This window comes from Perca fluviatilis, chromosome 13 (assembly GCF_010015445.1).
Source record: "Perca fluviatilis chromosome 13, GENO_Pfluv_1.0, whole genome shotgun sequence".
Classification (NCBI taxonomy): Eukaryota; Metazoa; Chordata; class Actinopteri; order Perciformes; family Percidae; genus Perca; species Perca fluviatilis.
In genome coordinates, this window is record NC_053124.1 from 12,081,182 (window position 1) to 12,143,248 (window position 62,067).

The 62,067-nt window shown below is 41.0% G+C and overlaps 5 protein-coding genes across 6 annotated transcripts in view; 1 reads left to right on the plus strand and 4 right to left on the minus strand.

The window, feature by feature from the left end:
• The window catches only part of dlgap3 (discs, large (Drosophila) homolog-associated protein 3), a 141,483-nt gene extending 124,031 nt beyond the window's left edge, over window positions 1–17,452 (minus strand). Inside the window, exon 1 of the mRNA XM_039821143.1 lies at window positions 17,306–17,452. The gene's annotated coding sequence lies outside the window, so the exon portion shown is untranslated. The remainder of the gene's footprint in view (window positions 1–17,305) is intronic.
• Window positions 17,453–26,471: 9,019 nt separating this feature from the next.
• On the plus strand, window positions 26,472–29,947 carry gja4 (gap junction protein alpha 4). Its single transcript, XM_039821207.1, has 2 exons — window positions 26,472–26,631; window positions 28,349–29,947. The coding sequence occupies exon 2, from the start codon at window positions 28,358–28,360 to the stop codon at window positions 29,486–29,488; it is 1,131 nt and encodes a 376-aa protein (XP_039677141.1). The 5' UTR covers window positions 26,472–26,631; window positions 28,349–28,357; the 3' UTR covers window positions 29,489–29,947.
• Window positions 29,948–38,744: 8,797 nt separating this feature from the next.
• smim12 (small integral membrane protein 12) lies at window positions 38,745–40,641 on the minus strand. 2 transcript variants are annotated; one of them, XM_039820611.1, is made up of 2 exons: window positions 40,485–40,641; window positions 38,745–39,360 (listed from the first exon to the last, which is right to left on the minus strand). In XM_039820611.1, the coding sequence occupies exon 2, from the start codon at window positions 39,330–39,332 to the stop codon at window positions 39,060–39,062; it is 273 nt and encodes a 90-aa protein (XP_039676545.1). In that variant the 5' UTR covers window positions 39,333–39,360; window positions 40,485–40,641; the 3' UTR covers window positions 38,745–39,059. The 2 variants fall into 2 exon arrangements, with proteins under 2 accessions (XP_039676545.1, XP_039676544.1); XM_039820610.1 differs by having other exon boundaries at window positions 38,746–39,360; window positions 40,479–40,632.
• Window positions 40,642–45,446: 4,805 nt separating this feature from the next.
• pef1 (penta-EF-hand domain containing 1) lies at window positions 45,447–50,884 on the minus strand. Its single transcript, XM_039820612.1, is given in 6 exon segments — window positions 45,447–46,759; window positions 46,900–47,043; window positions 47,637–47,792; window positions 49,263–49,320; window positions 49,322–49,519; window positions 50,756–50,884. Coding segments are annotated over 6 exon segments (807 nt in total). The 5' UTR covers window positions 50,777–50,884; the 3' UTR covers window positions 45,447–46,529.
• Window positions 50,885–51,768: 884 nt separating this feature from the next.
• gjb9b (gap junction protein beta 9b) lies at window positions 51,769–57,084 on the minus strand. Its single transcript, XM_039819225.1, has 3 exons — window positions 56,897–57,084; window positions 53,687–54,176; window positions 51,769–52,590 (listed from the first exon to the last, which is right to left on the minus strand). Exons 2-3 carry the CDS (start codon window positions 54,074–54,076, stop codon window positions 52,162–52,164), a joined length of 819 nt encoding a protein of 272 aa, XP_039675159.1. The 5' UTR covers window positions 54,077–54,176; window positions 56,897–57,084; the 3' UTR covers window positions 51,769–52,161.
• Between the last annotated feature and the right edge of the window lie 4,983 nt (window positions 57,085–62,067).

Below are 62,067 nucleotides of genomic sequence, written 5' to 3' on the forward strand. Positions count from 1 at the left end.
TATTAATTTATAATGTAACATTATAGCGTGACATTTGTGTCAATAATCGTCAAGCACAGGTGACTCCGCGTGGTGGGAGGGGGGGCCCCCAAATCAAATTCTGCTTAGGGCCCCCAAAAGGCTCGGGCCGGCACTGAGTGGAGCTTTTAGGGCCCCACATTTGTCAGCGCTGGAGAGAACACCGCTGACAGCAGACTCTTTTGCACACACTGTACCACACCTCTGATGGATGGCAAAATATATGACAGGATTTTTTCTTCATCTACCTCACAGATCACACCCCGACTCAAAGACAGAGGCAGAAATAAAAAAAAGAGAGTGGAAAGAATTGTATTGTGCACATGTGTCTGCGGCACGTGTGTTTGTTCTATGAAAGACACCTTGAAGGAGGAAGGAGACCACTGAGGCTTTACATCTCAAAACTCACTTTTAGTCTCTTTCTCTCTGCTCCCTCTCCTCTGTCGCAAAGCACCAATCTCTCCATCGCATCCCAGTGTGACTCAGCACCCCACTGATCAAACACCATCTAGTCTCTTCCTCTCTTTCATTTCCATCTCACTCTCTCCCATTCTCTTCCTTTCTTTCTGACAGACAGGCGAAAGGCGTCCACGCACAAACAGCTTCCCAAAATGCCCCCCTGAGGGACCGACCCTGTATTCTTGAAAAGTCAAACGCGCCCTCCAGGAGAAGGCTTCATAGAAAAAGTAGTAAATAACTAGCAAGAGAGAAAATAACAAGGTAATATCACAAACACAACTCTCTCTATATTAATTTCCCCTTATTTCCTCAAGCAGCAGTGCATAGCTCGCAGAAAGTATACCGGGAGATAATGGGGCATATTTTTCTGTATGACTTTTTTCTGCTACACTGTCCCTAAAACCTTGAAAAGGCTGACAAGCACAAACAGTCACAGGCTTATAAACCTACATTATGAAAGAGAAAGTTTTCTATAAAGTCCAAGTGTCTGTCATTCCTTTTAACTGTAAAAGTGTTACATATTATTCTGATAGATGTGATATTATTCTGATAGACCAGGCCAATCTCAGATGAGCTGCCCGACAGTCCAGAAGAGTAGTGATCATGATTGAATGGATAACACTGATAGTTATTAGTGCAGTGGCTTGTGGGGAAGCTAAATAATCACAGCTGTGATTAGGTTTCATGAGAGCATGACATGAGATCAAATGACGATATCAGAGGGGCATCAGAGGAAAGAGGAAGAAAAGATAAAGAGAACTGTGGTGGTGATCTTATCGTTGTGGTCGGTTTTCAGTGGTTAAAGGAACACGCTGACTTATTGGGACTTTAGCTCATTCACCGTAACCCCCAGAGTTAGATAAGTCGATACATACCCTCCTCATCTCTGTGCGTGTTGTAATTTTGTCAGAGACATCCACCGCTAGCCTAGCTTAGCACAGATCCTGGAGGTAACCGGCTCCAACTAGCCTACTGCTCCCAATAAGTGACAAAATAACGCCAACATTTTCCTATTTACATGTTGTGATTTGTATAGTCAAAGGGTGTACAAATAACAAGGTCACATGAGACACAGCCATCTTCTAAGCATATACATACTGGGAATTATATTCTCAGAAGCCGAAGAACTGCTATTTCTGCTACTTGGGCGGAGTGATTTGCTTGCAGCACCTGAGAAGCCCCGTGGTGAGGAGCAGAGAGTTTTTGGCTGCTGTCTGTAGATTCCTTCATGCACAACTTGTATTCTTTCGGATGTTTCATACGCAAATGTTTTAAAAGCAGCGATGTTGTGTATTATTTCGGGTCCTTGCCACCATGAGACAAATTGAACATGTAGCTCGACTTGAATCGCCTTCTTTTTACTGAAAGTACTTCCAAACAACACTTTTTCTGCTCACGAGTTCCATTTTTACTTTCTCACAGCCTACTGCATTGAACGCTCCACCTACCTAAACACCTTCCCGTAATCAACGGCGGCGTCATTACGTCAACCAGCGTAGCGCGCGTAGTGCAAGCGTAGGGTTTGGTTCGGTGGAAATATATTCTAAGGTTCGGCAGAAACCGAACCCCGTCAAAAAGCCCAATATTCAGCCGAAACCAAATCCTGGATTCGGTGCATCCCTAAAATCTATGATCTATGTACCTTTGCCCTTTTTTTGTCCTATTTTTAAAATGCTTTTGCTCCAAACAAAATGTTTTATTGTCACCAGTCATCTCAGAGCTGGTTGGCTTGGTTCATGGTCTAAAACTCTATATAAGCATTTTCTGAATCCCTTCCAGAAACAGAGCCGTTCATAAAGTGGGTGGTCACTGTTGAGCTCCATATACAATATGAGTCAGGCGACTAGCATCACCTCAACAAATTGTAAGTCATTTTAAAAAATGTTGTTGAGGCTGGGATGTTTTATATTTAAACACTATTTAGACATTTTGATTCATGTGATCTTTTGAACTGCACTACCACAGTCTATTTTCCCTGTTTACAGTGATTGAAAAAATGACTGTGCTGTCATGATTGCTCATTTTTATTATTCCAAAATTAAATGTGGCTGCACCCACTATCAATGGAGTATCATCATAAAATGGAGTAATTACTACCTTTTACACCTGTCACAATCCATAGTGTATGAGTTGGCTGTGTATATTCTTGGCTGTCAATAGGTACGTTCACCCGGTGCTTGATTTTGGAATAAAAACCTGCCAACAGTGGCAGTTCTGGATGTTTTTTCTGTTGTAGATTAACTTTCATTCTTTTTCTGTGATTCCAAAACAGATTCATGGATGTTTATCTGCGACACACTTACAACTATTACTATTCTTATGTCATATCTGTAAGTTCAGATTTGACAGAGTTATGACTCGAGAGGGGTGTGAGAGAAACGGTGAGACATTTGTACCTCTTTTCTGTGTGGCCACCTTGCACCGGCATGCTGTTGACAATTGCCTATGTCACCTGTACAATAAACTGCTACAGGTTGCCAGTGTTAATAGCATGCACCTGCAGCCTTTAAGGCTTTGCTTCAATCATGCACAAAATCATGGCTGGACCCTTCACAGACAGAAATCTGAGCTCTTATCCAGCAACTTTCTAACTGAACTAGACCGCAAGTACCACAGTGATTTGACTGATCCGTATAAAATACAGTTTTGTCATCAGCATCATCAGACAATTGAGTGTTTCCGCTATGAGTTACATCCACTCGGTGACAGCAGGTGACCATTTTGAGTGCCACAGCAATCCCTGGTCGCATGCCACCTTAAATATTAATGACTCCTATGTGTTCAACACAGAAAGGTGTTCACATTTTAAATATGTGGAAAACCCTGAGTTGAGGTATAAGAAGTGGTATTGTGAGAGAAAAAGTTGGATCTCTCCATCTCTACCTATAACTACATCATATAGAGCTCAGCGTAAGTTCTTTCAGTAAGACTTCAGTAACCTTTTGCATCACTCCTAGTTGATCAGCTGTCTCTAGGCATTCACTTGTCAGTAACCAATCAGATTCAGCTTTTCACTTTTCAATTAAACCAATCAGATTCAGCCATGTATTTCACAAGCCAATCACAGCATGACATCCCGTTTTAAATCTGGTCTTCCCTCTGTGGTTGTCGGCAGTTGTCATTTCAGGAATAGAGTGCGTCCCGCCTCCTCCCCTTCAACCACCGGTCGTCTCACCCATGTACCCTGGGTATTCGTCGGCTAACTACCCCCTTGCCACTCTCGATTGGTTCCTGTGCACTTCACCACCACCACCACCAGTGTTTGGACTCCATCGGGGGATATGTCTGGGTTTCCCTACCCCTTTAAAACATATGGAGTCTAATCTCCAAAGACTTTGCACATTTCATATTTTCGTCTTGTAACAATAAATCTTTTCATATTTGCAAGGAAGTCTCTCCTGATTGAAGTATGTATTTGGTCTGTGCCGCTGAGTACCGTCCCAATCCAGGCCACTCACCAAAGTCTAAATGTTCTTTTTTTTTTTTTTACTTCCCCCTTTAAATACATCCATGAACCCTCAGAAGAGTGCGTTTCCCTTGTGTTTCTCCTTCCCTGCGTTCCCACTGCTCCTCTGTCTGTCTGTCTGTTTTTTTTATGTTTTGTCTGTGTGTGTGTGTGTGTGTATGTTTGTGTGTTGGCGTGGGCATGGTCTCGCTTCCTCATTCTCCTGGCTCTGCTCGTGCACACCTGTCTACAATCAGCTCATCACCTCTCCCAGTCTGCTCACCTGCCTCTCATCAGCTCATTAGCTTGCAGTATATCTACCCTGGCACTTCAACTATTCTTGTTGTTTCAACCACAGTGTATCATCACCCACTTGCCTGTCTTCCTGCTTGTCTCCCTGCCTATACCTGCCAGCAACCTCCTAGCCTCCAAGCTACCCCTGCCAGCCGCTTCCCCTCATTCCACAATCACGCCAGCCCTGTTATGCATTATTTCTATTCTTCCCCACTGCCACCGGATTCCCATTCCCTGCCGTCAGTCCTTCATTCAGATCCTCCTCTACGATAAAGAACTCTTTTCTTACCACCACCACCACCACCACGAAAGTCATATAGTCATAATTTTAGTGCCGGCTTTGTCACTTGAAGGTAAACTTAGGGTCAACTTTAAGTTCTTTATAAAGAACAAAGCTGGCATATAGGGGTGAAAAACAAAAATAATGGCCACTAAGTCACTTCCTCTCTTGATATCAATATTGCAAGCTTGAGAGCTGGCGTATGCATGTCACCATCAGTGATGCCTGGCAACAATGCCTTCAGGATCTCCTGCATTATTCAGAGAGCCCAACAAGCGCTAGGGCTCTGCCATTATCTATTTAAATCTGAGAGCAGGCATGTCCCTCTGAAAGCGTGTACTTGCACCGCCACCTGCCCCTCTTACAAGAGATTTAGAGGGCTGTAGAGAGGAGGCAAGGGACTGCTTGACGTAAAAGAGGAAAACATGCTAAGGGAGTGTGATGGGGAGGCTGAAATGTTTTTGTTGGGGGGTTGACAAAGAGGCGGAGAGGTAGACTTTTCAACTAGATGAGGACGAAGGCTGGGGAAGAAGCATGGCAGCTATTAGAATTAGAAAATAAATCTAGAAAATGGAGGCAGGGTAAGAAGCGATGGAGGCAGATATTAACAGGGCGTTAGGGAAATGGGCAGAAGATGAGATGGGGGGAGAAGTGTTAAGAATGAGATGATGAATGGAGCGAAGAAAAAAGGATGAAAGATGAAGGAAGGAGGAAGCATTAAAGGGGAGGAATGCAAAGTGAAAAATGAAAGTTAAAATAATAGGGAAGAGGAGATAGCAGGCAGGAAGGGAGCCATAAAAGGAGAGAGGAGCCGAAGGAATGCGTAACTTAGAATTGAGCAAAAGAAGAGGAAAGGCACACAGACATTTTAAAAAGTGATGCACCTTGAGGAGAGAATGTGGGTAAATGAAATGAATAGCTACCCTATGATGTAGCATTTAAAGACTACTCCTCTCTATCATTTCATATCTCTCTCCCGCCCACCTCGCTCCCCTCTATCACCCATTCATGAAATGCCATCCCTTCATCCTGAGTCATTGTCGCAATTGCTCATCCACTCCATTAAGGCCATCATCCCACCCTCCTTTATTCGTGCTTTCCCCCTCGTGCTTCTCCATCCTCTGATCATCTTCAGGTGAAAAACGTCCCTCATCGTGCCAGAGTGAGGGGAAAGCCATGCCGCAACCATAAAAACATCAAGTTTAACACTCATTTAATCTAGCATCAAGTCTTCCCATTTACTTGCCACTGGGGAGAGATAATTTCATATTCAATCAATCAACTTGTTTCAAGGCTTTTCACATGATCCACATGATTCTGTAGGCTACGCTACATGCTTTTGAGTGATGTTACTTGATTTTTGTGCTTTGGAAAAAACTAAAACAGAAAAATTGAGAGGAATGGATTAAAACAGTGTGTTCATCTGCTCTAACAGCTGCAAATATTAGCATACACCAGCTAACTAGCTTACTAACTTCAGTAGTAACCTAGTATCACATTTAGTATTTAAATTTTAATTTACTGTACTAAAGCCTATTACTGAGAAACTAGTTAACCACCCTTCCACATAATCAACCAAAGAGGATGCTGACTTTTCACTTGGAACCGTTAACTTTAGCCTTTGCCTTTAGCATTATGTATAGGGTGACCAGATTTCCCGGAGCTAAAACCAGGACACTTTGCGCGTGACCGTAGTGCTCGTGCACGCGCACGCTTTTTAACATGTGCCAGCCCAGGTCAGACATATACACAGACAGTTACTTCATTATTTTAATCGTAGGCTCCTCATCTAATAAGTATTTTTTCCTGTAAAATTAACTAAATTGCAGCAACAGTCTTATTCAGTTTAGATTGAGATTTCTGTTGAGATTTTTTCTAAAAAAAGATTCTTTGAAGTGTTATTTATTCCACTAACACCAAAAGAACTAAAATGATTTATTGAAATTTTTTAGCATTAAACACTATTTCCTGCATTCTGGTGAATTTTTATGCACCTATTTCTATCTTTTTCTGAATCAATGTATGCTGCAAATATCTTTATGTAAAGAGAAACACAGATTACAATCAAAACATAAAAATATAATGGAATATATTGAAGTAAGGCTCTCAGGCATTCTGCATTACTTTGAACTATTTATTCTCCTGTAGATGTGCTTTTCTAATTATATCTGAGTCCGCACACATGTAGCCTAGCATAATTTACTCCTCCCTCCTGTTTTGTGTCTTTTGTTGTTAATGTATTAATAAATCCCTGGACTGTAATATTTCAGATGTGTTTGAGCAATGTCCAAAATTTTGTGCACATTCAAAATACAGTATATCTGTGTTCTCTGAGGTTTGGAGGAGTCATGATACTTTGAGAAAAATAAAGTTATAATAGGCTATTACAAGAATAAAGTCACTATCTTTCAGAAAATAATCTATACCTGCACCATAGTCTGCTGTGCATTACGTGATTGCTCTGCTGATACGGTAGATCTCAGACCTTCTGACAGACACAGAGCCCCGTTTGGTTGTCTGAATGAGACAAAGAGTTTAGCTAGGGAAGTGGCTGTACGCTGCTATACATCGGAGGAGGAAACCCGAAACTACTGCAGAAATACACGCAGTACAAACGCAACACATCTGCCGCAGTATGTTAACAGCTGAGCGCAGCCATAAACCTGAAGCTGCACAGCTGTTTACAGTGAGAGTGGACACTAAGAGACCCACAGGTCTGCTTCAGAGCTCCGTGTGTCTGAGTCTGAACCATAGACTGGAAAGGTTACGTCACAGGAACTTCAAACTAAATCATTAGCATTGCGCTCCTAAACTTTGTGATGATGGCATCAATGTATTTTAGACTGATTTGGCTATGTTTCCTCCGAAAACTTCACCCGGCTTTCACAGCTTTCCTCACGGAGAGATGGTTACTAGGTCATAGCAACAAATACAGCATGGTTGGACCCCGCACGTAGCTGCCTGTTCTATTTGCCTCGGAAAAATAAACTGGACAAAGTTACATTCGGGGCTACATTCAAAACATTTGGGGCTGAAGACCCGGAAAAATCGGCTGACGCCGCTCCTGGTGTAAACAGGGACATTTTAGCGTCCTGACAGGCTTTTGTCGGGACTCGGGACAAGCAATTCAAAATCGGGACTGTCAAACCGGGACGTCTGGTCACCCTAATTATGTAGGCCTATGTAGCCATTGTGTGCATGGGTTCTTGTTTTAAAGTAAATCAGGTGGGAACAACAGTTAGCTGTAGACTGAGTTTTCATGGAACTCATGGAACTAGCATCAACAATTTAGCTAATTCTAGCTACCAGCTAGCAAAAGTTGTCATTTTAGCCGTCATCGGCTGTATGTGGAGTCCTCTTTTGGTTACTTCTGTGTGTAATTGAAGACCCATTCTTTAGAAAATAACTATTCGTCTGGATGATATTAGCAAATTTGAGGTGAAATGCTTACTTTTTCAGGAGATATGATTGACTGGTTATTGCGGAAAGTAATATGGCCGCCACGAGGCGTTTTTGCAATGGCTCCCTTTCTGAAAATGTTAAGCACCCTAAACTGTACAAGTGTACCAAATTTCATGCTTTTATGAAAAAGTGAACATAATTTTCACATATCATCCGAACTCACACTGTTCTGTGTGAGAAAGAAAGGTTGTCAGGCATAGTAACAGTAACTAAGGGGGGTTGGGGTTAGGGAACGGCCAATTTAATTCAGAAAAATAATTTTTTTTAGGATATTTTAAAGACATGTTTACTATACTTCTAATGGAATAACGGATTATTGCGCTCAGTAAGAGTACAAATATAGACGTTTTATGTCGGTCTTGATAAATAAGTCGTTTTATGATATTTTAATGGAAACTGGGTCCCAGCAATGCAGTCGTAGAAAAAATTAGTTTTTCACAACTGGGAGCCAACTGCTTATTTCTCCTGCACACAATTTTCATGGGAAATGCTGAGCAGAATGTGTGTATTTGTGTTGACAATCAGCCTACTATAGAATGTACAGTAAGCAAATACATCTCCTGGGCAGCGTTTCTCAAGCACATAACACCGGATATATCCTACGCTATTGTTTTCTACTGGGACTTACACACACACACACACACACACACACACACACACACACACACACACACACACACACACACACACACACACACACACACACTCTCTCTCTCTCTCTTTAGCCTACGACTTGTTGAACTCCCCATCATTTAACGCATGGTTGTGACTCATGGTCATCAATCACAAAATTCATCCATTCATCAATCATGAGAGAAGGCAAGATAGAAAACGCACCCATACAAACACACATTCCTCTATCAATATATGAATGGACTAATATATGATCAATTTCCAGAAGCACTTGAGCCACAGTCCTAAATTCAGCTTCTCTCATAGGCGAGTCTCTGTCTCTGATTTTAGCATGAAATGCTCAGTGATCATTCTGCCGCAGTTCTCCATGCAGCCCGTAATCATTGCAGCGCTTGCTCACTTATTCTGTCAGTCAGAGGGGAATGGAGAAGGCCAGCTGACACCCAACACCCACCCATTTTTTGCTCCTGCCCCACCCCTAAACTCCCCCCACACACACACACACATCAATAACCTGTCAAATAAACACTCACACAGGCGACTGAAGGCAAACAGACAACCCCAGCGTTTAAAGACACACATGCAGAAAGGCCAACTCGCCTGGCTAGAAATGGGCAGTGGACTTGGGCTTGGGGCTTGCTAGGGTGGAAAGGGGAACAATTTCATGCCCAAGTGCATCAGACAAGAGTACACTGTGAACACGAGCAAACATTTTTTCCACCCAGATAGGTTACATCAATTACCCTCGCCTCTTTAACCTTGCCGCTCGCCTGCAAGCTCTGTTTCAGGTCCCATCAGTGAGACAATTCAAACACAGAGTTTGTATTGGAGTGTTGGGGGCTGGGTGGGTATCTTTCTCTCCATTACATCATTTTGAGCACGCTGAGTGGCTCGTACATCTATTGTGAGTGTGTACTGCATGGATAGCGATTCTTAGTTTGGGTTGACCCATTATTCTGCAATAACGGAAGCGGGTGTGGTTAAATCATCATCATTTGGAGGGGGAAATCAAGGTGCTAAGTCTCCAGTAAGAGCAGCTCCATTATAGCAACAATGAAGGTATGTTTATGGATAAGAGGGGGAGTGCTGACAATTAAAAGATAAGTGTGAAGGATATGAAAATGCATCCATAGAGGGTGTTCATGTGTGCGGTATGCCCTCACTCCACCAAACCTGGATTACAATACAGGCCTCGCTTTTTTATTAGTGTTTGTCTTGTGGCCAACACGCCGAGCGTGCCAACAGAGAGTGGGGAAGAGGAAGCCCTTTTGACATGGGAGAAAAGATTAGCAGTAATATCACTACAAACCCACTTAGAAAATGTCAGGGTGGTATTGAGCACAATTGGAACAGCCTTAAAATCTATTTAATGCCATTTTATTGACTAAACTGACAATCATTATTTTGCTCAATGTACATTGGTATGCTTTCACCTTTTCAAAGTTACGAAGCTGAGCTAAGGCCAAGATATCCTGACTTCTCGTCCCTTGAAGCTTCATTCATAATGTTGACATTTGAATTATAAATCAACATTTGAATGCTGCACCAGGGTTGGGCAATTGTACGAATATATGGCTAAGTAGATCGGCAGTTATATTTTGGGGAGCAATGTTTTGGGCTGATTTTTGTCAATTTATTTAGCTAATTTAATGGTCTGCCTCCGCGGAACGAGCTGCATGCTGAGCAGCAACTCTCACTTGGCTCTCACAAAGACGCCAGCAATGGCAGAGAGAGCCAGCGGGGGAAAAGCCAGCATATTTTCACATCGAACTGTGAATTAAGGGTTTATTTCAAGCAAACCAGATTTAGGGTTAGTGATTGTAGGAACAGTGGAAAGACTAACAAAGACGAGTTATATTTTGTTTCTGTTGACTTTGACTAAAGTGTGTTTTACAAACGATGAGTTAACAAGGCAGTTAAGCAAGTTTGGTGAAAGAGGGAAAACTTGAGATTCAAAAGGTGTACGGTTGTTTTTTTCTGTTAAATAAGAAAACTCCATGCTTTTCGTTTTTAACAAAGCCTTTTCAGTTAATTTGAAGTCTCTGAGCCCATGCCAAGATCATCAGGGTTACTCTCTCAGACTTTGGAAAGCTCCCTCCAGAGCCACAGAGCATATTACACTTCTGTTTTAACAGGCTGAGTACTCCTCATAATGAGTGTATGTGTAAAATTGAAGGAGTGGCCCTTTTAACTTTTCCTATACCTAAACCTATGCATGTCTCTTGTCTCTCCTAACTGATGTGGGATGAAGAATGCAAGGGGGGCCTTAAAAATATTTTAGTCACTATATGAAATTTGACATAACTGAGTCATTCTACATGGAAAACTGGGATACAATGCACCTGCTTCAGTTTGCATATGCATTGTGTTCATGACTAATGTTTGTCTACAACAAGCTTGAAGATAGCAGATATTTCATCCACTTTCACCAACATTTATCCAAACCTGAATCCACTCCACATTAGAAAGACATGAATGCACCTGGTTATTTTAGCTTCAATAACAACATGCAGGATCTAATCATCTCATCTATGCTGGCCTGTGTTTCATAACGACCGTAATCTCCCTCCTTCCTTCATTTTGGCTCTGTGAGGGAGATACAACAGCAGGACAGGCAACATTTTAAATGACTAATGTTACATCCACTGATTAACTCAAAGGTAAATGTTGTTCTTTTAATTACCACAGGGATATTAGCAAGCAAGCCAGATTAGACCATACATCAGTCATGGTGGCCCCTGCAGAACCTGAGCTGATTATTACACTAGAAAAAAAAAATTGCATCCTGATTATTCAAATCACGAACCACACCCATGCCTCTCATCACTCCACTCCGCATCTGATCCTCCAGGATGACTTTCATCCACTTGAGTGTAGTATGCCTCAAATCTGTCATTGCTATTGTAATTGATTTGTTTTAACTTCAGTTGCCATTAGAGGTTAAATGATATGACTGCAAAAAACTGCTTCCATATTCATAAAAGTTGACTGGTTGATGTCTTGATCACCACACAACGTCTTTAAACCTTACCTCCATAAAGCACATGGATGACAGAACATGGAGTGCTTATATTGGGCATGAATGGCTACCAATCTACTGGTTGTGTCTGTGAGAGCCCAATAAAACACCCAGTGTTAGAGTTGAATGCTCTTTATTGATATGCAATATGCAAAATGGCCTCTTTATGGCTTAACACTCAGCGTGGTTTATAAGAGTCATGGCTGAAGGGGGGAGGAGAGAGATTAGCAGACAACATGAAGAGAGAGAAGCAGGGAGGGAATGTGTGCATAGCCAGCCCCTGCTACTCCAAATTGTTCTCATCGACAGCACCCATTCATCCAGATTTCAAATGAATGCACTATATCAACATGGAGAGATTTTCTTTCAAATAGCACTATCTCCTCTGCACTGCTTTTTCATGCAGCGGTCGGCTTTAGAGGTAACTGTAACAATATGGAAACTTCTTAAAGCCCTTCACCTTGTCATCCAGACCAGTACTGCTATCCCACTACTGCAGGATTTCAGCTCATAGCTTTGATATACTGTAGAGATGATAACCAAGTGCTTTGTTGCAAAGGGACACTCTTATCAGTGCCAGATTGTATTTGGGAGAATAAAGCAATGGTGATTCTGAAAGTTTTAAGTCCAAAGAAGCTTAATGAAAGGGAAATTGGATATGTAAGAAGATCCACAAACCATTACATTTCTCAATGATGTCCAGTGTATTACATTGAGCAAACCTTGTGTCAAGTCCAGAGACGTCGTTAGGCCTATTTTAGGGGGGCTGAAGCTTCCCCAAAATGTCCCTAAGCCCCCGTAAATAATAAGAACAATAACAATTTGATTTATCCTCATTCATATTTAGACGCAACAAATGAGAGCGAGAGAGAGAGAGATAGGTAGGTAGGTAGGTAGATAGATAGATAGATAGATAGATAGATAGATAGATAGATAGATAGATAGATAGATAGATAGATAGATAGATAGATAGATAGAAAAAAATAGCCATAAAGTCAGAAGTTAGACCAAAGTACAAAGAGTCGTGCTATCAAGATGATGCACCGCACCGTCTCGTTGCATTGATGTGAACTGGCAGCTTTCAGAGCGTTGCGAGTAACTGGAGGATTCGTCTCGTCTCGTCGCTACTCTTTGATCTAAACTCGCTATGCACCCTCCCCCCCATATTCTAAAACAATAGCAATCCCCATAGAATGTTCCTTCAATTCATTGAGCAGATGAGATGGCTATTGGAAGAGATTGGCAGGGCAGTTGATTCTGATTGAGGTCAGTAGTGGTCTATAGGTCTAAGGATTGTTTTGTTTACTTCTAACAATAAGCATTTGTTGGCAGGTCTAGATACTATGCATAGCCTAAACTAAATTATTTCATTATATTTATTATATATGCTAGCTACATTCTAACCAATTTAACTTTCCTCATTCATTGGCTGTCATAAATTAAATAAATATGTAGATGTTGCCTTAATGTATGCTAGGGTAAAGATGAGCACATGCCCACAGATACACATGTGAAAATAAAATGAAAGCAACCCTACATACAGTATATACAGTAATCATTACTCCAAATCTTTTATTCCTTCCGCCATCAGGTTATTGTATTCAGACAGTAGCCACTTTAAATAGGATCCATATTAATATCTTACATTATAAAGTATGCAGTGATACCTATTTTTTTCTTTTTCTTGTACTGCTATTTGTCATATTTGTTTACCTTACCAACTTATTAGCTGTCTGGCCTCTGTTTGTCTGTTTTTGGACATTTTGGATGTTGTTTCATGTGACCAATTTGCATTTCGAGGTCATGAAATTAGAATCAGGGTTTTTTTTTTATCTTAAAGGATAAGACAGAAGGAACAGAATAGAAATGGAAGAAGAGGATATGTCTGTCACTTTTTACTTGTTAACATATTGGTTTCTTGACTGGTTGTTGAAGTGTAGCTCTAATACGGTAACGAAAGATGTGAGTGCAAAGATTTTGCAAACGCAAGTTACAAATACCCTGGGGGCTAAGCCCCCCCATCTTTCAATCCTAGTGACGTCCCTGGTCAAGTTTCTTTTACATTTTTTAATCAAGCTGTCTACATAGCGTTCAAAGTAATGGCACTCATTTTTTTTGGCATCACTTGGGTTTGGAATTGTGGTCATTTTCTATAATTGTTAAACTGAGCTGGTAGTTTTTAACAACGCCAGAAGCATGGCTCTAGGGATGGCAATGTCAGTCTGTCAGACAGTCCACCACTTTGGTCCAGACTGAAATAGCTCAAGCACTATTAAATAGAATTGCCATGCATTTTTGTACAGACATTCATGTTCCCCAGAGTATGAGTCATACTGACTTCCATGTTTTCCTGATTTTTCATTTAGCATCATCTAGACATTTTTGGTATTTACTGAATGTCTTGACAACTGCTGAAAGGATTGCTATGATATTTGGTACAATTATTCATGGTTCCCAGTGGATAAATCCTCTTGACTTTCCTTCTCACGCCACCATGAGGTTGACATTTGCGGTTCTAATTGCAATATCTCAACAAATGTTAGATGGATTATCATGACATTTTCTACAGACTTTCAAACCGACCTTAAGATAAACTGCAATGATCTTTGGTGATCCCCCCGACTTTTCATCTAGCGCCACCATCAGGTAAAAATTCCAAATGCAAATGTGTCCAATACTTTAGTTTAAGACCAGAGACCTAGCCTGGTTGACACCAGACCCTTCTCAGTTGTAACTGAGATTGGGTCTGAGGAAGCTTCATTCACACCCCATTTCCAAAGGGGCGTCACCAACAGACGCCGCTCAAATGCCTCCGGGCACATTGGATAGTGCTTCAACCAATCAGACCAACGATCCGGGTGACGTAGCAGCGACAGCGGCATCAACGGGTTGCTGCGTTTCGGTGGCCGCCATGTTGAATGTAAACAAAAAGTTGCTTGCCGACGCTGCGCTATCGTCATCATGTAAAGCCCCCCTCAAAGATTGTGATTGGTACCTCAAATTGGAAATGGGCTTGAATGGGCTCTTGGTCAGAAGGTCTTGCAGCGGAAATCTTAAATTTGCCGGAAGGTGGTCAGGGTTTTCCCAGGCTACCAAATACCTGCAAAACTAATGCCATTCCCATCAGCCTTGGCTGGAATTTATGTTTAATGCTAATTAGCAAAAACTAAGATGGCGAACATGGTATAAACATTATACCTGCTTGACATCAGCATTTTTAGCAATGTCATTGTGAGCGTGTTAGCATACTGGTGTAAGCATTTAGCTCAATGTACAGAGTCACAGTGCCGTTAGCATTGCTGTAGACTCTTAATCCTGCCATTAGGCCTGTACAAGCACATATCAAATCAGTGTTGAACACAATCAATTAATGTTCTGAGTTGTGATATCCTGTAAGACATAAGACATTGAGCCACTTTATCCCAAGAAATTGAACTAAAACCTCTGTTTGTGTCATCTTTCTAGTATCATGAACCTTCAAGGTGTTGCTTGTCCCACTCCCTGCATCTTTTATTCTCTCTGTGTGCAGGAACCTTAAACAATGGCTGTGCTTAATCTTCATGCACCCATCAAGACAGAGCATCATTACCAAGTCTCTTATGTGATGGTGAAAAGAAATAATGGGATTTGTGCACCAGAATGAGCCCTGGCAAATTCAATCCTACACACTGCAAGAAATGTCTACCCCACATTGCTTATTCTTTTTTTTCTTATTTTCTTTTTTGCTTGTTTCAAAGAAAAGAAAATCACTTTTAAAGCTGAATGAGACTTGATAAGTCCACGCATGAACCAGCATTTTGAAATCATCTTAGTTTCTTAATGTCCTGTGTATTTCCAAGTGAATGAAGAAGAGATGTTTTGATTAGACGGAAGAGCATTTTCAGCGCTTTTAATTGCTGTTTGGAGTATTTATTTATGCCCACAGCACAATGAGTTATAATTAATAATGGAAATGTGATATACAGGTAAATAATGTAATTTCTATAGCATATATGTATATAAGTTAACAAAGTGGGGGAAAAAACTTTATTTCCCCTGTATCAACAATCTATTTTTCTGTGTAATCAGTCTCTGACCTGTCAAACTGACCCCTCTTTTCCATTTGATGGATAAAAATAAGCAGTGGGTCCTGCTTTATAACTGAACCCGCTGTTCCATCACACCATTTTCACATGTGACAGACTGCAGACAGAAAAGTGCAATTGATTGAGGAAAAGAGAGAAAGAGGAAACCAAAAGGATGCCGGAGGAAGTCAGCTGGATATGGCACATTCATACCAAAAAAATACTAATTTCATCTCTTGTGGTTTGAATCATGTCATGGGAGGATAGGTTTGAGTATTCAGGGCCGGTGTGCTACGTATGAAGCTCTGTCCTACTGTAGCTTTACAGATGGATTACACTGGCACTAAAACAACTACATTACCTGGTCAGTCAGTCAACACTCCACTTTGTTATCCAATCATATTTGATTTTATTTAATCAGGTTTTGGAGCCACGTGGTGTTGGACACAAGGGCGTTTTAGATAATGTATATCTCACACACAACATCAAAACCCTTTTAATGCATTACCTAAAGCAACCCCCCACCTACACATGTACTAACACACACTTAGTAAGATACAGCCTGGATTCCCAGTAATTGGGTGCAAAAAGCCATCTGTGGTGTACCCATAATTTCCCACAATCATCCTCTAAATCTAATTTCACATCACACACCATAGGAACACATATCAAAGCACACCTGCATGGTGTGGATGAGCCATGTTCTATGCCTGATCCATCTGACCTTTTCACACATTATCCAGATAATCCAACTAACGCCAAAAGATTCAGTGTGGCTGTGCCAAAAGAGGGGCTGTAGCATGCAGGAAAAGAGGTGGGAACTGAGATAATTTATGTGAAACCAGATGTTAAGAAGGATAATGGTCATCATCTTTCAAAGGAGCGCCAAAGGTGCATTAGAGAGGCAAAACCGCTCTGGAAAAGCTTTCCTCCTTTCATCATCTACAGTACACAGGTGGAGTAATAAATGTGCAGCATCCTAAACGACCCCCACTTTGCCATCAGCAGCCCCCTGGAGGATTCCAGGACCGGGGTGGTCCTGAGGAATCATCTCCTCCCTGTATCCAAAGCGCCATGCTCGTTCTACGCTCGTTCTATCTCCTAATTAAGCCGTTGTGCACCTCCTTGCTTTGCAGTGTAAACGCGACACTTCTGCAGCCAGCGCGAATTCCTCTCCGGGACATATACACACACACATACAACACACATAGCTTTCAGACACGCACAAGCGCGCTTTCACGGTCAGCGAACATTTACGCACGAATGAAAAACATGTCAGAGTCTTCTCCATATGTGTTTGGAAATTGCCAGCCAAATACCACTTGGTGCCTGTATGTTTGAGTGTGTGTATGTGAGGGGGGGGGGGACGTCCTGCCTTGGCAAATAGCGCAACTTCTCTTTTTATTTTTTTTCTCCTGTCAAGTTGACACAGCTGGGAGCACCGCTGACGGCACCCCGACCTGTCCCTGCTGTCCAAGGGAGTGCTGCGCCGCCGATACAAGCCAATATAGTCGTTATCTTTACCATACAGTCAAGAGGCAAAAGCCTGCTTACACTGCACGCACGGATAGTGAGCGTTCAAAGATGTGCACAGGAGCACCTCCATCCAACAGCTTCATGAGTGTCCTTACCTTTAAAGTCGAGGTTTCTTTGCGACGTTTTCACTCAACGTAATCTTTGTTGGAGTAACAGAGACAGAAACACACGCCTATTCCGCAGCTCTCCGATCGCTGTGAGGAAAACGGAGGTAGCAGAAACAGCAGTGAGAACCAGCGGTCTCTCTCTCTCTCTCTCTCTCTCTCTCTCTCTCTCTCTCTCTGGTTCACAGGGAGGGCTCCCCGCTGAAATATTACAGGCAACCGATTGGTCCACGGGATCCTCAGCGGCCCCTCTCCGCTGCTCTAGGAGGGGCCAAATAAAACCGCGGGGACCGAGAAGGCCAACACACTGCAAATCAATCACTCTATAAGCCATTCAGTTAAAGTGGCTAGTGATTTTTATTCTTCTATTAAAAACCAGTGATATATATTTCGATTTGAATATGGTCACAGATTTGCTGGCGCGCACTGCAAACAAAATCATTAATATAGGCTATGATATGACAAGTTTGTCATTGGTTTCCAGTCAAATTCATTACTTTGATCTAAAACATACTCCATATTACAAAAGTAATACTCATTACTGACTTTTAGGGCAATGAATGTAGGGGATCAACATCATATTTTGTAAATAATGCGATGATTAAAGAATCAAATTGATTTTGACCTAAATATGGACTTTTCATTGACATAGACGCACAACATCACTACAGTGCAGCCTATACATTACTGGGAGGTAAATACCTCACCCGTAATGTGTATAGCAACATAGCCGCCTATTCTGAATACGCCATCACGTCAGGCACTTATTAGCTCCTGTAAATGGGTCAGGAGAGAGAGAGAGAGAGAGAGAGAGAGAGAGATTTTTTCAATAAGCCTTAGGTTCATTTCATGATTGCATGAGTGTTTTATTGCGTGACTGGATACTAAGTGGACTGATACTTTCAAATAATAACAAGAACAATAATAATAGTAATGACCTACATTTATTTTTTCCTGAACTTAAGCTGAACTACTGGAAATGGGTAGATTTGGCGTGCACGTGTCACATTACAATATGTGAGGGAAAGAGAAGTGAGACAGAGAGGTGTGCATATGCGCGCAACCGAGAGGGCGTTGGAGCCTCCCAGTTTTTTTTTTTTCAGTTCCTAACGGGGACCGGTATTTTCACAGGCGCTGCGCAGCGCCTTTGGTGTTGATTTCTCATGATACATTCAGCGTTGCTGCTCCCACAGAGACAGAAACAGAGGCTCCTCAGAAGCCAGGATCCACCCTAAGAGCTTCTTTATCTTCAATAGTAAAAGTCCTTTTCAACTGCAGGCTATAAAGTACAGTTTTAGAGAATAATTTGAACATTTACAGGATGCTAAATTACAACTTCCATATAATCCCTCTCAGTTCAACTAACCCAACTGGCCAGTGGGGGATGTTGTGCTCCCCCTCTTTCATTAGCAAAACATATTTCAGAGCTGATAAATATTCATGATATATTAATGTACTTTCAAAAAGGAAAATGACTATGAGGTCTATTTAAAAACAGTGATATTTTTCTGAAAATATAATTGTTTCACTTTATAGCTTCTGATTTTCACCCACAGGCAATCATACAGTATTTCACACACACTTTAATTTACTGCGGCAGCACTTCATGAGGATTCAGCATGTTGCAGTTACAATAAGTTATCTCAGGAAGTGATGTGCAAGTGCCTCACAGTTATGCCCAGTATTGTATCATTATTTGTGTTGACAGTTGTGGAACAGCTTGGTTGCAATGGCAGCCTTTAGTTTCAGCACCATGGTCAGTGACACTGATACAGGCCACTTTGTGAAACTGCGTGTGTGTGTGTGTGTTTAACTGTTCACAAAAGAATGCTGACACTATAAATGTGTTGACTTCCAGGATGAATGAAAGTGTCAACTTCATATCAGAGTTGAGACCTAGTCAAAGTCTACTCCACTTGGTGTTAAATTCCATGAACACAGTGTGACCACATCGGCCTTTGACTACTTTCTAAGGCGATGTTTCAGATCCTGCTGGGAACTGCCTATATGGGAATGATGTAGATCTGCATGTCATGCTTCCACACGCCAACCCCAATAGGTCTAGTTTTCACTAAGTGATTGCAGTAGGAGCAGGTTATATGTATTAAACATGCCAACCTCCCACACTGACATTTAGTACATCAACATGCAACCCTGGGGCCTAAGCTTTGCTATAGGCAAGTGTATTTTACTCACTCAAGTGTGTTAATGCTCATATTAAGAATAGGAGAGAAAGTCACGCTTCAGTATATTATCCATTTGTGGCATCTCTCCTAGTCAATTGCACTCCAGCTTAGCCATGGCACAGCATTGTCCTACATAACAAGGCCACTGAAATGTAACTATACACTGTCTCTCTATGGAAGGCAGCCTAATGAATATTTATTGGTTCACTGGGTCAAGGTGTAATATCCGCATTTCCAACACGACACAACACGCACCCTCACCCCTCATGTATGTGGCAGGGCATTCATCAACTGGCTAGAATCGTTAACAGCTCAGCCTTGTGCCACCTGCTTCACAGCCTGCCAGCAGATCTGTTTGTATCTTCATTACAGTAGCACTTGTCCGAACTACGCTAAGGCCAAATGTCAGAAGGCCTTGACCCCAGGCTCACTTTGAATGAAGTCAACCTACTGGTTGCAATTTTGTGTCATAGAAAAATTTTGAATTCCAGTCGAGAACTGCCAATGGTCACAAATAAATTGGAAATGCTATTTCCTGCTCCAGAAACATTGGCTGGATTGTTTTTTTGTTTTTTTAAACCATAAGTTTTTTTTTTAAGTGCTTTTCCAGACTGAGTGTTAAATGCAGGTATTTCCCAGAGGAGTCAATCTTTAGAAAATAAATGAAAGTCAATGGAGAAGACAAATGGTAATCTTTCCCTCTCATAGGCTCTCTTAGAAATGATAAATTTAACTTTGGATAACCTATCCCACACATCCCATCAGCATATTCAAATACACATCCATGCATCACAGCCAATGCAATTGCAGGCATCCACTGTCCTCCACTGATGTAAAATTCAAAAACAATTTCACATAAACAATTCATAAACAAGTCAGTAATGACATTTAAAAAAAGAAGAAGCCAATTACAGTATCACATAAATACCCAAAAGAGGGTGATGCTTCTGCGATGGCTCATGTTTACCTATGGTCGGAGTGCATTATCCCCTCTAGGCAAAACAAATTGATCACCTTAAAAAAAAAACGGCCACTCAATTGATCCCCAAACAAATGCGATGAGCTCTATCCATGGCTTATTCCCTTCTGGCCCTTTGATGTGGGGAAAACTTGCTGATCTGTCCTCCTTTTCTAATAAAGTTGTCATCAGCTGCCAATGTGCACTTTCATGGCATCGCTCCAAGCTAGCTAAGATCAATAGCTCCTGTCAGGGAGGGGTCCCTATAGGTGTAATAAGGCTGGAAGACACATGGTAAGTAGACAACAGGGGGGATGTAGGCAACACTCTGATTGGATATGGACCCTGAATTCAACAGCGAGACAAAGCACTGTGTTTACACATGGGATGGAAAAAGAGAAAAGAAGAAAACTGGCCATGCATAGATATGAGCTAATAGGAATCCTACTAAAGAAACAGGAACCAGTGGTGGTACTGCGTTTTCCACTAAAGGGGGGGAACCTGATATAGAATGTTTGAGATGCAGGGTACAGCTGTATTTAGTTTCTGTTGGCACAGTGGTAGTTTAGTTTAGTGTGATATCCCCCTTCTCCCATCAGCCTACAATATATATATATATATATATATATATATATATATATATATATATATATATATATACACAGTATATCACTTCAGAAGATCTACAGCTCTGCCAGTGTCATGCATATTTCATCAAACAACATGCAAGGCTTTGGATCCCATAGCTCATGTAGCTTTGACATCTTTACTAACCAGCCAGCTCTGATAGACACACACCGCTTTGTTTCTGTGCTGGAAATCTACTGTTAATGTGACAGACGGAGCGATTCTTGTGCTGTCCTATGCAAACACCCCCCACACAATACAGACACACAGTATTATATCACATGATGTAACCCCAAACGAAATAGTGATATCTTTACATAGTCTTGCAGATAATTTTTGCATGACATGTCACAACAATGTTCCTGTTTGTCAGAGACATTTTTCAAGACAGTCAAGACAAATTTATTAGAGAAAGTACAGCATTACAAATGCAGTGCTCCAATGTATGAAGCCTCACATGACATTTACTCATAGATGAGATAAAGGCAGCTCATCATCTAGGGAACCTAATAATCACCAATTCATCCTTAAAGGTGCCCTGCCACACGTATTTCATTATTTTGTGGTAATGTCTGAAGTTCTACCATGGACTCTGTAACATTTTTTTGTGGAAAAAAATGCCTTGGTTACCTTGTTTCAAGCCATTCTAGCATGACATAGAAAGCCTACAGGAAGACTCAGCTCGATTTCTGACAGTTCTAACAAGCTAAGCTGTTTGAATCTGATTGGCTAACAGATAGCCAATGAGAGCCTGGCTGTCAGAATCCTTTACCCAGCCCAACTGGGTGAGCTACTGAATAGTAATGAGCTCAGGCAATATGATGTCAGACTGACCAGCTTTTGTAATTGGCCTGATTTCTCCGCTTATTTCTTTTCAGTGGCTAGAGCTGACAAAGGAGGAAGCAGTTAATTTTCATTTTCACATTCATAACAAAACATAAACACATATGGACCTAACATATTTTAAAAAAATGCAAGTAAAAACAGTTTTGTATGGCAGGGCACCTTTAAGGGACCGTGAATTGTTTGTACCATATTTCATGGCAATTTAATCATTTATTTATTTTTGTTGAGATATTTCACTCAAAACTACAAATTTGAACCTCAAGTAGGTGTTAGAGGAATTCAGATGATCACCAAAGTCATTAGGATTCCTCCTCTGAGAACTATGAATGTCTGAACAAATGTTGGTGCCAATCCATCAAGTAGATTTTGAGATATTTCAAATGGATTGTTTGACCTGCTGGAGTCACAAGCGGATAAATCAGATCAGCAAAACCATTAGGATTCATCCTCTAGGGAACCATGAATGTCTGAAGAAAAAACTCATGGCATGTACAATATTTTGTGGCAATTCCTCCAATACTTGTTGAGATCTTTCAGCCTGGACCAAAGCGGTGATTGGACCGACCGATATTGCTATCCCTAAAACAATGGCTAAAAATAACATGTTATTTGACACCGTGTTTTCTAAAAATGTATTTTCAACTCTATAGAACCTTTTAATGTCAGTAAATAAAGATAGAGTTGGTAGAAGGAAATCCAGCTTGTGTTTCTGCAGGCAATGGTTGCAGTTAATCGTTTAGCAAAACAAGGTGAGGTGTATTTAACGCTCCCACCATTACTTATTCATGAAAAGAAATCACTAACTTGGGCATGATTTGTTGGCTGTCAGTATTTCCGGTCGTTCTGTTGTTTTCAGTTCTGTTTCATTTTGAGGAGGATACACATGCCTGTTTTTATTATATAGGTTTTAACAGAATTTTTAATCCTCAGTCTTATAATTGGTGTTACAACCCATCTCTGAATGAGTGTTCCCATTCCACGTTCATATCTGTATTATTGAGTACAATGACACTCAGGACTGAATCACTCATAAAGTACAATAGTGCATGTTAAAATGTGTGCAGCGGTGAGGAATTGATTGAAGTTGAAGCTGGCAATTAGTTTCATTGATGGCTGTACCGGCGGCAAGGAACACACCGAACACAGGAAGGCATAACACATCTCCTGAATGGAAACAGTCCCATTACTCTCTGTCGGCTGTCCTCACTTCCCTCCTCGCCATTCATCTACGAATGTAATGACCAAAGAAAGAGCAAGACGCTGATCTGTCAGGATGATTCACAGTCAATTTACCAGGCTTTTTTCATTTTTTTTTATAAAGCCCTGCTCTGTGTAGCAGCCGCGTAGATGGACCCAGCCTCCAACTTTTTTTATAATCTACATATCGACACATATGAGGGTGCAGCGCTTATTGGCAAAGACTGTGAGGAGATGACTTCTCAGCAAAGACTTTAATTTGACTGAGTGCGGTGTCAGGAGGTGATAACTGGAGTTGCCATGAGCAGTAGGATTTGTACAGACTATGTAATGACATGCGATTTGGTGCCGAACAGTGTTATGACTAGCGAGGCTGTTTTTTGAATTTGTGTTATCATGCAGTAAATGTATTTGGATAAAATACTCGTTCACGATCAATCATTGTTTCAATTTCTTGGCAGCACGAGAAAGCCATTGGGTTTAATGCTCACAGCAGTGTGCAGCCTCGCTTCTGCCAAAATTGATTTAAGATACGAAATCTAGTCTTCCAGCAACCATTTATTTACACTACAAACTCTGTTGACGTCTTCCGAAGGAGAAAGGCTTGTTTTGAAAAGATGCATTCTTTCTATCCAGTATACTGCCGAGGTTTTGCAGTAGCCTATATCTAAAAAAGACCTTCAATAAGTAAGCACAGAGAATCTGAATTATAGCAACATGTTGGGCTTGTTCAGGTTAGCTATAGCCGCAAACAAAGCCTATGCACAGGCAGCTGGCTGTCTGGGCCTTGACTAGAAAAAGTAGACAGGCTACAGCTTCCATTAAGCACAAACACAAGATGAGATCTTTGTGCATATTTTGCATCAGAAAACACAGCTCCTTCTGATTAATGTATTATGTATAATCCCACAAAGTAGGTTAATTTTATTATTTGAATGGGCCCAACTAATACTGTACTATTAATAACACAAATTGTAGCCTATGTGATTAAATTATAACATTGTAGGTAAATTCAACTAGGTAAATACTGTATAGTACATATTACTAAGCAGCTAATTATTAATCTTATTCTAGTTGAGGAAGAAGTACTCAGATCATTTACTTAACATAACTTAAAGTAGCAATACCATACTATAAACATATTGACAAAGTAAAAGCACAGAAATATTGGTGTACCTTACATATCCAAACAAAAAAAATATGTATTATTCATAATAGCCCCCGACAGTGGTATATTCATAGATATAGAACAATCAATATTAATGATGCATAATCATTACTTCAGTGTTGTATTGGGCCAAGATGGAGCTCATTTTAATATACATACGCATCATTTTTATAAAATGATCATTTGTTTTGTATCCAAATCTTAATCTGAAAATAAAGAATTAACTGTCAAATGAATGTATTGTTGAGTTAAAAGGGAGTAGAAGTGTGGAGTAGCAGAAAATGCTAATGCTCAAATAAATACACTGTAAAAACGAGAACTTGAAATTGCTCATCTTACTTTGATTTTCAATTAAACAGAACAAAAAACACATAATTGCATTATAAACTTTGTTAAAGTAGTTACTTCAACTCACTGTATTAAGTTTATTGTGATAAGTTGGTCTCACTTCAAAATGTATGGTGGCGCCACTTTGAAATTGTAGTTAGACTCAAATTGAGGCCAGGTCAATTACTCTTTTCATGCTCCACGCTAAAACAGGGTTTCCTGGGCAGTTCTGCAGGGGTTTTCAGTTGCCTACCTTTTCGGCTCGTTTGCTTTGAACTCTGATTTGGGTACTGCAGTCAGGTGGTTCATTGGCTGGTCAATTCCCATGATGCAAGGCAGTAAATGGTTGTGTCAAACTTTGCTGAAAAGTTTGCAGTTTGTTCGAAATACAAATGTAACTTTATGAATTCCGTTTATTAAACGTGTTTCTGCTTAGAATGTAATGTTTTGTTGCCTGGTAATTGTCATTGTTGTGCTGGTTTACATTTGTAACCATGAGGTAAGTGACTGTTACGTTTGATAAGAAGAGCTGGAGATTTGCAGTGTTAGACTTTGAGCAGTAATAGGCTTCCTTCAGCCAGTATTCTGCGCGTCACTTCACTAGTGGCCCTTTTATGTCAAGTGATGCAAGATCAGCAGCTTTAGATGGGCCCCTATTTTGCACGGGGGCTTTTTAGAAGTCGAAACTTAGTTTTTACACACAAAAGTTAATTATCTGAACAAAAGAGAATTAGTTGACATGACTGTTTTTGAATTATTTAGTATGTGAAACTTAAGATTTTAAGTTTTTACATCTATGAAAGATAAATTATTTAAACAAAACATTATTAGTTGGCACAGCATATGAAAGTTAATTATTTGAACAAAACATTATTAGTTGGCTGAACTATTTTCAAAACGTAGGAGTTTGAGTTTGCCTCAAAACTCAAAAATCTAGTGCAGTAAGTTGCCTTGAAATTTTGAGTTTTCACAACATTTTCGTTTTTACAGTGTAAGTACCTCACGCGCAGTACTTGAATAGGTCCTGAATCGATTTACATCAATTGGCAAGAACACAATTTGACCCTAAACACAATTCCTCCACAGTAGGCTATAGTTATAGTCTGCAGTAGCAAAACTAATGATACTGATGAGTAGAAAGCTTTGACTTTCTTGAAATCATGCAGATAACGAGTTCAACGAATCGATTCTACAACTCAAAAAAAAAGTAATGGGGCTCCATTTGATCGGTGCGTCATGTGCTTCTCGGAAATAAGGAGACTGGCGCCATTGCGTGGCATCATGGAAAATTACATGAGCCTGCGTGGAAGTCAGATCGGGCAGTCAGTCATTTTGATGATGTATTCTTATCCCATAAAATAAGACAGGACACAGATAGACATGATTACAAGTAGGCTATAGGCGGATGCAGAGAATAATACAGCAGACAGATAGACAGAGGATATTAGGAGGCTGGTCTATTTTCTTGGTGAGAAAATGACATTACTCTGTTCTTAGTCTAATTATGGTGCTGCTGTGATTATGGGTTTATTTATTATAAAAGTGCTGCACTGACTGACTTAAAATGTTCCTTTCCCCCCTTTTAAAACACGACATTTAAGACCATCTCACTCTTTCCAGTAGGATATATTGTCCATTCTTGCCTCGACTTCTTAAGCTTCTTTAGGCTACCTCTAACCTTTTAATTAAGCGAAGTAAGCGATACTCCCGTTTAATTAATGCAAATTGGTCGTCTTTAAACAAAGCACATTCAACCCGAGCTACTTTGGGTTCATCCATCCCATTTCCTGGACGAAGACCCCGAGGGAGGGCCAGTGAAGCAGCCATGGGAAAGTTCTCCCTACTTTTTTCCGATTACATCGATTCTTTTTAAGGAAGGCAAACACAAGCACAGTCGTGCTGCAGACCGCTGCTGTGAGGAGCGGAGGGAGGCATTCAAAAAGTAGACTGTTAGTGCGCAGACCAGTCCGCCAGTAAGGAGACAGACCCCGCTTCACGAGAGAGAAAGGTAAGAATCGTTTCCAATTGCGAACATAAACAAACAGATTAGGATTGCTAATGTTGCCCCATCAAATAATATATATATATAAAAACTTTTAGGCTATATTGTGTAATGAGGGCATAATCACATGTCCCTGTGGTTCTCAATAGTTGTCAACAAGTGTATTGTTCAGATATTGGGTTTACAGTGCCTTGAACGCCTCATTTTTTTGACTTTTGGTAGTACTTTTGTGTTATTATTTCATCACCTTCTGTATTTCTAAAGTGAATAAGAGGATAAACTTCTGAATCTCTATTATATTTCATTAGTTTTTTCACTATACATGATACTGAATCTGTGGTTTTTAAATATTGAGTTTTATGATTATTAATTTATTTAGCCTGCCTTGTTGCAGATGTTTTTTTTTAGTTTTTTTTTTACATATATTCCATATGGTTTAAATAAAAAATATAATAACTTCAAATATGTCAATAATAAGGGTAAAAATTACTTTAAAACTAGACTTTAGACTAATGATTTCTTGGTTATAGTGTTTCATTGTATTTTATACTACGATATATGTATATACACATCATATGGAGTTTACAATCATATTCCATGCTATTTTTTCTATCTCGTATGGTGACCTATTACTAGTATGTTAGTTCTTTGATATGTTCATTGAAGATCAAAGACGAAGATTAAAAAGATTAAAGACACTCAATATTCATATATTATGTACAATACTATCAGTCCAGAGTCCCTGGCAGGCCTTTGTCTTGTCTCATCCTGCCAGGAGACTTTGTATTTGCCCTATTAGGAAGTTTTCTTATCTCAGTGGGAAAGAAATAACAAAAAACAAAGTCTAAACAAATGGACAAGTGTCACAGCAGTGCCTAAACTCTCCCACCCACACAGGATGTTTATTCAGATGTGTGTGTGTGTGTGTGTGTGTGTGTATGTGTGTGTGTGTGTGTGTGTGTGTGTGTGTCTGCGCGTGTGTCATTGAGCTCACTGACTTTCAACCTCCATCACCCCCAACCCAATACAGTTATGAAATCAGTCGCTGTATGAATTGACTCAGCTTTAATTGGTTCATAAATTCAATTAGAGAAGTAAATGTATATAATAATGCTGTATAATGTAAAAGTTTAAGTGGCCTCTCTTGGACTCATTCACTCCAGTTTTATTGCGAACAAGGAAAGCGTACACTATTTCCTTTCATATGAAATGTTACACTTTAGTACCATGTGTTTTTGTTTTAGTTCATTTAAGGGTATGGGGGGGCCTTGTTGTTTTCACATCTTGATGAGGAGTTGGAGACCACCCTAACGACGGTGTGAGCTCATGGAAGAACTAATGGGGGGATGGGAGGGGGGGCTGTGGCCAGATACATGTGTGCCCCAGTAAAGAAAGATGCCATTATACTGAAAAGTTTGGAGAAACTCAGCTAATTTTTTCCTTTTATGAATCATTGAACACGCGTATTAGCTGTGCGTTAATAAAAATGAAATGAAATCTATCAATTAGGTGTAAAGTGGCACATTCAAGCCAATCTGTTCATCAATGGAGCAGTAAATGAAAAGGTGGATAAACTAAATGACCTGAATAACAACCACAACTAGACGTGAAGGCAGGTAATGCGGGGTCCAGGCACCCGATACAAAATCATTATTTTTCAAACTTTCTCTCATTCTCTCCCATCTGTTCATCCATCCGACATCTACCAAACTGTCCCTCTTAGGAGCAGAGGATGTCCAGAGCTGACTGGTCCTTTCTTGAGCACCTGCTGGAGGAGGGTCAGGAGTATTCGACAGGTGTTGGCCGCGTCTGGCTTACCGTGCTCTTCCTGTTTCGCATGCTGATACTGGGAACGGCCGCCGAATCTGCCTGGGATGACGAGCAAGCGGACTTTGTCTGCAACACGCGACAACCTGGCTGCACTGCCGTGTGCTACGACAAAGCCTTCCCCATCTCCCACTTTCGCTACTTTGTCCTCCAAGTCATCTTCGTCTCCACGCCGACGATCTTCTACTTTGGCTATGTGGCTTTAAGGGCTGGAAAGGACAAGAAAAAAGAGGAGGATGAGAAGGAGGCGGAACAAGGTGTTAGCGGAGGTAAGAGGGACAATAACAACGTGACTGAAGATAATGCAGAAGAGAAGGAGAAACAAGAGGGCGGTGGTAAAGGTAGAAAAGCTGACAAGGCTCCTCTTGAGGCTCCTAAACTGAAAGGCAGGTTGCTGTGTGCGTATGTATTCAGCATCCTGTTAAAAGTCCTCCTAGAAGTTGGCTTCATCCTAGGGCTGTGGTTCCTTTACGATGGCTTCTTCATCGCAGCAAAGTTTGAGTGCACGGTGTTCCCTTGCCCTCACACCGTGGACTGCTTTGTCTCTCGACCCACGGAGAAGACCATCTTCACCATCTACACTCAGGTGATCGCTGCCATCTCCCTGCTCCTCAACCTCGTCGAGCTGCTCCACCTCCTTCAGCTTGCCGTCTCCCATCGGCTGGAGAAACGCTACCGCGCCCAGCGACAAGGCTACCTACCTCGGTCAGAGCAGCTACCGGCCCGACAGGAGGCTCCAGAACTCCAAACGGATGCGTCGCAGTCTTACAAAGCAGGGGGCCATGTTAACCTCCCTGTGCAGGGTGAGGCTGTGTGCTACCCCAACCCCTGTGAGAGCTACGGGGATCTGGCGATAGAAGTGAACTGGGGACCTGGGGAGGCTGGGACTGACCTGCTTCCCAGTTATGTGAACTGCATGGGGGCTATGAAGACAACCCATTCCCCTAGAGTCCATTATAAGAAACACGCACAGCACACTGGGAAGAACACAAAGGTTACCCATAAGGGACACTCAAAGCAGAAGCATTATGTATGACCCAGTCAGATGTGGTGATGTGCTTAAGACCATGAGAGCTTTGTTTGGTTTCTGAGTCTTTTGGTTTTTTCAACCTATCCTGCACATGACACTTGACTGTCGGGGGTGCACAGTGAGAGCCCAAACAAAGAACAACTATTGCACTGTGAACTTGATGCCTAAGAGGCAGGCAGACCGAGATTTACCAGATAAATGGACATTTTCAAAACGCTCCCCAAGGCAAAGAAAATGAGACTCCACAATGAGAGGCGATGGCAGTCATAAGATGCCTTGATGTCACATTGTAAGGCTTTTACTGCTGAATGTGACAGTGTGGAAAAAAAACAACCTGTGCAACAGGAGGTCTGCAGAGGGGCTAGGGATATTGTGTGAGTGTGTATGGGAGAGTATGCAGTACAACCAGATTTAAGCATATTCCTCTGAGATTTGCACCCCTGGAGTTCTTTGAAACCCCCTTCTTCTCCTCTCTCTCTCTCCCATGGCTCTGTCCACACTGTGGAATGTACTGGTCTCTGGATCCTGCTCTGCTCCCAAGAGGATAATGGCTGCTTGGACGCAGGCATGTATGCATGCATGCACACACACAATGTACTTTTCCCCTTTCACCCAGTGAGTTTTGGTCACTTGAGGGACACGGGGATGCAGACTGGGGAAGACATGGGTTAGGAGAAGCCAAACCAGAGGAATTCTGGGATGGTAAATGGCTTATCATTGCCAGTAACCATAGTAATTTAGCTATGAAGAAAGAGGGAGAGAGAGAGGACCAGTGCATACTAGAGTATGAGAGCTGAATAATGGAGGAAAGACAAGAATCCAGTTTGAAAATCCAAACCTTTTTCGAGCTTGAGAGAGAACTTAAAGGATGCATCTTTGATTGCATATTGAATGGACTGAAAGCGGTACAGAAATGTGCAAACTAAATGAAAGGAAATGACTTATTATGTGAAAACTGTATTTAATGTTCAAGGTATTATGAAGTGTTAATATTTATATTTTGTGTAAAATAAAGCTTAAAGTACCATAAATCTATGATGGCATTGTCGAATTATGGTGTAATTATCAATGTATCATATGACATACCACATTTTTCCTGTCATACAAAATATACTACAGATCCTATACAGATACTACGTTCCATACTAGTTGATCTCTCGTGAACAGGATGGTTTTAATCCCTTTTCCTTTCTGAATATAGAATTTGATTTCTGTGTGAGCAAAATGTCTCTGAGGTGTGTAGTGCTTCTGTGTTCAAGCTCTATCCAAATGCTGTCACAATACGGAGGCTCTGAATCACTCAAGATAAAGCTCTTTGGGAATAATAAGGATGGAGGTGTGGAGAAGTGGATGAGCCTCACAGGGTATCATGAGCATAACCTTCTGAGGGGGAAATAACTTTGATTTAATGGCTGTTTTCAAATCTGTAGCTCTGGATGTAAAGGGAAAAAAAGGCATCAATTATATAGCAGTTAAAAGTTCATACAATATGGAACAGCACTTTATGCTGGCTCTATTTAATATCCCCTGGGGAGTCCTGAATGTTAACGCTGTTTTCTTGGAGTGCGATTGATAAAATCCAGCACCGTCGAGAAAGGTGCTCGCCCAGGCTCCGAATGAATGTAGCCATAAGTCTTTTCAGGGCTGCAGCCACAGCGCTCTGCAATACAGCGCTCATTTCCAGCAATTTACCGAACTGTCTCCATGACGATATGCAGTTATCTATAGCAGGAAAGGGGGTTTATGGGAAATCCAAGTGAGACAGGTTCTCATAAAACAAACTGCTTGAACGGTGTGAGGCCAAACAAGAACTGCAACAAGCAGCTGAAGAACAGAAATTAAAAAGACTTTTTTTTTTTGCTGCAGTTTGATCAAAATGTTTTATGGTCTAATAATAATAAGAAAATTGTTTCTCTGTCCTCAGAGTGGAATGTGTTGTTATTGTGGGCAGCCTCTCCCTGTGTCAAGGATAAATTGGCAGATACTGTTGAGAGAACAATCCAAACGGATCCTGCTGAAGCTGCCCAGTTCGATGCCTGTCCACTAGAACTTGGCTGGCATTCCCGTGCAGTCTTGTTATCTCAGTGCAGGTGGGTGGGTGCATGTGTGTGCACTTGTGCGCACGTGTCCACAAGAATGTTCATGTGTGTGTGTGTTTTCACAAAAAGCCAAGGGGGTCACGAAACAGATTGCACGGGGCGTCCCGTATCAGCCCTCTGCTGCCAACCAAAGCCAGCAGCGGAACAGCAAGCTCCCTTTTACATTCATCTTCCTTATAGCCCATAAAGCCGGAGAAGCCCAACGCCCTGCTCTATTCTTTCCACAGAGTAAACCTACACCTCCTGTTCAGTGAAGCAAATATAAACCTCCGAGATGAAAACAACTTCCCAGGTTATTTGCAGCTCAACAGCCATTTTTTTCTCTACAGCCGATATCTAACCTCCAGAGAAATAACGTTCCTCCTCTCAAGCCCCCTAACAGTGCAGGTGAAAGTAATGTTCTGACTACATCTTCCTCTGTCAGGAACTAACTGTTTCTTAGTCACATCCATTAGTTTGATTACCTAATATTCACGTCTAGACTATTTCCCAAACTTCAGGCAATCCAATCGGACACAAACTGCTTTCAGAGGATATTCCAATAATAAAAAAATAAAAACTTGACAATGGAGATATTTGTTTGTGTAAAGCTGTGCAAATAAACGTGGGAGTCATTAGCAGGGAAGACCCCAATCTGTGTGACAGGTCATCCTTAACGGTTATACATGCAACCTCTGGGATCAGCTGCGTTTCAGCGTTTCCTGACATTGTTGAAGTCACTGCTGATGCATTTCCTCACTCTGTTGGTGAAGCCACATGCCGCTGATCACACACAAAGACAATATCTCCGTTTGGTGAATGAGTGTGCACACAGATGGACACACCCACTACAGCACACAATCTTTTAGAGTGAAAAAGCAGTTCAAAGAGCTGTCAAGTAGCATGACATGGACATGGGCATGACACTTGGCCTTTTATAAGACCTGCTGGAGCCCACAGGCAACTATCCTTTAGGAAAGGCCTTACAGCTGTGCCCTTCACCGGGCTCCGGAGGGTCTTTAAAGACCCACCTATGTGCCAGGCCTGTCCAAAATGGGTTGCTCTGTTGTGAAACTTCCTGCCAGCTGTACTGCCAAAAGCCCTGTGTATCTCTAGGGTGCATCCTGAAAAGGCAGAGAAAGCTCTCTCTCACACACACACACAAACACACACACACACACACACACACACACACACACACACACACACACACACACACACACACACACACACAAAAACTTAGGACCAACATGAACTCCTCACGAAAACTGTCTTTCTCACACACACACACACACAAACAAGTGACCAGCAGCAGGGCTTAAAATAGCAAGCGACAGGGTGAATGAGGTTGCAAAGTTATGTAAGATCTCTTTATTTGGCTGTAATTGGAAATAATGTGCCTGGCACAGCAAAGACCACTTTTGGGTTTTAGTGTTGATGTTATAGTGTGTGTACATGTGAAAGGCACACGGCGTTGAGTGTGCCAACTCCCTTTGTTTTGCTCAGCATACACACACACACACACACACACACACAATATACCAACACACAGCTTTCTCCGTATCCATAACAATGTCACATCCAAGCACCCCAGTCCATAATTTGGGCAAAACAAGACAAAAATGCTTTGAGCAGTTCCTAAATTTAAACTCTGGATAGGAAGTGGGTCTGTATCTGTTTCCTGTTCCAGTATTGTTTATCCCCGCAGGATTGGTCGTTTGGGATTGTTCACCCTGACAATTGGGCTGCAGTGGGCATTGTTGCATTGTTTTGTTCCAGGTCCCCTGTGTTTTGTTGACCTAATGTCGCGGCCGGCCCATCAAAGGCCAGTGAAGGATGAGGGAAATGGGCAAAGTGCCATCTGTGCGGCTGGAGTCAATTGAGAGGGCTGGTACCACTTATAGCTGAGAGAGAGAGAGAGAGAGAGAGAGAGAGAGAGAGCATGTTAATTTGGTTGTATCTCGTCAGCTGTTGTTTGTCGAGCTGAATTCCAGGTAGAATTTTACGACTGTTTTGAGGAGAGTGGAGTCTTCTGTCTAAAAGTCTGGGTGTTTAATTCAGAGCTGCACTAACCAATATATTTACATTAACAATAAGTCAGATGACTAAATGTGATGTGAAATGGGTTGGTCGCAGGGACCAACCCACAAAGAATTATTGTCCAACTCTACAGTCCCCCTTTAGCTCAGTGAAGCGTTTTAGCGTCTTTCCGCTCATTGTTTTGGTTGTACGTCTCACAACCATACTGTTTTGGTTCACTCTCATTGCTCTCATCAATTCCAGCTGTTTACGGTGAAAATGCTCTGCTAAACAGACACTATGCTACCTGCCTAGAACCAAACAACAGACAAAGTTAGTAACTATCTGGTGAACATGGTAAAGTGTGTACTGTAGCAAGTTAATAAGCAAGTAAGAGTCGGCGGCGGAGACCAAAAAGTGAATAATGGCCAGAAACACGACTCTAAATGAATGCTAATGTTGCTCAGTGTCTGCTGGAAGTGTAAATAGGCAACATGTTCACCACAAAAACTGAACAATCAAAAGAACAATTGATGCAGCTTTCAAGTTTAATACATAGAGAATGCAACCATCCTGATTATCTTTTAGAGATAATAAGAGGGACTTAATATTGAAACTGTGTAGCAAGTATTTACCGTGGATAATCAGCCCTTTTAATTTGAAAGAATGGAATTGTTTTACTGGATGGAAACCTTTCTGAAACAGCGGTTGTTGCGGATGTTTAAGCTTCTTGTCTGTGTATAAATTTAATACACAGCAATACCTGTATTCCTGGTTCTCTGTGTGTGTGTGTGTGTGTGTGTGTGTGTGTGTGTGTGTGTGTGTGTGTGTGTGTGTGTGTGTGTGTGTGTGTGTGTGTGTGTGTGTGTGTGGTTGTTTAATAGGGGATATGGTGCCCTTCCAGCAGGCAGACAGCTCTATTGTTCCTGCAGCAAAGGGAACACCGTCTCCGGCCTGTCCACTCAGGATGTTGGATTGGACCTCCTTTAAAAAAGCCAGCATCACCCGCACCCATTATCCCCATCATCCAACAAGAACAATAGAGCACCTCCAACATCCCTCCTCCCCTTTCCCAGGAGCCTCGGTGCTCGGTTCCCACAGTACTGTCCAGTTCTGGGCCATTGTTAGCAGCCGACCTGTCCTCTGATTGTTCCCAGGAGGACACACACACACACACACACACCTTTTACACACCTAAACACACCACACACTCCTTGTTAACTTTCAGTATAATTTAGTTGCACCTCCACGTCTCCATCCTTACTAGTTTCAGATGGAAACTTCCACCAGCTTGAAGTAATTGCCTCTCTGAACATGCACAAGCGGGCTCACCGGAGCGGAGCGGCTCGTTCTGATAGCGAACTTAAGAGGGGAGTACAAGCTGATGACTGCCGATAGCACAGCATTCACCAATCATGGGCCAATGTAAATCTGGGCCTCATAATCTTTCCCCAGTTCACTAGCTGGCAGGGTAACGCAGCAGAACTTAATCCTGGCACACTGGAAAAGCTTTTCATCCATTAAGAGAGCTCCTGAGGCACGGGAGAGATGGACCTTTCTGCTTCATTATTTAATGCAGGAAAGGCTGCGGGACTGGAGTAAAAGTGTCAACAAAATAATGATTAGAGTTCTCTCTAAGTGCATGTGAGATATCACGTGTCGGATTTAAAAAGCTTCATAAAGTTTTCTCATTTTGTAGCATTTTACGACACCAGTAACTTCTCCATCTTCAATCGATGGTGGATTCTTATTAAAGTCTTTGTTCCCTGACCACATCACTTCTCTTGTTTTAATAACGAGGATGATAAAGATTTTCTCGATTGAATTTGTGGGAACTTTTCCCTCTTTCTGCCTACACAGGGAGACCAAAAAGTAAAATCGGGTACAGGCAACATCACCAAAGTGCTCGTGTTGAGCGGCAGTCTCCATGATTATTCTTTCATAACTATATTATCCTAAATAAGCATACCATATTCTTAATCATGACTTGTATTTATCACAAAGGGAAAGTCCCCAGGGTATGGAAGTAAATCACTGTTTTTGTTGGAATACTATAAAAAAAAATATGTGACATTGCTGATGGACTGGGAGATAAAGTTATGGAAGTGGCCCTTAAAAGGATACGCCAATTTTAGCTTCATGTTGTTCTGCTAATGGCCTGTATCAAATGGAATGTTTCACATCTGTGTTGTTGTACATGTAGCTCTTTAGTCATAAAATTAAAAGCAATGACAGATAGCACCAAGACCAACATGCAATCTGTATATAAATGCATAAATAAGATGAGTTATTCACACACTGCGCAAATGCAGATTCACCTGTGATAGGCCCTGTTCCTCAAACGTGTCTTAACTATTGCAGACTAAAATGTTCCTGTTCGTTCTCATCCAACAAACTGGGTCGGTTGAAGCTGTTAAAAGATTGTTTGATTAATATTAGAAGGAACAGTCTGCTCTTATTTTGAAATAACGGTAACATGAGTAGAGTTACTATGATCAGCACTCATATAATTGGCTGAGTGCTGCACTTACAAGTCTCAATGCTTAATTCAGATTTTTTTTTGCTCACATCCGATTTTTTGTTTGGCTGTTCAAATTACCTTTTAAAATGTGGCCTATATCAGATTCCAGTGTGAACTGTTTGCGGTTTCGAACTGACCTGCATGCGCAAAAGAACAATAACGATGACATCAGACGCAGCACGCTGTTACACTAAAGTTAGGGAGGTTATGGAAGAAGCATTTTCACTTTTATTTCAAAATGTTTGTGTAATGGCAGCCGTAACATTAATGAGCAGGTGCTGAGGAGGAGAAGAATGAAGAGAAAGAGAGACAAATTGGCTATTTTGGCCTTTTGTGGGGTTATGGCTGCATATTCACTACAGAGGTCTGTGTGGATTTCCATATAGTTTGCTATGTTTTCAAAAATGGAGTGGTTAAGGTATGATCCTTCTAGTTTTGATTGAATTTAAGTATCTCCCCATACAGTAATTAGGTCTAACACCTCACTCTCCCTCCATTGACTTGCTCCATCACTGTTCTTTATTTTGTAGGCCTAGTCAAGTTTTTAATTTTACTGTCTGTGTCAAGGGCTAACTCCTGCCGGTGCATAATTGTGACAAATGTCGATGTAGATTGACGTAAAAGTCTCATCAAATCCACCTTGGTTGTTCACATTGGGAAAAAAAACAGACCTGGGTCTGATTCAGGACCACATATGGAAGTGGTCTAAAACTGATTTGAAAAAATCTGATCTGGGCAAGATTTGAGTGTTCACACTACTTCTGAAGAAGTCTGACCTGGTCACTTGACTCCACTTTTGCCTGCAGTCTGAACGTAGCCTTATTTGTGACCTGGGTAGCCTCCCCAGCATGCACTGGGGCAATAGATTCATGGGCATGAGTGGCATTTTGTGTGTGCTGTTACCTTGTTACTAGTGTCATTATGTTTTGCAAACAATGTTAGTTAAATAATGTACCTTTAGTTTATGAATTAAAATCCAATTTAAAATGAGTATACGTTTGATTGATGTTAAATTTGATCATTACGTTATAATGTCATGTATTGTGGTTCCATTGGCCTTTTGAAAGTTTGTCTATTAAGGGTTGGTTCTTTTTGTAAAAGGTACCTATTTCATTTTGTGTATTTTATCCTAAAACCTGGTATTGTGAAAATTAAATTGTGATAATTGCCCCATATTTGGGTTGTAAAGATTTCTCATGAACCTACAACTTCTAAATCTAAAATCATCATATCTACCAGCAAAGGGACCATTTGTATCTGAAATTGACTTCATATTCAGGATGGGCGTATCGTATGGTTCATCTTAAAAACACTTGATCATATAGCTATCTGTGAATGAGCCTGTACTTTCGGAGGTTTGGGCTTGGTTAAGGACTTGTAGCTCAGACAACAGACGCAGAAATATGTTAAGGCAGCTTTGAAGAACTGGAAAATTCCAGACTTTTCAAATGGATTGTTCTTTTTATTTTTTTTACTTATCCTTTTTATATCATACCAGAAGTAGAACACAGTATTGTCCACACACCAAATTTCAAAAGTGTAATGAGTTGGGGGTTTCCCCCATTGATTATCGCTTTGTCTATGGCGTTCCCTTCAAAAATAATTTCCTTGTTGAAGCTGAATGAGCAGAGTCATTACTTCCTTCCTGTGACTTTGATGTTACTTTTTGTCCTTGGCTTGGCAGCAGTGTTTCATTATCAAGTGGGATCGGATATTTGTGCGGACCTGAATGTAAAACAATGAGGGTGAAACACAAGTGACTAAAACTGAAACTTTGTTTGAGAAATCAGTAGCGGGAAGTGGTGATGTCAAAAAGTATAGCCTATATACAGTAGCATGCAATTTCCTTTATTCATCATATTCATCACAGACCGTCCAGACTTTCTAAAATGAAAGTATTATGTAGATGTTCCAGACAATAGGACTAAGCAGCTTAAACTTCCTGAGAGACCTCCCACACTGTTGGCTTATTTTGTCACATACCATCAAAAGTTACATGATTTAAAAAAATAAATAAAAAAAAAACTACAACAAAGACCTGTTTCTCTTCCTCTGCTTTTATGTTAACAATCAGAAGTCCTTTCTCATCATACAGAAATGATTAAAAAGAGAAACTCTTTGACTGGCTTGGAACATGGAAATGATTTGCATTTTGGCCATCTCTTGCACTGTTTGTGTGGGATTTAAAAGCAGGGACACAATAACATTTGTGCCATAAATAAAACAGAAAATTACAGATTCCCATCAAACCCTGTCCATATTTGAGGTGTTTTAATTATAGTGTATTAGTTTAGTTATTGATCAATGCACGAACAGGCATGTACGACATCAAGGGGAAAGTCAAATAATCACATACAGATAGGGCTGGGCGATATGGAGAAAATCAGATATCACGATATTCATGACCAAATACCTCGATATCTAGGCGATATTCTAGGGTTGACAATTGGGGCTTTAACAAAATATCTTCACACTTAGATTTTAGATAAATAATCATCAGTAATGTGGACATAATGTCTAAGTGGGAAAAAGGCAAATAATAGAACAGCTAGAACAGTCTGGTAAGTTCAGAAAAGTACATCACTTTACTGCAATGCAGCCTTTAAAACCAGGAAAAACAACACTTAAGTCATATCACGATATTACGATATCCCAAATCTAAGACTATATCTAGTCTCATATCACGATATCGATATAATATCGATATATTGCCCAGCCCTACATACAGCACATATAAGCTGTATTTGACTTGGTGAAAGTATGTGTTTTTTAATTACCCTCTAGCTTCTTAAAAGTAGCAAATATTTACACAGGCAAGCTGATGCATTAGTGAGGATGTATGGCTGAGGTAAACGGGAAGAAAGGGTGTATTTTGCCTTCTGGTTCACCCCCTTTTGCCTCCAATGAATTAGCCTCCTGCTGAGAAAGGGTAAACGCAAGTCTCTCACACCAACACAGGTTAGCTCTTTTCCGGTCTGTTCCTGTTCAGAGCTGCTCTAGGTGTGAACTCCAGTTTCTCTTTCAGGCTAAGCACCTGGGTGCTGTCCATGCCCTCTTGTTCCTGCAGCTTCCTGTCCTCCCTCAGTTCCAGGATGCTCTTCTCCTCTCGAGGTTTAGGGGTCCCCCTGATAAACCACTCCAGGTGGTAGCCCACTGCCCCCACCACAAAGGCAACAGGGAAGGTCACATAAGGGGCATAGGTCCGTACCGCCGTCCAAACTAGAGGCCACATGACTGCACACCGCTTCCGCTCCCGGGTGCTACATAGGGGGAGAATAATTAAGCTGTTTGTGTATTTTATCTTACAGTACAATTACAGATTGGTTACAGTGTTCTAGTAAGAGGGAAAAGTGAGAGCTATTTGCACATAAAAGTGAATTTATATACCCATGCTAACATATAACTGCATTCAAGAAGACTACAACATGAAAGTACATATATCACTTAAACAACTTTCTGTTCCATCAGATTCCAAACATTAGGGGAGAGAACATAATTAATAAAAAGGCTTTTTTTTTATTTATTTTTTTACATTTTAAATCCATTTAAAACTAGTGAGATAATGATAGTCTTCATTAGAGCTGAAAAGAATTTAGCAGGGTCCACTTTTAATTGTGTTGATACCAGAGATGTCTGAAATTCACTGTACATACAGAACTGTGTTGTCACACACGGATGTATGCCACACGGAGGAAGTCAGGCAGACACCAAACATAAAGGCCTGCTATCTGCCCTTCTCATCTGTCCTTTGCTACAAACAAATACATAGAGCTAGCTAGCTTACAAAACGAATGGCGGATTTAACGAGACCAGAGCAAGGGGTTCCAAAAGTTAAAGTCCGAATACAGGTAACCACAGTTTAAAAAAAATAAAATACAAACAGCTGAAACAAGTAGCATAACCATAGAATGAATGAATCCATTTTATTTCCATGCGCACAACATAACGTTAGTCTTCACGTAGGTTAACTTGCAACCTTTAGCCCTAAGTTCCTTTTGGAGGGGAATTTAGATACATGTTTTAACATTTAAAAAGTTAAAATTCTGGGATAATTTGCGTTTGTTCGCGGGTTGCTTGCTTGCCGAAATGAAAAGCGGTTCTTCTCGATTCGGAAGGGGCATTCATTTATGTCCGAAGTCGTATGGTTTACTTTGTACATAAAAAGCGAAATTAAATGTTCAAAATGTATATGGAGTTTGGCATTGCGTGTAGCTGTACAGTAACTTGATAAGTAACGTTAGTTAGAATCCGAGCTGTGACACTCTATAGCTAAAACTGCACCCGCTAACGTTAGGTTTACTAGAAAGACGTCCGTGTGGTGTTTATCTCTCTAATATTTTGATGATGACATTGGTTTAATTCATAAAGCTTAACTCACCTTTACCGTTAGCACGTTGGTGCAGCACTGGATATAGCTACGCAATTTCCGTGTGTCTTCTTCTTCTTGTTCTATAATCCCGGCAGTGTAAACGCTGCTAAGCGTATTACTGACCTGCACAGGTCAAAGTTTGAACTACATTTTTCCATACTGTCCTGTGACTTGCAGGAACCATAGACTGTAAAAATTAACAGTCAACGGCTGGAACTAAAGAACTGCATTGGAGATAAGTTGATGTTTCTTACGGGGGCGCTGTAGTTTCTCACTGTGTCAAAACAAAGATGCAACAGAAAATGCCTCAAGTCCTGCCAGTCTAGAATACTTGTCTTACTGCCCTAGCTACTTCCTACATTCTAGGAAACCATGCCTTCCTGCCATGGGACTCCCATCACACAAGCCAGATACATGTTTTCCTACAACAAAGACTAATTTAGCCCACAGTGTACCAACCTCAATCTACACAGTTTAACTGAGTCAATACGGGACAGAGAAGTACAGAAACATATTTTCCTAACTTCAGGTTGTGTCTATCTACCCCTGACTTCCTTTTCCCACCCACTCTGCCATTCTTTTACTGAGCCCTCTTAAATTCTTTCTCTCCATTCCACTCTCCACAGTGGTACATAAACATCTACTTCTCTTCTTAAGCTTAAGCTCTCCTTTGCAATGTGGTCCAGCTCATTCCCCCTCCACCCCAGCGTGACACGCTCAAGATACCATTCACAGTGTCAGGACGAGCTTTAGATTTTCCTACTCTTAAAGTTTCCAGAGCAGCTGCAGAATCAGGACAGATGATGACTTCTCTAGTTCTGGCTTCCTCAATCTCCACCATAGAGCGCAGATGGGCCTCGCTTTGCTGTGACCAAGAAGGGTTTACCTGCGTTTTTCCTCGGTGCTTTTGCACCACCCAGTGGTAAAAATAGTACGCTACTCTGAGATGAGGACTGCCAAAACATGCATTTACAAGTAAATTAACAATTCTACTTCTACCAATAAATTGTGCAGCACTTTACAATAATTACTATAGACAATAAAAAATACATACATTCACTTAAAGATCATTTAATGTGGACTCACTGCAACAGGAAATGAAAGGTGAGGTCAGACTTAGTGAGCCACTAATCACATATTATGTTAATATAACAGTATGGCAACATTTATAAAGTAATTTACTTATTTGTCTATCCTTTGAAAACTGAAACAACCATTTTCCCATTACCCCACAAAAATAAATGACATGTTATTCAAGCATATCTCATTAAACTGTGGAACAATCAAATACGTTATAATGAAATAACCCTCAAAAGCAAGTGTTGTCTTTTCCTGGTTTTAAAGGCTGCGTTGCATTAAAATGATGAACCAGACTTACTAGCTGTTTTATGATTTGCCTTTACCCACTTAGTCATTGTATCCACATTATTGGAGATTTTCTCAAAACTGTCATTGTGTTAATATTTTGTGAAAGCACCAATAGTCAACCCTACAATATTACCGCAAAATCAACATTGTTATATTTGGTAAAGAATATTGTGATATTTGATTTTTTTTCTATGCTGCCCAGCTCTATATACATGTACATTTGTCCCTTCCTGAAAAGCCATACAAGTACCATCTCTTTCTGTGTTCAAACATCAATGGCATCCTTGTACAAAGTCCTCCTCTCAAGGAATACTCATGAAAGGCTGACATATGTGTCAGCAGTATTGTGTCATACGCGTGAGCTACCCCTCATGGATAACAAACCTATTAAAGTGCTCATATTATGCTCATTTCCAGGTTCATAATTGTATTTAGAGGTTGTACCAGAATAGTTTTATGTGTTTTTTTTTCAGAAAACACCATATTTTTGTTGTACTCTACTATCATTGCTGCAGCTCCTCTTTTCACCCTGTGTGTTGAGCACTCTGTTTTAGCTACAGAGTGAGGCATCTCACTTCTGTTCCATCTTTGTTGGGAGTCGCAGTAAGTACTGCTAGCCAGTCAGAAGCAGAGTATGAGGGAGTGCCACGCAAGCAGCTAGGCGAGCATTATAACGTGTAGTTATAGAGGTACAGGCTGTACCAGACTCTCACGGTTAGTTATTTAAATATTAACATAATTCTTTTAACCAGTTTAACCAGAGCCTTTACCTCTCTGAAGTAAAGGCTGGACTACAATAGAGCTGTTTGGAGCAGTTTGTGAACAGTGTTTTCTGTTGGAGATGGTAAGTCCCTTTGGGATGGACTTTGGGCTTTTTCACTTTGTAAACCTATAATGTGCACACAAAAAGATATATAACACAATAAAGGAAAGGGGAAAAGCCAAAAAGCATAATATGAGCACTTTAAGTGCCAAGATAGTTTTCTTTTTAGTTTAAAAGTGCAGTTTTGCATATAAAGACAGAGAGGCCTTCACAGGCTAGGTAAACTCTATAAAGACACAAACTGTTTTAGAAGTTCTGCTTTTGTTTACTTTAACTGTTTATGAGGGATGCAGAGAATTTGTGTAAATTTCAGCCACCCAGCGGGAAACCATAAATTACAGCGATGACTATCGAGGGAAGATATTATGCTACTGTAGTTTCTGGGTAGTGAATCGGTAAGTGTTCTTCGCAGGGCTCCATTTGATTGATGACGCTGATTTTTCAGCCCCCAGACCCAAAAAGTTTTCCACAAAACTATACCATGCAGTGTACCGGGCACAGGGGTGATCTATAGCAGTTGGAATGGAGCCTGTCATGGAGCAATGACCAGATCTGAGTCATTGGTCATATGTGCAGAGGGAGAAAGTTAAAACAATTTGAGCTATAGCCACATTTTTATGTTATCATTACTTCAAATGACTGCTAAAATTATTGTGATTAAGAGGATTCTGTGTGGGCGATTATGCTTCAAAATGATTCTTTTAAGCAGTTCCTCCCTCTATGCTGTCCATCTTGTTGTTGCCAGAACTGGCATTTGATCAGTCCTGTCAGATAAAGTGAAATGTGCTCATCCCCTGCGGGAAAACAACATTATTAGTGCCAGTTCTGCTTTACCAACAACTTTAGCAGTGCCAGGAATATTTCATCAGCCCCTGCTTATTAGTAAATGAGATTTAGAGCTGCACTAGCCAAGAGTTTTATGTAAAAATACAACCATGTTATCAATCCAAATCAGACAGAGTGAAATTGTAGCATCCTCACTAACTGAAGCCCCACAGGCCTGCTCTATTTGCCCAAGTTAATTACAGATGTCAGGCATGGTCAGTGGTGGAAATTTTCCTCATTACACAGGAAATGACAATCAGGACTTAGGTTAAATCACTGCATATGCCAGGAAAAGGCTGCTGTGATGCTCTCTATGGGCTGAAACCTTCAAGTATGGTGCACTTTTGGCCACACTTGTAAGTCCCCAAACTCAATGTTTTGAAAGCGACGCTAAATCCATGTTCAGGTGATGTGTCGGATGGTGGCAGGGAGAACGTTACACAAAAGTGTGCTTAAGGACTTGGCACAGCTAAGTTAAGCCTCAGATGAAGATGGGAGGGCGAGGGGTAAGGAGGAGAAGGATGTGAGATGTGGGCAAAAAAAAAAGATGCACAGGAGAATTTGATGGATTGTCTCTGATTTGGAAAGAGACGAGGAGAATCAGGAGGACTCTTGAGGTAGACTGTGATCAAGCAGAGTAACAGATGGTGGGGGAAAGAAGTGCCAGATGTAGAAAGGGAAGACAGAGGCTCTTGTGCTCTTTTTTGCGGCCAATCAGCCCTACAAGGGAGAAATGAGTAAGCGATTCAAGGCATTTCGAGGTCAAAGGTCATGAGTAGGGTTTGGATTTCAACTGGCTATGACTGCTGAAGTGACTTCCCTTCATTTTTTTTCAACCACAAAAATCCTTCAGCCAAGCTTCTAGAAGTGTGCCAAATTTGTCATACTGACAGTGAAGTGGTGATACTTAGCCTTTAGACCAGGGGTCTTCAACGTTTTTTAAGCCAAGGACCCATTAACTGAAAGAGAGATGGAGCAGGGACCCTCTACTACATATATTGTGTAAAATTAGGTTGCGTATTAAACTGGGCCTAAAATAACGTGTGGACTGCCAATAGCATTTAAACATATCTTTTTAGTGCAAAATGTACTAAGCTGTTAAACAATAAATGTTGGTATGATGCATGTGGTACTAGTCTGACTATCACCAGACCAAGCTCAATCTTTTAAGACTGAACATTAGTCTGGGCTGTATTTTCTACTGCACAATGAGGCGTGATCAGCGGGCATAGTTCAAATGACTCTGTACGCAATTGGATAGTCCTTCAACCAATCAGACCAACGATCTGGGTGACGTACTTTGCAGTCGGTAGTAAGGCAAACAAATCCTTCTTTTGTAGGAATTGTTCCAGGGCAAGTTTCTGTTCCGTTTTCAGAGAAATCTTGCCTTTGAAATCTTTTAAAACAGCAGTGACGACGGGCTGCTGCGCTTCGGTGGCCGGCTTGTTGAATGTAAACAAAAAGCTGCTTGGTCACTTCTCTGTCGTCATCGTGTTAAACCCGCCGATAGCGCACGCCAGGTGGATAAGTTTGTGATTGGTCCCCGCAGATTTGTAACGGAAGCAGGAGATACAGGTTTCCAGCCTGAGCTGCAGGGCAAAATCAAATCGCTGGCAGATCGGGCTGGGTTTACCCAGTCTAATGTGGTACAGTCAATCCTTAGAATTTACTGTATCTGTGGGTGGCTACCTTACCTTAGGCCAGTCAGCCTATCATCAATTTTTCACAAATAGGCTGATTTAGTTTTGCTAATAATATGGCGGATTTGTGTTAAGACATTTACATTTTTAATAAAACAAAAAAGATTGGTGCCCTTGCAGTAACTCTGAAGATCTCTGCTTTAGATACAGATTCAACATTATGCAGCTTCTTATAATATATCGCAACTCTTAAAAGTGTACGAACTGTATTTTTTTCATTTGTGTGAATGCTTGTCAATCAAGAATATGAACGCATCAAAATGTGATAGAAAACCATTTATTTGTTTTTGGCATTAATAACCATTTTGGCATGTTTCCTGGCGTGTTTTATCTGTTACTGGCCCAACAATCACCGAAGATCCCGTTTCATTGAGGGTAAAGTGGCAAACATAATAGGGAACACCTTTTTTAGTGCTTTTGGGTCACTTTTCTTTTGGCCACAGATAACTATTTGTATTTATGGTCGATAGTGGCTTACAGGAGTGCAATGTAGCAAACATAAAAATAAATTCATTTCTTTTTTTTCAAATCACCTAGTTGCAGCTCTTTAACAGCAATGCCCCGCTAAATGTGAGAGTAGAATAATTCTGATATTATAAAATGTCGCCCGATTTTGCTTAATTACACACATTACGATACAAAGCAATGTGCAATACAATGTGCAACCATTGCATGGAAATACCCTCTGGAAATGTTGAATATTCCTGATAAACATATACAATATAAAAGGCTATGTTCTAATGGCACAGGATCATATTAAGGCTGAATGTGAGCAAAATCACAGGGTATGAACTTGCTGGTCAGCATAATTATCGTCATGCAGTCTGGTATTCCACTGTAGGAGCAGAGAAATGATCTTCTTTCACTGACTGATCTGTTAAATCTTCTAGTCGAGTCTTTACACTGATTCAGAACTGACACGTATGTTTAAGCAAGTGTGTATCTCAGTTAAACTATTCAATCAAATACTGGTACTAGTAAACAAGAAACATTCTAACTGTCACCAAGGCATATATGGTAAGATTATGAGTGGGGCTCTCTAGCATCAGTTACCTTCTAAACAATCCCTTTCATAATCACCTGCTCACCCTCTGGTGAAATCCAGTAAAAGCTTTAGCTACCTTTTATAATAGCCACTGGGCTCTATTCAAGTGCATGGCAAGCCATGGAATAATGTGTTCCAGCTGACATACTGCATACACCGTACCAACAGAGGTGTGTGTGTGCGTGTGGGGTGGGGGGGGGCACTTATGGCAGAGCATTGAAAACTGGGCAAAATATGACCTGAACATGGAATGATACTATGAATCCCCAGTGCAGAGGGATTGCCAGTGGAAAGGAGGCTCACAGGAGCCTGGTGACGGCCCCAGAGAGGAAATCCTCATAGTTAAGGCGGATGTTGCCCGTCATGCTCGTGTCTTTCTCCCTGAAGACCTGCGTCATGGTCTGGAGCTGGGTGCACACCTGGATGAAGCGGTCCAGCTGGATGCCGGGGCGTCCGCCTTGCAAGGTGAAGCGCTGCACCAACGTCTCAGAAAACTGGGGACTCAGGTTGTAGCCCATCTGAGCGAGGGCTGAGGACAGGAGAGGGATAGAGGAAAGAGAAACAAGACAGGAAGTCATTTTAAGTTCTCTGTGGAAAGTCTTTGGTGTTATTTCAAAAACTGGTCTGAGATCCTATAGCCCACTTAAGTGTAGCATCTTTAATTTATACCTTGTTGTAGCTCCGTGCTGCTGATACAGCCTGAGCGGTCTCTGTCGTATTGCTGAAAGAGCGCCCTCCACCGCTGCATGAACTCCCACAGTGCTGAGAAGCTAAACAGGTCCATTCGACCCGACCGCGTCTTGTCAAACATGTCTAACAGGAAATGCAAAGCACAGCACATTCAGCCAAAACGGGACTTTTTCGGTTATGTTTCCAGCAAGCACCGTCGTCCATCATCATGGATCTTCTCCTTGTATTATTTCAAAGTAGCACAGAGGAAAGTCAGACATTTTCCATTATGGTAATAGAACACATTAGTCACTGCCTGGCAAACACAACTGGAATGTACTAGGATACTCGCGCAACTAACTAACAAACTAACAGATAGCAAGACAAACATGACTCAGTCGTTTTTTATGGTGACTTCTGGCTGCCTAAATTTCTCCTTTTAGAAACACAAGAGAATCTATATAGAAGTTTGGGATATTTAGAGGGCTACACACATATAATACATGTAGCCTACTTTCTTTTGGTCCGCCACGCTTTTATCCGTTTGTTTTTCCTTAAATAACTTCCTCCACCCCCTCGCTGTAGCCATTTCGCTCTCTAAAAGTACTTTATATAGTTAAACATGGTGTCATTTTGTGCCTCAGCAAACACTGTCAAAGTATTTATAACCAAATTCGACAATACAGAGCCACCTCACACTGTTGAGCATCTCATTTGGCTGCAACTGTATGACTTACTGATCATCATGAGGCAGGTCTCGTCATTGAAAGCCGACCAGTTGGAGTTGACAAGTGCCTGCTTCAGCTCCTTCAGGTTGATGAAGCCACTGCGGTCCGTGTCAACAGTGTGGAACCACTGGTACGCCTCCAGGTTAATACCAGGAGGGATGTTACCTACAGAGAGGAACAATCAGAATGGTAATAATAGGATGGTGGAGAAAGATAGGGGTGGCTCAGACTGACTTGGAAGATTCCCATCTCTAGAACAGTGTTTTCTTAGCATGCTCTTGTTTCCATCACTGCATCACCTCCTCTTCTTCAATATGTCTGAGCCAACTACCGGTAGTTTGATTTATTCTCTTTATTATTCGCTGTCATTATGAGAAAGGAAAAAGAAAAGAGAGAATTCTTGGAAATGAAGCGGCTGCCTCATTCCGATGCAAAACAATTATTTATTTAGTGAGCGATGAAGAAACACGCTGCTATTGTCTGACAGCTGAAACTGCGCTGACTCTCTCTCTTGATCATAAAAAAATAATACATCTGTGCTTGACTCAACCTTTTATCTTCGGTGTTTAGAAGGCGCTGATTTGGAAAATGGTACGATATATAATGACATTAATATAGTCACTATATAGAATTGATATACCAAATACAATTCCTACAAATAAGTACATTTTATATGCAGTTAGTAAATAATGTATTGAGTATTATTTTACTTGCTGGAATAATGTGTCAATAAGAAAAAGAAAAACATTAGAATTCGATGAGATTATACCAACAAAAACCTTTTATCAAGATAGAAATACCTGTTTGCAACAGTTATCCAATTTGTTTCATTACATTCTGTATAATTTTCCAATAAGGGAAAAACAGCTAAATTCAGGAATAATGTAGTAATTGTATTACAGTTGTGAAACCAGTTTGCATTCTGCTTAAGAATTTAAACTTGCTCAGTGTTTTATAAGGCACAGGTTCTGGGTTGAGGGATGAGAAAAAGTCACCTCAGTAAGAGATAGTGTCGGGGCAAGAGGCCATTACCTGAACACATGGAGGAAGAGAAAGGGTGTGAAACTGGGGTGAAAATATGGTGTGAGACAAGGGAAGGAGTGGAGGGAGGGCTGATTGTCAGAAAAAGGAATGGGGAGAGAGGGTCAGGTGACACTACAGGCCTGACCCTGATGGATTCTGTCCCTGTGGGGAGGGATAGCGTTCATGTTCTGCCTTAGGCTTAGCTGCTACAGGAAACAGTGTAATCACACACAAACACACACACACACACACACACACACACACACACACACACAAAACACACTCTTTACCCATCTGTCTCTCACTCTGTTTAGCCCTCACTCAGTATTACCAGAGTCATCACTCCTGCAGTGTAATCCTGCTGAGGGGCACAAACTGAACCCTGTCTCTACATGACTGTCAGGGAACGTTAGTCATTTTCTATCCATCATCCCACGAGAGAGAGAGAGAGAGAGAGAGAGAGAGAGAGAGAGAGAGAGAGAGAGAGAGACAACGAAGTAGAAGGGGAATGGGAGGCTGAATCTGCAGTCTCCTCATGTTCAGAATATGCCTGTATAACTCCCACAGGCACAGGTACCACAGAAGCTATCTCCAGTCTCAGCCTTTAGTTACCTGCAGGAGCATGTTGTCCATATTGTCCTGCATGTGGTTGTCCCCCATAACCCCCGTATTGCCCTGGCGGGGGCACCCCCTGGTCCTTGTCCATACTGCCCTCCTGGTTGACCTGGAGCTCCATATGCACCATAAGGACGTCCTGGTTGGTGTGCTGCACCTCCGTATGGAGCTGAGGGGGGAGGCCCATAGGGACCACTGCCTCCCCCGTATGCAGCACCTGGTGGTGGTTGGCGACCTCCTGCTCCGGGATAGCCCTGCAGTGATAGACAAGACAACAAGACACTGACTGCCTGTGTGATACGTACAAGAAATAAACAGGCTGCGTGTGGCCCGATGAGCCTCGCATCCCCTTCTCTTGTGTTGCGAGATGAGAAAAGCATGACCATTAACAATTAGAAACTATTACATTTTGAGTAACTCTCTGTATATCCATTTTCTACTACTCTGTACACCACTGCAGTGGGTGGGAAATCAGTGTGCCATTTGTTTACACCTCCACACTTATCTGGCAGATAAGGCCTGCAGGTTAACATTTTACCTGCAAATCATGTAATGGACCTTTTTCACAGCAGACATTTTGACTTGTCATAGTAGGAAAAGCACAGCTGAAATTGATAACCTTAAAGATGGCTCAATTCCATCAAGTGTCCCAGTGAGCTATTTCAGTGAGTCAGCATGCCCAATACCAGGGCCTCTCCTAAGTGGAATGCAGCCATCAGTAATGGTTTTGAATACACCTGTGCTTTTCCTACTATGACATGTCAACATGTCTTCTGTGAAAAAGGTCTATTAGTCTATCAAATATCATACACTGTGTTGCATATGAAGCTCCCAGGATACAAAGAAGGCAGAATTAGGTCAATTCAACGTTTTAATGCTGCTTACACATTAGTGCATCAGTAATAATACAATAATGTAGGTATATATATATATATATATATATATATATAAGCCACTCTGGAGTGGGGCATTCCTAGCACCTTTACTTTCTAACTTTAACATTTGGATGATAATACTACTTGTCTAAATTCTGCACTGTTATACTTCGACTCGGAAGGATCTGAATACTTCTTCCACCACTCAAAGTACACGCTACAACGATATTTTGCTACAATGAAATTCATGAACAACGAATACTGTAACGTTAATCAAGACTGCCCTGGTCAAATGAAAGACTACTGTAACAGCTAACTTACATATTGTTTAACGATACCTCCAGCATTGTTAGCGCAATTTAAATGTATAGCGTTCCACAAACACCGTGCGACATAAGATTCTGCATGTTATTATCAAGTAACAACAGTTAACATTGTTCAACTGCTACCCATAGCAAACAACTGAATGGCTAACGTTACTTCTGTTTCTATGTCATAGCTAAACCGTTAGTTACGTTATATCAAGGCAATAAAACAGATAATACAGTTATTTAACAATATTAACATGTTATTGTGATCAACATAGACAAAACGCAAAATGCAATATTTCGATACCTGGCCGTAGTGGAAACTCATGTTTGACAGAGTTTACTTCCTTCAACAAGGCAGCCGTCAAGGCGGAAACAGCACCGCCCAGCTCAGGGTAGCTATTGGTGCATGTCCGGGTCTGTCACAGCCGCACCCGCTTACCCTGCTCCTGATTGGACGGTAGAGTGGAAAAGTGATGACGTGCGAACAGATAAGTGTGAATCACTGTGCCCATCACTCTCATGTTAGTCACTCACAGTGTCATCCTCTAGTAGATACTGGTTTTACTGGAAAACTGTGAGGTTTGTTTGACTTCATAATAATTTAGGAATTTATTTTTAACGTATTTAGATCTATCAATACTATGGCTAATCAATTGATAATGTTATATGGGACCCATATTAATGGCTAGATGTTTTATTTCAATGTATTCTATCTTATCTTTTTTATTTTTTTCAAACAAAGTGGAGTTTGTCTTTCCCATACCGTAAATGCCAGTCAGTCATAAGCCCTTAAAGGGATAGTTCGGATTACTTTTGTATAGGCCTACTTATCCATAGCCAATGTATTATGGCAATTGGCACACCCCCAGTTTGGAGAAACAGACCAGAGTACCAACAGGGAAGCTAAGCAATGTATTGCTGTGGACAGGGCCAGCAGCAAAAACGTAATTTAGACTACCTAAAAAGAGGCCACCATAGAACAAACTTCAAAAGATCCAAACTATCAATTTAACTGATAAATGTAAATCTGAATCTGAATCAGCTTTGTTGGCAAAGTAGTCTATGTGTACAGATACAAGGAATTTGATTTTTTTTCTAAGTTGCTCTCTGTTTATACACAGTTCTGATAGGGGGAAAATAAACATTTAACTATATATGGCCCATCAAAAGTAGTCATATTCCTGTGTACACATATGCAGATACTCATGTATGATAAGTGTAAACAGTTTTTCAAAAAGAACAAAGAACACATGCACAGACATATTTTAACAATAAAATAACTTTATAGATCACAACAATACATACAAAAAATGTAACTTTCTGGTGCATTATCTTGTTTTATTCAAAAGGGGGCAGTGTGTGTGTTCAGGAAAAGGATTTGCTCTCAATACTGTTTTTTCATCACTTGGAGTCTTTTAACATTTTATGCTTTTATTTACAAAGTACCTGAACAGCTTAAACATACTGTACTTCAGGCCAACAATACATACACAAAAATAGTATTATAACCCTTCTTTTTGAGGGGTTTATCTGCATGCATTAGGTCTTCGTTCCTAAAAACGCTGCCTCAGAAACCTCTGAAGGGATGTACAGTATATCTCTTTGGGGTTGAGCAGCAGTTCTCGGTGGAGTCTGATGAATGCATTTGCTCGCAGTGGCCCCTTCAGCACTTTGTTCAGTTTTTCAACATGGCCGCTGCCATATTCCACATCATTCTTTCTTAGATGGCCACTCCTCAGCCTTGATGTTACTGAGGTTTTCGATAGAGACTGTTGGATCCACTCTGGTCGATGTTTTGGATCTGAACTTTGACCTGGATGCTGCCAGCGGCATCATCTCGTGATTTTCGGCGAACATCCTCCTCTCTGCCAGCTTCTTCTTACTAATGAATTTCTGAATGCTTTTGCCGATGAGGTAAACTATCTCACAGATGCACATTAAGATGCACAAAGCAGAGGAGACGACCATGAACATGGTGAAGATCTTCTTCTCAGTGGGACGTGATGTGTAGCAGTCCACAGTGTTGGGGCACGGCTTCAGGGAGCACTTGGACAGACGGGGCATGTCGTAGCCTTCATAAACGTAGTGCAGCATGTAGAGGAAGCCAGCGTCAAGGCCTGCCTTGAAAATCAGACTTGCCTATGAGAAGATAAATGAGGATTAGACTGGGAGACACATTTTACAGGAAGTTAAACTAAATGAGGCAAAAGTCCATTTGCCTGTCCATCCAACAACATCTAGGAGATGTTTAAGTCACTACTGGTCTTAGGTTGGTAATAACTGGAGGAAAACAATTGACCCTAATCCTCTAGCTATAATAAAAAGATGAACATTTTCAACCATTGCAAGGTCATAACTCATACAGGTTCCATCCACTTTGGAGGAATGGTGAAACTTGTTTCATCAAGAAGCTGTAAAGAAATGAATTGTTCTTGTGATCAGGGAAAACAACTTTTATATAAAAACGTCTTCTCCTGCCTTTTGTACATAGCCACTTATCCATGACAATTATTGTTGACATTTCTAACAATAATAACTTTAGTTGTGTCATGGCTGAAACTGTCTGTTTTTTTTTTTGCTTGTGACATCTACAGCAAGGACAGACAGGCCCAGCCCTAGACTTTTGGCAGGATTTGTTTTACGCCCGCCCGAAAGTGCGAGTTGCAGTTGGTTCACGCTCATATGAACTGATATGAACGTATGTACATGTACAGTACAATAGTTGTAGCCATTTCACTCTCATTTTTGTCAGACACAAAGTCACAGAACAGCCCTGGCAGTGTCTGGCAAGCAAGACACACACACAAACCCACAGACAGACTATAGAGATACACTGCAAGCTAGCACAACTTTAGCGTTTCTGTTATTTGCCATCATCAAACGAGAAGAGGAGATAACACAAATGTATCTGATTGCTGTTCCTGCAATTCACTCTCATGGTGTTTTTTTTCTCTCATTTTCATTTCACCGGATAGTTCTGCTTCATCCTGTCATCAAAGTTTTAAACATTGACACATGAGGGGGAGGTGGGGCCCTTCTGTAATTGGTGCTAGGCTACTTGCGTAGTGAGCGTATGAGCCGACTGGCTCTTATATAAGTTCTTTTGAGGGACAAGCGCTTAAGCGCTTTTTGGGGCCCTAAGCGCTTTTTGGGGCCCTATGCAGCAACTTAGTTTACTGTATGCTTCAGGCCGGCTCTGAGGCCAGAAATAAACATTGATATCCTCTGTTCTTACCAGGTATGTCCACCACAGCCCCCCACGTTTCTTCCCAGGGTTGGCGTACAGATGGCCGCCCTTGTGCGTGGTGGTGTACTCCAAGTTCCTCTTCTCGCGATAAAAGACGTGCCCTAGCACCATCAACGATGGACAGGTGACGAAGATGAGCTGCAGGGCCCACAGGCGGACGTGGGAGATGGGGAAGATGTAGTCGTAGCACACGTTAGTGCAGCCCGGCTGGGCCGTGTTGCAAATAAAGTCCTTGATTTCGTCGCCCCACACTGGCTGGGCCGCGACCAAGAACACTAACACCCGGAAGATAAAGACCATGGAGAGCCAGATTCGGCCAAAAGCGGTGGAATACTTGTTGACCCCACCGAGGAGTCCCTCCAATGTAGACCAGTTCATCACTGCTGCCTTAGAGGTGGAGGAGAGGATGGAGGAGGCTGAGGGACATGGAAGAGCTCCTCAGGAGACTAAGTGGGATAAAGTTCTTAATGAGCTGAACCTGAGCAATAAAAGAGACAAAGTAGATTAGAAAAAGGATATTGGTTCAGGCATTTAAAAGTGAAAAATTCTGTTTACATTTAGTAGAGAAAGAGCACTGGTTTAAGTGGATACTCCAGTGATTTAATAATGCACCTTCCTAAAGTAGTAGGACTTGAGCGAGACAAATTTTAAAAGAAGGGTCAAAATCGATGCAACAGCTGAGAGATCCTGACTTTTTGTCCCTAAAATTGGATCTTTTAAACTCCATACTGCCAGTTTATAATGGAGACTTTCTGTTATGAATCAAATGCCCACAAGTCTAAGCCGACATGAGCCTGATGACATCACTATGACATCATCAAAGATACTTTCTCAGATTGGGCAAGGCTCCTCCAGAGCCCCAGAATATATTATACAACTGTTTTCCCAGACTCAATAGTGCATGCACGTTAACTGAACGTGATGTGGTAAATAGGTGGAGTGCACCTTTAATGATTAACATATTTACAGTTGACTCATCAAAAATACAATAACTAACACATGGGCATCACAAAACCACAAAAAGTATTCCAACTAATTGTGGTTGATTTGAAATTAGATAAAATACAAAATACAAAAACTTAAAAAAAAAACTTGAATAGCTACATTATTATTTTTTATAGCCTATACATGTATTTTTTTTTCAATGATTATTTATTAAGAAAAATAAGATATAAAACATGTAACATACGGTTAAAAGCATTTTATGAAATTTAATTAAACTCTTAATTTTTATTTATTTAATTAAATTATACTATATGATTGCAGAACTACAAAAACCTAATCCGTTTCTGTTGTGTCATTCTTCAGGCCTAAGAAGCTGAAGAAACAATCGCAAACAAAAAAAGCAATTTTGAAACGGTGATCTTTTGTGAGGCAACAAAACAACCAGACATTGTTATCACAAACGTATTCCTGAGTCATTATACATCATGACTCCTCATCAGAGCGTCTCTATGCTGAAAAGACAAACCCATACTCTCGACTCTAATAGTCGACTATTTGAACAGCGTGGCTGATCAGGCCGCCGCAGCCATCTCTGTAATCCCAAGTGCCTAATGCAGCCTTGGTTCTTCAGAGGACTGTTAAGGGATAGCATTTCATTTGTGAATGTTAATCATGCCTTGATCATACCATGGGACCCGTGCTCTCAGAGAGAAAGGGAATTTTAGTGAAAATATCACCATGTGGATTTAATGGTCGGAACGTGCGCAGACTTTAAAGATGGAGATGTTATGGCTCGTCTGCATAGTGAGCCGGCTCTGTGTTTCTTTCTGTGCTTTCAGGTTCCTATGGCTGCATGTTTGTCCTCTTCCCATGTTTCCTTGCAGTGTGTAAACAAAGTTGTTTTTGCATGTAGGTGTGTGCGTGCATTACATAATGTTTGTTTAAAAAGAGTCATTGTTGAGTAAGGGGTGCAAACATCTTCACTTTATTATGTGAGTGTAAATAAGGAGGGTCTACTAAGATTTCTCAAGGACTGCTTTTCAGCTACAGAGAAGAGTGCTTCTCTTATACATTTACATCTCATTCTGATGAATGCTCCCAGCCTGACAGGGAACAAGTTGGATAACAGCCTCGCTAGTGTCCACTGTTCCATTTCAATCCTGTCTCTTCTGATCCAGAGTGTTTGAAAACACTTTGCTTCTGCATTTGGGCATCACTGTAGATATATTGAGCTGTCAAATCAGTTGCTATTTCCTCTCTCATCCAGTATTCCTGACTATTAAATTACACGGCATGAAAAAGACTTGACTCAATGAATGCCTTCAGAATCACATAGGCTACTGAAATCCAGACACTTTCGATCACTGCTGATGTTACCTACACTTTACCTCTCCTGCTAAGTGAATACAACCAGAGGTATTAATCATTAAGTCATTGCTTTTGCACAAAGATATAGAACATGTGATTTATCAGTGTGATTTCTCTCCCTGCTTCATAGAAAACGCACACTCACACACACACAAACTTTGAGGTGACATTCAGGCCGAATAGAAAATAAAAATAAAAACTCAGAGTCAACAGTATATCTTGTCTCGGGGAGATGGCAAAGCTGGACCACAATTTGTTTTCCTATTTGCTCTAGATTGCAATGTTGCCTTCCGTGCCGACAGCAGCCGGCCTCGTCTATCTCTTTGCCGTGTGTTTGTCTTTCTCTTTGTTGTGACAGACGAGACATATGATTTCTCAACTGAGAAACCTCAGGTTTTCCTGACGCATTTGATTCCAATATTCCAACTCAGTGCAATGCAAATACAGCTCTAGTGGCTTTATCAAGAGTTGTGATTCACACGAGACAGGTGCCATATTATATTACTAACTAACTTATAGCCAGGGATAATTAGAAAATACGCCTTAACACGTATTTAAATTCTGCTGATCCTCAGTGCAGATCTCCATTATGTCTACAGCTTTATCTGGCTCCCAGTGTACATAACCACCTCATCTGACACAGTGATAGATCCTTAATTGCAACTTGCTCTACAGGTTGAGCTAGTTACAAATACTTTTCTACCCTTTTCCCCTCGTATAGTTGAAAAGGTACAGAATGAACAATATTCTTGCCCTTTAAATTATTTATTTCTGACATTTCAATCCTTTATTCATCTGATAGTGATATCACCAATTAAATGTATCTACGTGGCATCTATTTTTCGTGATCTAACACTTCTTTAAAATGTAGACAAAGCCCCTTACCTTCGACACAGAGGCGCCCTGTAAAAGAAAAGTTTCCTGCCCGGCGGGTAAGAGTGTCCCACCTGGCCTTGCGTCGATACTTACTGATTCGGTCTCACCTGGATGTTTTCATGGGGTTGGCTTTGAGGTTTAAACTTGCTGAAAGAGTCAGGAATGAAAGAGATGGGTGGAGCATTGCATACAGATACTTCCAGTACAGACAGTACTCACACACTGGCCATGTTTTGCGTGACCAGACTTGCCTCTGGGAATGTTTTTAGGGAAGACAGAGGTAACATCAGAGAAAGGAATAGAAACAGTGTAACAGACAGTTGGAATGGTAAATGATGTGATATTGATAGTTAGACCAAAAGAAAAGGTAAGCAGACAGGTGACATATCTGCAAAGTGCTGTATATAATATGAAACTGATGCACAATACTCGGGTCTTTGCAAGTTTCAGGCATTTAACCTTTAGATCCCAATTAGTGTCATCTACTTGCATTTCCCGCTATACTAGTGTGCCTTGTGAGCCTATTCAAAATGAAAGTCTGATAAATATCAGCAGTTCAGAATAAAAAGTGAATGAAAACACAGGTTGGAGTTACAATAAGTACTAAGTACTTAAAAAAACTTGTAATGGGCCTACTGATGTTAGCAAACACAAAAACATATCAAAAATCCTCACCGTCAGTCCTGTATCATATTTCTTTATTATCACCCCTTATACACACACAACCTAATCAAATCAAAATGAACATAGGACTGCTAATCCCTGTGGAAAAAAATATAATGGATGTTTTCATGGCAAACGGTCCCATACATTCCTCAGGAGGGAGGGATTTTCAGACCTGTTGGGGTGTTCAATTCTTATTGTTTGTTTGATAGTTTTTCTCTCTAGTTTCCAAGTAATATGTTGACACACCCACTTGAGTGCTACGTATGCTATGAATGTGACTAATACAGTAAGAGGAAGCAAACAAAGGTAGACATATTCACTTTAGAACATTACACGTCATTTAGCTCACGATTTTATCCAAAGCGACTTACAATTGCTATATATCAGAGGTTGCATGCCTCTGGAGCAACTAGGGGTGAAGTGTCTTGCTCAGGGACACATTGGTTAATGTACCGTGGGAACACAGAATAATATTACTTATTAGGTACTACGTTAATTGTTAGGTATTTACAATGTCACTATGAGAGAGAGAAGAAAAAAAAAAAAAAAAAAAAAAAAAAAAAAAAAGAGAGAGAGAGAGAGAGAGAGAGAGAGAGAGAGAGAGATACAAAAGCATACCTCAGTGCAGTTACTAAGTTCAGGTAGGGTGTGCCAAAGTGATGTAAGACAACCTTACTTGTAACTTCCTTACAAGCCACAAAGCAGGTTTTCTCATTTGGTTACGCTTGTTCTATCATGCCAGTTGGTCCTTTCAAAAAAAAAAAGTCTGATTCCACATAATACAGTCTGCACAAGGCTGGATTCTGCAATCAATATTATACTATATGAAGAAGACAGCAGAAAGACCAGACAGTGAGAAAGATTTGGTGTTTCTATAAAGAATGTTATGCCCTTCATTGGCCTCTAGAGAATGCTGATGCTCCATCGTTTTATTACAGTTTTTTTCTGTCAGACGGTGGGGGGAATAGAGGAAGAGAGGAGAAATGTTAAGTAGACAGAGAAGCAGAGGATCTCATCTCCCCTATTAAAACTAAGCAGCCAGATCATCTGTGATAAAGAAAGAAGCAGCATCCAAGACAAGCTACAGAGTGGGTTGTCAATAGTGATACTGCTGTTTTTAAAAAAAATAAAAGCTATTCCAGATGATTTGATTGTACTGAGCAACAATCAATCAATCAATCCATTTTTATTTATCCCATGAAATTGTACAAGGTGCAATTCCAGTGAAATGCAATCCCATCAGCTCCTGAAACGTATGCATGATGCACGATGAAGCAGAATGTGTCCATCAAATCGGCACATAGAAAAAGAGTCACCAGGTCAGAATTGTAGCCACTTGGCCGTGGTTGGTAGTCGTCTTCACCTTTTCCTCTGTGTTACCTCTGATGTTTACATTTGAAAACTTGGACCGGCCAGGCTAGCAGAGTCAGCAAGTGTCTGGTGAGTAGATTTCCGGTTCCTGATGAGCGACATGAGATGACCACAGAGATTGTCTTGCTAGCTTCAGCTCGTCTTCTCCACCTTTTCCTTGGTTTTTACTCTGATCTTTACGTTTAAAAACTGTATTGGCCAACTGGCTAGCTAGACTAGCCCAGTGGTTCTCAACCTTTTTAGAGTCGCGACCCCCCAGAATAATGAGGTTGGTGTTAGCCACCCCCTTACCCCCCTCGACAATGAGAGAAAGAGAGCTGCAAACCGGTGTAAACCGCTGTTTCTACACTCCTATCCCTGCTGATTTTGAATGATTTTTGTAAATGCTCCGATTAATACACGTAAACAAATCATGTCTTGCTTTAATGACAGTTTAGTTTTAGCAGCTAGCACCCAGCCTTGTTTCCCTGGCTCTGTGGATTTTTGACGTGTATGTGACTTTTTCTCTCCCCCTGACCCGCCTTCAGACTCCTTTCTGTGTTCCAGGACCTCCTGATTTACACATGAAGCTCTGAATATAACAGAAGGGGTGGTGATGGCACAGTGGATATGACACATCCCTTTGGTGTGGGAGATCTGGGTTCGATTCCCACTGCGTTACATCAACCAATGTGTCCCTGAGCAAGACACTTAACCCGTAGTTGCTCCAGGGGAGTGCGACCTCTGATATATAGCAATTGTAAGTTGCTTTGGATAAAAGCGTCAGCTAAATGTAATATAACATGAAATGTACCAAACTCACTCAGTAATGTAAAAAACATTCCCCAGTCTAGAATATGTTGTTTCATTTTTTTTCTCCCCAACCATCTGGCGACCCCCAAAAACTATCTTGCGACCCCATTGGTGGTCCCGACCCCCAAGTTGAGAAACACTGTACTAGCCTATTAGAGTTGGCAGGTGGTTAGAAGAGTCTGCAAACCAGAACGAGAAACAACGGGATATACTCTCATCTTAACTCTTTCATATTTCAACACTTTCAGTACCATTAGCCTGGAGACATACTTCACATGCCAATATACAATATGAGAGAGACAAGAGCCATTTAACCTCTCCTTGCTCCTCTTGTTATATTGAGAAAACTGGAAGACATCTGGATTCATTTTTGACCTGAATCAACTTTAAAATCAGAAAATCAGCTCCCACACACTGTTAACACTTTAAATGTATTGAATAACTACGTTTTGAGTCAAGCAACATTCTTGGAGTCATAACCTATTCTCAAATGCACCTGTCTGAACACAGATGAGCAAAGATCACTTTTCCTAAATTCATTCTTAAAAGAGTTTTGGTGGAGAAGTGCAGATTTTGACTGAAAGGGATGTGGAAGAGATCTGGAATAAACAGAAAAATACACAAATAACTCACTCTTGTGAGTCTGCAGGGCAGACTTACTGACAATAATTTAAGAGAGGCCTGCCTGAAAATGTGGGTTCACAACTTTTTCAGGACCTGAGGAATGAAAAGCAACTCCCACTGAGGATTAGAGGAATCTATCAATGGTTGTTTTCTTCCTATAGCAAAAAAACATTTTAGGTGAGGGTGGCAAAAAGCCACCTTTCTCCAAACCCCTCCAGAAAGTGCAGACGTTGTAGAAACGGGAACACTGAACCAAATGAGCAAATCACTGGATCAACTCCTCTTTCCCCACACAGTTTGTGGAAAGCACCATTCAGCTGTGTGTCTTGAAATAGTGGATTCGACCTCTGCATCCTTCACAATGCCTGCCTGCAGTCTGTGATGCATAGAGGAGTCTTGTTGCCTCTGTATTTTTATAGGGCAGAACCCCAAAAGATTAAATGTGCTCAGACTGATTGGCTGAGCGTGTACATGCATATGCCTGTAATACTGAAACTACTAAATGAGTCCCATTAGAAAGGTGTGAAATAAAACTGAGGGACAAGTTTATTATCTGCATGGGAAATCAGAGAAAATGAGGGATTCATACTCAGTAACTGAAGCACACTGAGAAGTTTTAATTTCAAGACATTCAAGAGAAATATAGAGGAATATAAGAACCTCACCAAGAAGGCTGCAAGCGTCTGTCTCTCACAACAAAGTGGAAAGATGGAGGAGAAAGCAACAGTAAAAAAAAAGGTTACACTATATACACACAATAAAAACCATTAGAGGCTGACATTCCTTTGACATTGGTCTATTTATTTGTTTACAAATCACTATTCATGTGTCAGTGATACACTGATGTTTCAAAATGCTCTGTCATGCTTTTCACTTGTCACGTCTGATCTGTTTTACTTCAAATATCCAAACAATGCTGTATCCATCCATGCTGACACAGTCATCCTGTCTTCTCTTATGCCTTGTCTCTCTGATCATCCTCAGCAAACCCTACTACCGCAACTCACCCCGCCACCTTCTTGTTTCTATCCTGGCTGTGTGTTGTGACAGCACCATGTCTCCACCGCCACTGTGGATGATGTCAGGATGCCCCCTCAGGGGAGGTCACCATCTTTTTCTCCATCTCTTTCTGTCTTTCTCTGTCCATTACACTGACTCCACGGGACGCTGGTCTGTGGAAAGAAAGGTTTGTCAAAAGAGATTGACTTGAAAAAAAAAAAGAAAAAAAAAAAAAGTACAACACTGTCTGTGAGCTGATTTACTCTGAGAGCCACTGATTGCAGCCAATCAAATAGCTATAAATTATACAGAATGTGTTCCGCATAAAATGCACAAAATGAGTCAAAGTTGTAATAGATATGTGTATGATTGCTTGACTCCGTGGCTTATCACAGAGATAACAATCAAGTATGCTTTTCACCACAAGTTGAACATGTAATTTGCCTGACTGCATGACAGCACCAACCTCTTAATGTTAAAGTGATAGGATATCAGTATGCGAGCTATACAAGACAAGCCCCAAGGGGTTAATATACAGTTTAGACAGTGCGGTTGGGAGCGGGGGGGGGTCGTAGAAAGAGCGGACCCTCCAACAATGTGTTGGGCGGAGAATGGGCCCTTGCGAGTGATTCAGATTGCCACCTAGGAAATACATCTGTGTAAAAAAGAAGACCTCATGTTGAATTAAAAAAGGTGCCATATATGCCTTCATTTTATAATATCTTGCC

Coding starts and splice junctions, on each gene's coding strand:
- gja4 (XM_039821207.1), top strand. CDS start 28,358: ATGTCCAGAGCTGACTGGTCCTTTCTTGAGCACCTGCTGGAGGAGGGT.
- smim12 (XM_039820611.1), bottom strand. CDS start 39,332: ATGTGGCCTCTAGTTTGGACGGCGGTACGGACCTATGCCCCTTATGTG.
- gjb9b (XM_039819225.1), bottom strand. CDS start 54,076: ATGAACTGGTCTACATTGGAGGGACTCCTCGGTGGGGTCAACAAGTAT. Junction 52,591..53,686: donor GGCTGTGGTGGACATACCTG/GTAAGAACAGAG, acceptor ATCTTCTCATAG/GCAAGTCTGATTTTCAAGGC.